This window comes from Gossypium raimondii, chromosome 7 (assembly GCF_025698545.1).
Source record: "Gossypium raimondii isolate GPD5lz chromosome 7, ASM2569854v1, whole genome shotgun sequence".
NCBI classification, from domain to species: Eukaryota; Viridiplantae; Streptophyta; class Magnoliopsida; order Malvales; family Malvaceae; genus Gossypium; species Gossypium raimondii.
Window position 1 is genome coordinate 17002236 of NC_068571.1, and position 72089 is coordinate 17074324.

General features: G+C 34.4%; 1 protein-coding gene and 2 non-coding genes across 3 annotated transcripts; 2 read left to right on the forward strand and 1 right to left on the reverse strand.

The window, feature by feature from the left end:
- Positions 1 to 14297: 14297 nt before the first annotated feature.
- LOC128042693 (small nucleolar RNA R71) lies at positions 14298 to 14404 on the reverse strand. Its single transcript, XR_008198206.1, has one exon. It is a non-coding gene; the product is annotated as a small nucleolar RNA R71 (small nucleolar RNA).
- Positions 14405 to 24527: 10123 nt separating this feature from the next.
- Positions 24528 to 24634, forward strand: LOC128042756 (small nucleolar RNA R71). The gene has a single exon (XR_008198268.1). It is a non-coding gene; the product is annotated as a small nucleolar RNA R71 (small nucleolar RNA).
- A 16877-nt stretch (positions 24635 to 41511) lies between these two features.
- LOC105763536 (tropomyosin-like) lies at positions 41512 to 41883 on the forward strand. The gene has a single exon (XM_012581778.1). The coding sequence runs from the start codon at positions 41512 to 41514 to the stop codon at positions 41881 to 41883; it is 372 nt and encodes a 123-aa protein (XP_012437232.1).
- Positions 41884 to 72089: the final 30206 nt, after the last annotated feature.

Below are 72089 nucleotides of genomic sequence, written 5' to 3' on the forward strand. Positions count from 1 at the left end.
TAGTCAGAACAGTGGTTTCGGGACCACAAATTTGACGAGGAAAATTTTATTTTTATTATATTTTTATGGTCTACAATTTTACAGAATTATTTTGTGAAAATTTCGTACGAAAATTTTGACATTTGGGCACTCAATTTAGTCAAAATGACTAAATCGTAATAAGTGCAAAACTTGAGTTCTAGAAGCTAGAGGTATTAAATAGCTATAGAATTTTTAGTGGAAGTCCTTATGTGATAATTAGCCCATTAAAAAGTTAGTGGAAGATATTTGTTTGGTATTTTTGAAATTTGTTTAAAAAGAAAAGGGCAAATTGGTAATTAAGTTAATAAAGGTATAATAAGATAAAATTTAAAAGCTATCATTTTTTTCTTTCTTCTTCAACCGTTTATGAAGAAAATGGGCAGCCATGGATGAGAAAAAATTTAGCTAAGCTTCTATGGCCCATCTAGGTACGGTTTTTGTCCCGTTTTTAATGATTTCTACGTTTTTGGAGTCATGGTAACTCTGATTTAACTATTCTGTACTTTCGTTTTCAAAACTGTTAAAGTTTGAAATTTTTTCCATTGATGAATATATGTGTATTTTGATAATTAATGATATGAAATTCATCCTTGTTGTTAGATAACCAACATTTGTAAAGTGATTTTTGATAAAAATGTCGATTTAGGACTAAATTGAGAAATGTGATAAATTGTGTAGTAAAAGAGTGAATAAGTGAAATATGTGGGATTCTATAAGAATGAAAAAGGTTTGATTAGGCATGGGTAGTAAATAAATTGAATGAATTTCATTTTACGAGCCTAGGGGCAAAAGTGTAATTATGACAAAGTTTAGGGGTAAAAATGTAATTTTACCAAAAATGTGAAATTGAGCTAATTTGAGTAGCATGATGAATAAATAAGTCAAATTTTTTGTTATAGATCAAGGAGGATGAGAGTCGGACTTAGAACAGGGGAAAAATAAAGAATATGACGAATAAGTCCTTTTCACGAATTATGCTACCGAGGTAAGTTCATATGGTTACACTTTCATGATTAATTGTTAATTTAAGAATGATATAATGTATTATATCAAGTTTTTGTTTTTGAAATATGATTATTGTAAATGTATGAAAATTGAGTTGAAAAGTTCAAATTAAGTGGAATGTAGGATTGAGTACGATCATTCTATGACATAAGATGAATTGACGGATAAGACCATGGTTGGACCATGGAAATGTTTGAATGTAAGACCATAGCTGGGCTATGACATTTTAATGAAAAGACCATAACTGGGTTATGGCATCTTAAATGTAAGACCATGGTTGAACCATGGTAGTAAGTGTATACGTGTAAGACCAGAGCTGGGCTATGGTATCCTAATGATAAGGCCATAACTGGGTTATGGCATTATGAGTGTAAGACCATGGCTGGGCCATGGCAATTGTGTAAGACCATAGTTGGACTATGGCATCAAGAAAATGATGTACTTAAATCCGTAAGACGTTCTTTAATTTGGCAAGGATTGGTAAGTATTACAGGGATTAATGTGAAAGAAATCAAATAGTTATTGATATTGAGCTCAATTATGTGAATTCATCAAATCGAAGTTGTGTTTGGAAGGAAATGTTGTGAAATGCTTAATTTAAATGAATTATTTTGTAACATCCCGATTTTGGGCCTAGTCGGAACAGTGGTTTTGGGACCACAAATCTGATGAGGAAAAATTTATTTTTCTTATATTTTTATGATCTACGATTTCACGGAATGATTTTGTGAAAATTTCGTTCAAAAATTTCGACATTTGCGCACTCAATTTAGTCAAAAAGACTAAATTGTAAAAAGTGCAAAAGTTGAGTTCTACATGTTAGAGGTGTCCAATTGTTATTAAACTTTAAATTGGAGGTCCTTATATGGTAATTAGACCATTTGTTAAGTTGGTAGACAAAAATGGACATGAGATGAGTGAAATAGGAAATTTTTAAGTTAGGAACAATTTGGTAATTTAGTAATAAAAAGAATTAAAAAAGGAAAAAGTTGACAAAATGTGCTCATCTTCTCCATGGTGAACGAAAATAGCAAGGGGGAAGCCATAGTTAGGGTTTTCAAGCTTCCAAGCCCCATAGTAAGTGATTCCAAGCCCCTTTTTTAATGTTCTTTATGTTTTTGGAGTCCCGGTAACTTGATTTAGCTTATTCTAGCAATAATTTAACCTAGGGTTTATATTTGGAAAAATAACCATAGGTGAAATGTGTTAATTTTGATGTTTTATGGTAGAATATGAAGCTTGAAATTATTTTAAACAACTTTTGCTAAGCGATTTTACGTGAAAACGAGTAAAACGACATAATCAGTAAAAATACCTAATGTTCATAAGTACATGCTAGAGTGGGAATTTGATGTTGTCATAGAAGGGAAAAATGTTCAGCATGTCATAAAACATAAGAATAAGAGATGAAGTTTAATTTCCGAGCTTTGGGGCAAAAGTGTAATTATGCAAAAGTTTAGGGGAAAATCGTAATTTTTCCAAAGTTTGAGTCAAGGATTGTTTTGATGAATTTGAGTATTAAATAAGCTAAATTTTCTATTATAGATCAAGAAGAACGAAATTTGGAGTTAGATCGGGGAAAGAAAAAGATAGAGGACTAAGTTGCTAGATTTGGTCAAATTTTGTACCGAAGTAAGTTTACGGTAAATAAATACAATATTTCAATAATTATTATTAATGCTTCTATTTTCCAGCAATTATGTATTTATTTCATGAATTTATTTAATGTTGACTCAAGTATGAGATGACAGAGAATCAGTGTTAAAAAGTCCCGTTGAAACATAAGGAATGTATCGGATACAAATGTCATGACATTTGGGTAAAGAGATCCAATGTAAGACCATGTCTGGGACATGGCCTTGGGCATCCTTGAGATCATGAGAGGTCCCATGTAAGACCATGTCTGGGACATGGCGTTGTCACCGAGATGAGAGGTCCCATGTAAGACCATGTATGGGACATGGCGTTGTACATAGAGATGAGAGGTCCCCCGTAAGACCATGTCTGGGACATGGCATGGGCATCGATATGAGAACTCCCATGTAAGACCATATCTGGGATATGACATTGGTAGTACAGAAAACATCCCATGTAAGACCATGTCTGGGGTATGGCTTTGGCATGTTATTATCAGATATGAGACCCAAGTATCCTTATTATTCCAATGTGGCTCAACGGGCTAGAAAACAGATTATGTTCTATGGAAGTTCAAGTAAAAGTATAATTAGCAACTTTAGGTAAGTTATAAGAGTTAAGAATATGTTATGATATCAGTGAGAACTAATATTTCAGCAAGAGAAGAGTAAGTTGTAATCTTAAGCTATCTAATTAGGTAAGTAAAAAAAAAGTAAATGAGAGTAAGTAAAGAGGAAACATAAGAACATGATACTTGCATATCATTATTTGTGTTAAATGTTGTTATTTATTTACTTGTAAACTTATTAAGCTTTATGCTTTCTTCTTTTATTTCTTTTTCTTTCATATAGTATTATCAAGCATAGTCGGGATCTTGAAGACGTCGGAGAGCGTTCACACTATCAACCATCATAACTCGGTATTTTAAGACGATAAATATTTCGAGCTATGGCATGTATAGGGACTTAGTCATTTCGATTGTATATTCTTAAATTATGACCAAAAGATGATATGTAAATATTTGATGACGAATAGTTATTAAAATGACTAAGTATTAAGGTGTTTGTTGTTATAAAAGTCTAGGTGATAACTTATGCATAGAAATCATGAAAAAGTAAAAATTGGTAGTGAATCAGTTTTGAGACAGCAGTAGTGACGTGAATTTGAAAAATCACCAAGGATAGTAGAAAATGAATTAGAGGTTGGATGAGATATAGAATTAAATCTTATTGAGTCTATTTTTAGATAATAATAACAATGTAGACAAACAAATTATGTATTCTGAGATATTTGCATTTTAGTTAGACAAGGTCAAAGTGGTTTCCAGAATCCCCTATTTTGAATTTGGAAAATCATTAAAAATTGTACAAAAAATATTTATGAGTTTTAATTTATATGTCTAGATTCCTTATTGAGTCTATTTTATTTAGAAACAAGTGAGAACACCATATGAAGTCTGTACAATGAGATAATTAAATTTTAGTGACGAGAGGGCAGGACAGTCGATTAGTGAAACAGAGGAGACTTTAACTAATAAACTGCACTAATTGGCTAAACCAAAAATTCTGAAAAATTTATGGTAAAAAGATATATGAGATTAGTTTTAGGGAAAATTTATGGATCTAAATTTTGAGTTTCGTTTCTCGAGTTATAATTAATTTAGTGACAACTACGTAGGTGGGCAGTATTGGAATGACTCGTTATGGATATGCTTTGGTGTTATGTGTGTCTAAATAAATGTTAATACAAAGAAATCATGAAAGAGTAAGTTTTGCAATAAAATAGTTTTAAACAGAAGCAGTTGTATAACTTTGAAAAATCACCAAAAATTGTGAGAAGCGCATTAGAGGTTGAATAAGACATGAAATTAAATCTTATTGAGTCTAGTTTTACATAGAAGAAATGGTGTAAGCAAAAGAATCTTATATTATGAGATATTTGAATTTTTGTGAGACAAGGTCAGAGTGATTTTGGAATCCCCTGTTTTGAATTTGGAAAATCATTAAAAATTGTATAAAAATAATTATTGGTTAGAATTTATATGATTACAATTATTAATGAGTCTATTTTCAAGAGAAATAAACGGGAAGATCATCTGAATCCTGTAATAAGAGATAATTAATTTTTAGTGAAGAAGTGTCGGGACTGTTAGATAGCAGAATTGGGACGAATTTGAAGAATTAACTGTATTTATTGGCTAAACCAAAAATTATGAAAATGTAATGGTAAGAAGAGATGTAAATCTAGTTTTGGAAAAAAAAAGTAGATCTTAATTTGGAGTTCTGCAGCGCAACATATAAATAATTTAGTGACTATGACTCGAGTAGACAACTTGATATGAACATGAGTAAATAGTGGAACTATGTGCAATTATGATTGTATTATCTTAAGAACATATTGTGAGGATTGGTAAAAGCATGTTAACAGATTGCTTATTATTTACATACCAGCTTACTAAGCTATATAGGTTACCCCCTTTCTTTCTTTTTCCTATAGTGTCATAGATACTAGCTCGGGTTGGAGATCTTTGGAGATTCTATCACACTATCAAGCTATTGATTAGTATCAATGTATTCAAGCATTTTAAGTTTATGGCATGTATAGGGACTTAGTCATTTTGTGTATGAGTTATTATGTTTTGGCTTGTAATGGTTAAAGGTTTGATTTATGTGTAGCCATGTAACTTGGCTTATATTGGCTAATTGGTTGTAAGCCTATATATATATATTAATTATATGTCAATGTCTTGTGATGTGAGTTGTATTTACATGATACATGATGAGTTGTGGGTATGACCTAAAATCCTAATGGTTGTATGTGATAGAAGTCTTGATGTCCAATGGCTAAGTTTTGCTCAATGGTATGGTATATTAATTAGATATAATTATGCTCGTATAAGAGTTGTTGATGATGCATATTGAATGTGACTAAGTGTGACCCTCATTTGTTGATGACATCATAAGCAGAGAGTTACACGGGCTGAGGACACGGGCATGTCTCGAGCCACATTGGCGTGTGACCCTCCAAAGCATGAAAATTTTCTTAGTGTTCCAAAGTTTCCGGTTTAGTCCCGAACTACTTCTAATGTATGTTTAGGGCCTCGTAGGCCCTTATAAGGGACGATATGCATGTGTATAAATAGTTTTAAATTGAATGAAATTTTATGGCCTGGTTTTGTATTGTTGCTTGTGTTTAAGACCAGTAATGCCTCGTATCCTGTCCCGGCGTCAGACACGGGTAAGGGGTGTTACAAAACATCCTTAATATGATTTAATTTAATATCTAAAACATTAATTTCACCTAAATCCATGGTCCTAAATTTTCCAAAAACTTGAAGCTTTCAAGAACACGAAAAAGGGGAAACCGTTTGATTCTTAGAAATTCGATTATGAACTATAAAATTGAAGTGAAATACCTTCTAATTAAGTTAGAATGAACCAAAAACCACTTTGAAAACTCAAGATTATGAGATTTTTCATTTTTGAATCCAAGCTTTCTTGAAAAACATCAAATCTAAATATAATCACTTAAAACTCAATTTGAACTAACAACACTCTTCATTTAATACTAAAAAGTTAGAATATTACCTTGATTTGATGAAAATGATGATCTAAAACTTTAATTTGGGATTTGAACTAAAGAAGAACAATGACGAATTTGGGGAAGAAAACACATTTTTTCTTTTAAAATTGGGGTTTGTTTTGGTATTTGGAAGGCTAATAAATATAAAAGAATGAATTGATTTTGAAAAACTCCCTAATTTTAGGTTTTGGAAAACTTTTGAATGCTTTGGTGTTTTTAAGAAGAAGGGATAGGCGGTGGTATACTCCATGTAGAAGACTAATTCCAAAAATTTGGAAATTTGCCCTTTAGGTCACTCTTAATTCTTCCCTTTTTCAAAAAGGTCCTAAATCAATTAAAATTCATTTTTTTTCAAATTAGACCTCAAAATTAAAATTTTTTATGCTAAATAATAAAATAAAAATCTAATTATGACACTCACATACTTAAATTACTCATTTACGACCCTATTTTCTAATATCTAACTCAACCACCGGTTAAAAACACCCGATTCTACTAACCCAAAACTACTAGGTTGGGTTTTGGGATGTGATAGACTGAGCTCTCCCCAATGACATACAATTACAAAAGCAACTTCTCAGTGCTCGTCCAATGACATTGTCATTAGTTTGTTACCATCATAGGATATCCTTGATCTCTTTGGGATAATATTCGTTCTCCCAATATGATCCTATTTAATCTCATGGTAACCATTACATCTTCCTTCATGAAAAGTCAATCACTATCAAATAGTGATCAAGTCATCCATCACAAAAACGGACGACCCGTGGCCACGTTTACTTTTCATCAACCATGTAATGCCAATGAGAGGATATCATTTACCCATGTTCTGAGCTATAAATTCCACTATTGTGAATGACGCTACATGGTACAGAAGTCTACACCCAACGCATAAACTTTTGGCTCCTTATCTATTTGAACTTACACTTTTACTTACATCAAAGTGTATGAGTCATGCATACATAGTCCAACATCCATTCAGGATTCAGGTATGTCACACTATGAATGTCATTAGTGAATAAACGCATAAATGGATTCAGGATCTATTCTGCCTAGGTCATGTCTGATGGACTTTTAGTCCAGTTAGTCACATCTATGTCTTTATATCATGGGAGTCATCCGCTCTGATGCCCAAGAGAAGACATCTCCCTAATTGAATTTGATAGAGGACATATTATTCTTTCAATCGATTTGCTCATTTCCGATTAGAATAAGGACATGTTTAGATTCGTCTACTAACAAACTGTATTCCCATACTATAATCTAACCATGTAATATCACTTAGTATCAGATTAAACAATAGACAACCAATGAGCAACATTTGCTTCCATTTTGCTTTTCGTGCAAAAACCATTTGAGGACAATAATACAAAGTATATTAATTTAATTCATGAATAATTTTATTAAGAAATTTGTTCAAAAAATTATAAGTGTACTTAGACAAAAATACAACACTTACGGCACCAAATTCAATAGTCTGGTTTGGTTCGATTAGAATCAGCTGGCCTCTTAGTGGAAGACAAAATTATTACAAATGAACAGTTGATATGCAGTTGGAGACTACACATGAGGGGTTATAAATATCTAAGAAATGAATCCTAAGATGAATTTGTTGGAAAAACGAGTTTGTAAAACGCAGCGGAAAATAAATTTAGGGAAAACCAGAGTTTTAAAATATTTTCTAAAACAAGATATTTGTTGTGATATCTAAAGTAATAAACACTTTATCAAAATTGTACCTTTTCGATTCATCTAGTATGATCGCTTTGACCTAATAGTCTTCTCCGTTATCCTCAAGCTCACGTCTTTCGAGTGTTGGCTTGCTTTGAATCAGAAAATTTTTCAGAAAAATTACAAGTGGGGTAATTTCGTAATTTCTCTAAATATTTGGGTCAAGTTGCAAATCAGAAAAATATCTCTAGAAGTTTTCTAGAATAATCTATTCAGAGAATTTTCTTTCTACAACTTTCTCTTGAATTCAAGTGTGTGTAAATAATGACCCAATGCTCTCTCTATATAGGGAGAGTTTAGAGAGTTTAACTATGATTAAACTTAATCACTTTAATATTAAATTAATGTAATATTTATTAAGATAAATATTAGATTAAATTTAATTTTAAATCTTATTAAAATAATAGAATGTTTATCTACAGTATAAACATTAAATTAAATTTAATATTAAGATAATCACTTTAATGTTAAATTAATAAAATACTATTAAGATAAGTATTAAATTAAATTTAATATTAAACTATTAAAATAACATTATTTTTGGAATAATTAATCTGAAATCAAATTCTCTACTAGAGTCGTAGTAGGAGTGTAACTCTTCCATTGCTCAACCACCAACAACCAACCACCGCTGGCCACTAGAACACTACCGTCGCAGCCATCGGTACCGCCGTGTCTGGTGATGCAGGTGTGACACCTTTACAACACCCTGATCCGGTTTGGCTGCTATTGGTTCGGTCTAAGTCAATGGCGACCCAACCAGTTCAGTCTAGCCACCGGTTAGACCATCGGCCTGGTTTCATATACCAGGCCTGATTCAACCAATTTTTGGGTCGTAGTCTCAGTTTAAGGATCTCGGGCCCAATTTACGATATTAGGTCCAATTTTCAAGTTTAGTTACCCATTGGGCCAAGTGTTTGAATTGAAAATTAAATTCCAAAAATATCGTATTAATTTTAATTGATTTGATTAATTTAATTTTGCTTGATCAAAATTAAAATTTTCAAAAATCACTAAGATTTTTCAAATTATTTTTTCAAGAAAATTCTTTAATCAAATTCTCTAGTTGAACAATTCTTATGACCACCTAATTTAATTCCACATCGAGTAAATCAACTCAATTAAATTATTCCCAAAGTCATAGAATTTTCATCTATTTCAAATGTAGTTCGCTCGAGCTTTGTTGAGCTAACGTAAGGACCAATCAGACATATACAATTAGGCTCTAGTGATTGCAATTATGTCTAGAAGCATTGTTCTGATAATTTGCAATTACTTAATCATGGAGTCAGTCCAGAAGAAGTACCATGATTGAAAACTCCTTATTGTATACTCTTTACAAAAGTAATTATCAAACTGCTTTGTCTAATGACCTCGTCATGTATGTGTTACCCTCATATGATATCCTTGATTCCTTTGAGTTAAATCCGTGCACTCAATACAATCTTATTTTATTTCATTGTCACCATTGTGTCTTCTTAATGGTTAATATTATCATTGTCAACAAATGACTGTGTTAAATTGCTCATCCGAGAACAAGCAACCCGTGACCACGCTCTATATTTATCAATCCACACAATGTCGATGAGAGGATATCATTAACTCTTTAATTAAGCTATAAATTCCACTGTTGCTAGTAAAGCCATGCCATACACAAGTCATGTGCCCAACATACTGGCTATCGGCTCGATCATCTTTAAAGCATAAGCCTCCACAGATATCAAAGCACATGAGTTGCATACCCATGGCCTGTGACTAAATCAGAATTTAGGTAAATCGCACCATGAACATCACAAGTGAATTAATTCACAAACGGATTTAGAATTAATTCATCTTGGGTCCAGTCCAATGTATTATTCTACCAATGAATCCATTTGTCTTTACTCGTGGAGTCAACTTCTCCAATAGCCAAGACTAACCGTCTCCCCAATTGGAATTATAGATGACATAATAATCCTGCTCAGTATTTGAATCAAATGCTCACTTTGACTATTTTACGGGATTACAGACTCATTTAGATTATCTATTGAAGTAAGTCGTCCTTCTCATAATGTAAATGTTCTCCCACTCAATATTTTACAGACCTTAATGGATACCTTGTCGGTCTAATTGCCAAGTTGAAGATCCACTCCCTTTCAAACCCATTGATTAGAACACTTTCTGAGTTCACTGTTTTGATCCGACCCAACTCATTCTCTATCTTGAGGCCAAGTTTACGAGCAGCCTCTTCGAACATCAACAAATCAACTGCACAAGTGTCAACAAGCGCATTCAATTTTTCGCTGGCCACAATGATGTCTACAAACATCAGCCCATGACTCGTTCTATCTTCGACACCCCCTAGTATCAAACCAAGATCGTTATCCTCCACATCTGACTCCACCTTTGCTTCCATAGCCGCGAGTGCGGCCTTCTTTGGACAATCCTTGATCATATGTGGACCATCACAGTGAAAGCAAATTATAGGCCCACTCTTCCTTTTATCCCAAGGCTTTTTACCGTTGCCGTTCCCAGTGGGTCTTTCTTTATCTCCCCCACTATTACCCTTTTGATTGAATTTGGGCTTAGAAGAATCGAGCTTGTCTTTTTTTTCCACCAAATTCAACAAATGATTCTGCTACAGACATAGCCTTGGTAAGCTCTTGGACTCCTCGGCGTTGCAACTCTTGCTTTGCCCACGGTTTCAACCCATCCATGAAGGAAAAGAATGCCTCTTTCTCACCCATATCTGAGATTTGAAGCATGAGTTTGCTAAACTCCTGCACATACTCCCTCACAGTGCCTTGTTGCTGTAAACAAAAAAATATATAGCATTTTTCCTATATAATTCATCACCTTTTTACTTAAAATTGTTGTTAAAACCAAGTAATTTTTTAATAAATTAATGAAATATGTGAAAATATGAAATTAGGACCTAGAAATTATTAAAATGTGATTTTATGTTTTATTATATAGTTTTCATGCATAAAATGGCTTATTTTATATTAATTTAAGCATATTATATTTTTAAGCTATGAAGTGGGTCATGCATGATTAAATTAAATAATAAAATATAATGTTATATTTTAATAATTTATTTTAAATATTTCATTAATAGAAATTGGATTTAATTAATTAAGTAAATTGATTAATTAAAGTTGTTAAATTAATTTATTGGTCCTCTAAACTATCTGCTATTTTTGGCAGGTCTAAGGATTTTCTTCTAATTGCAAAACCGTCCAAGTGGGGACCAAGTCAACCCAATTTTTGGCTACACATGGCTGATTATAAACCAACGTTTACATTGAGTAGGTCTTGTTCAAGGACCTTCTCCCACTCAATATTTTAAAAACATGCAATGTTTTTTTTATCCTAAATTTCAAGAATGATCATACAATAGTCCTAGTGACATTCTTACGTAATCTAAATCACATGCTTCCAATATATGCATGGCATGCTATGAAAATTTTATAATATCCATTCATAAGAATCAATAAATCTTAAAAGAAATAAATTTGATTCTCCACAGTTTTGTTTAAGGGAAAAACTGAAGAAATGGACGAGAACTGTGCACTAGGTAGGGTTCTAAGATAGGGAGGTGAGTCAAATTTGGCCATTTAAAAATCAAGCCTTTCCTAGCCAGAGCCAATCCTAGACATGCACCTTCTCATTACCAGACTTCTTACAGTTATCGAATAACGTAAAGAAGTGAATAGAACAATATGACACATGTATTTTCTCATTACCACACTTCTTATTTTTAATCGATCAACTGTGGATCATCTCATATATATATCACAATTATAACATTACATAATATAAATATTGCAAACAATTATAAAAAAAATATATAATGAGATAGGTGTAAACTCGAAATTATATAGGTTTTTTTTTATATTTTTACCACCTTTTTACTTAATAAATATGTTAATCTTGAGTAATTATTATTAAAATAAATGAATTTTACTTAATTAGTAATATTGGGCATGAATTTATAAAGTATGTGAAGTTGTGCTTAATTACATTATTTTTGTACATATTTTACATTATTTCATGTTAATTTATTAATATGTGATTTTTCACTATGTAGCAGGACCATTGAGGATGTGATTAATATGAATGAAACATGGACATGCACAAATCAGTTCATGTGGATGGCAAGACTATGCAAACTGGGTCATAAGGTTGATGATTTGACCCAGTAAAAGATGTGCTAAAAGATGGACATGTTTGCTAAATTATTGGCCTGAGAAACCGTCCAACAAGGTAGAATTAAAGCCCAGTTTAAAAACAAGTAGATGGTTGCCCAAAACCAAGCTTTTGGGTATTTAATTGAAGGTTTTTATAGTTGGAAAATAATTAGAAATTAGCCTAACAACTTTGTTGCTATAATCGTCCACCCTATGGATATTAATAGCCTTGGTTTGAATTCAAAATGAGGAGATTAAGTCATCCCCTTTACTATGAATTGTGGCCGATCATATGTGAGAGAAAAGGAAGGTATTTAAATTCTACTTTTAGAAAACTCTACCCTGTACCTTCACTTATAAATACCATGCATCCTTTCATTCATCCATCATCCCTCAACACTCATTTCTCATTCATTTTCTCATCTATCATTCTCTCTACCTTTTCCCTTTTCCTTTCCTTTCAATAGCCACCATTTCCCCTTCCATCCTTTAGCCACAAAAGCTTTGTCAAATGAATTCTTTGGCTAGCCACCTTGAAACCCTTAGTCAAGAAGCATCGATCAGAACAGAGGAACGCATTAGTCAGCATAGATCCGAAAGGCTGCTGAACAAAATAGAGTTTACTCTTTCCCCTGTGTATCTATTTTAATTTTGTTTGCTTTGAGTTTATTGTTTTTGACATCAACTATGGCATTTTAAATCTTATTTGCTAGGATGTTAATTCACTAATATTTATTTTACTCATGTTTAATATGTTTGGGACTCAGTCGATCATGTTTTCAATTAATATCATGATGCATTTCATTTATACGTGATTGAGTGCACTCAGATTAGCTGAGTGATCCTAACTAGACGATGACTAGTAAACACATAATTGAAAAGTGCAATTCTCAAGTTAGATACTTAAACTTGACTAAGTTGAGGTTTATAATATTTTTAGTTAGCTCTATTATCTTGCATAGTTTTTAGGTTTATGTACTTAAACTGTTGCAAACGTATATGTCCTTGTGATCTTAAATAAATGCTAAGAAACCTTTAGCTTAATATGATCAGTAAAATGCATATTTCAGTAAGTAAAAGATCTGAGAGGACTTAATTTGGTTTCCAAACTCATGAAAGATCGAGTTGCCATGGAAGTATTTCTGAACATTGTCAAGCATGATAAAGTTAATTGAATTTATTAATATAATTGTCCTATCCCATTTAATGTTGATTTTTTTTGTTGCTAAAGCCATTCATTCATACATTTAGATCATTTGCATTTAGATTAAAATTGCATTAGGGATCACTCTTTGCATCTAGTTAATTCAATCATCACAATCCAAAATTATTGAGTTTTTTCTATCAAACTTTGATTTATAATTTTACAAATAATCAATTAACACACATAGTCCCTGTGGAGATGATAACTCATTTTACTTATTATTTGAACGACTGTGTACACTTGCGCATATTCCTCGTTACAATTTTTTGGCGCCGTTGTCGGGACTATTGCCTTAATCTTTTTTTTTGTGAAATTATTTTTACAGTTTGGTTTTTTATTTTTATTTATTTAATTTTTAACTTTACCAATGTATTTTTTATTCCTTATTCTTTAGTTTTGATTTATTTTTATGTGTTTTATGAGCATAGATTGAATCATTGATCTATTACCCGTGGACCTTGAAAACGAGTGGACTTTCAGACAAAGAGGATGCGAAAGATCTACTCGAAGACAAATCGAGATGGAATAAAAATGATGAACAAGGTAGTCAATTAAGTGCACAACCATATTGTTGATGATAGGGATCGTGGCATTCGACAATACGCTGTGCCACTCTTCAATTAGTTAAATATGGGAAATAGAAGGCTGGATATCGAGGCACCCTAATTCAAGTTGAAACCTAAGATGTTTCAAATGCTTCAAATGGTGGCCCAGTTCAGTGGTATGCCCACAGAAGATCCACACTTACACCTTCATTTGTTAATGGTGGTGAGTGATTCGTTCAAGATAGCTGGTGTGACTAAAGACGCACTGAGGTTAAAACTATTTTCATACTTGTTGTGAAATCGAGCATGAGCATGGCTGAATTCGTTGCCACCAAGTTCAATATTTACTTGGCAAGAATTAGTAAAAAGGTTTCGGTAAAGTATTTTCCACCAAGCTAAAATGAAAATTTGTGTAATGAGATAACTACTTTCCAATAATTGGATGATGAGTCTTTATATAAGGTATGGCAAAGATTTAAGGAATTACTTCGTAAGTGTCCTCATCATGGGATTCCTCATTGTATCCAATTGGAGAGGTTTTATAATGGTCTCAATGCACATACAAGATTAATGATAGATGCTTCTGCAAATGGTGCAATTTTATCTAAGTCTTATAACGAGGCTTACGAGATTATCGAGAGGATCGCTAGCAATAATTACCATGGCTGACAAATCGAGTAGTTTTAGGAAGATGAGTAGCCGGAGTGCATGAAGTGGATGCATTGGCTTCACTCTCTGCTCAGGTATCTTCTATTTCCTTAATGTTAAAAGAATTTACCACTAATGGTTTGAACAATTTTGTAGCTCAATCACCAAGTCAATATGATGTTGTTTCCTGTGTGTATTCTGGGGATGGTCATTCTTTCAAGAATTTCCCTTCAAACCCTAAGTCAGTTTGTTATGTAAGAAATCAGTATCAAAATAGAAGTAGACAAGGACCAAAGTCCAACTTCTACAATCTATCATGGCAGAATCATCCGAACTTTTCCTTGAGTAACCAAGGAAATGAACCGAATAATCAGATGCAACATAGACCCAATCAAACCCAAGGGTTTGACCAACAAGCCCTAAAACCACCTCAAGCTAAGTCATCAAACAGTTTGGAGGACTTTTTGAAGGCGTACATGGCAAAAAATGACGCATTGATCCAAAGTCAAGCAACAAAGCTGAAAAATCTAGAGAACTAGATGGGTCAATTAGCTACTGAGCTTCGTAGTAGACCGCAAGGAGCCTTGTCGAGCGATACAGAAAATCTGAGAAATTTAGGTAAGGAACAGTGCAAAGTGGTTATGTTATAAAGTTGTAAGATTTTGGAACTCAATGAGATTGTGGTTAAAAATGAGCCTAACGAAAAGAAGGAAAGTTAACCAACAATTGAAGTTCCTACACTGAAAAAGTCAGATGCTGAAAAATCTGATAAGGTAAACCCTAAACTAGTGAATTCTAAAAAGCTAACACGCTCTTTTGTAGATTTGCCTCTCAAAAAAGTTGTTCATATCAAATTAAAGTTTTATATCTTCAAAGACTTTAGCAGAATAAGTAGATATAAAAGGTACAATTCAATAAGTTCTTGGATGTTCTAAAGTAACTGCATATCAACATTCTGTTGGTAGACGCTTTAGAACAGATGCCCAATTATGTGATGTTTTTGAAGGATATTCTATCCAAAAAGAAAAAAACTTAGTGAGTATGAGACTATTGCTTTGATGAAGGAGTGCAGTGTGTTCTTACAGAACAAGCTACCTCCAAAATTGAAAGACCTTGGAAGTTTTATGATACCTTGTAACATCGGTAATCATATTGCAGTAAAGCTTTCACTTGAGTCATAGTCACTTGAGTCATAGTCACTAAATTAATTATATCTTAAGATAAAAAACTCCAAATTAAGATCCACAAATTTTATCTGAAACTAGACTCAAATATATTCTTACCATAAAATTTTCAGAATTTTTGGTTTAGCCAATAAGTACATTTTCTTCTTTAAAGTTTCCCCTATTTCACTATTTGACAGATTCGACCCCTCTTCACTAAAAATTAATTATCTCTTTGTACAGAATTTGGATGATGTTCCCGTTTGTTTTTTATTGAAAATAGACTCATTAATGATTTTAAAAATATAAATTATAACCCATACTTATTTTTTTTACAATTTTTAATGATTTTTCCAAGTCAGAACAGGGGAACCCGAATTCATTCTGACATTTTCTCACAAAATTTATTATATCTCATGATTTACAATTCCATTACTTACACTTCTTCTATGAGAAACTAGAATCAATAAGATTTATTTCCATATTTTATTCATACTCTAATTTTATTTCTAGAATTTATGGTGATTTTTCAAATTTAACCTACTGCTGCTGTCCAAAACTGTTTTAGTGCAAAATGTTGATTACTAGGTGTATAACTCCCTTATTCCCTTTATCTATAATATTTCCCATCACTTTCACTTATTTCTCTTCACTAATATATCAAGAAAATAAGACCTTATATAAGAAAACTCTACTATAACATTATTTCCATGCTTTTTCAATAATATCAAACTTAAAAATATATTGAAATCTTGATGTTCTTACCTTGTGCTATTGATTTCAATCTTTAACTTGATTTTCTCTCTCCTCCAGCTTCTATTTCTTGAATCTAACTTGATATTCTAGCTCCCCATTGTCTCCTTTTATTCTTCTCTCTTGGAAGCTATGGAAATTCTTTCGATTTCTAGGTGAAAATGGTAAATTTTTGGTGGAAGGACCAAATTGTAAAGAAAGCAAAACTTTCTTTCTTCTCCTCTCTTCTCACGTTAGTTGCATGAAAATATGGTGGAATGGATGATTCTTCATCTTCCTTTTCTTATATATACTAAATAAAATACTAATAAAATAATAAAATATCATTTAAAAATCAAATTAAAATATTAATAAACTAATATTTATTTATTTAATTAATATAAAATATCTCCAACATCATCATTATCTTCTAGATTTCTCTCTCTTCTAATTGACCATTTTGACCTTTATAATATTTAAAAATTCCATCCTTGATCATCACTTAATTTGGTAAAATTGTGATTTAGTCCCTTAAAATTCTTCACCTTTTCAATTTGGTCCTAATTCATCCATTTTCCTTAGTTTCTGGATTATTCCACCCTTAAAATATTTACACTATTGGTCCTTCAACTTTTTCATATTTACACTTTAATCCCTCAAATTTTGAGTATTTACTATTGGGTAACAAAACTTTTCTCACTTTTGCGATTTAATCCTTTCTTGAATTAATATGTCATAATATAATTCCCAATGTTGCCATAACTCAAAATTTCTCTTTTTGTCACTTTATTTCCTTATTTTACTATTAATGATACCTACTTTCTTACTGTAGTAATTTTTGGGGTATTACAACAATCATATCTATGATCTTCATATGTTGAACTTAATACTTCCTCTCCACTAATGTAGGTGGCATAATCATCAAATCAATAGGTCTTTTACAAGGTTCTAATGGGGCTAGGTTAAAGGTAGGGATTTTAAGAGATGAGACATTTCGGTTTAAAAATTCTTAACCTTTAACTTTGTCTTGGATATCTCAAAATTCAACTTTTTTCTTCAAGTGAACCTTCGGAACACCCTCAAACTTATTTTGAACTCAAGCGCAAACATTTTTCCTTTTTTGAAGACAAAGCAAACTTTTCTTTTCTTTTTTTTTGTAATCATGAGCACATACATCTTTCTGAAAAATTTCCTCAAATGTTGATTCCCAAGACACTTAAGTTAAGATAGGTGTACAAAATTAGGATAATTTTAAAAAAAAATGGTAATTGGCTTATAATGTAGGTTCATTGCAAACACAGGTCTTAAAGCTCAAAATTATGGTTTCAAGGGTCTAATATAGTACGGTGGGCTTGAAAAGGCTCAAACAATCCAAAGAAAAATGATGCCTATATCATTTTAGATTTGTATGTCCCCTAGGATTTCGCCTCAAGAAAGTTACTAAGTCAATTCTAAAAATATAAACCTTCATGCATGCCTGATCTCAAGAGAAACTAAATTTTCATGGCAGACATTACCTAAAACTAAGATCATAAAAACATTCCATTTTTCATGATAACATACAATCACTTAGATAAAATCATCATTCATGCTTGCATACAAGCTATCTTATTAAAAAGAATTTCTCTAAACATTCATTTATGAAGACATACTTATGAAAGAATGATTTGAAACATACTTGAAAATTTTAAAATTTCAGCAATTTATTTGCCTTACCCCCCTTAAAAAGAAGCAATGTCCTCATTGCAAGAACAAAGTAATGAATGAAAACTGAACACCAGGTAGTGTTGTAAAGAAAGAGAGGTGAGTCATTAGGACTGCTTAAATATCAAGTCTTTCCTAATAACCCAATCCTAGACATGTTCATTCCCATTACCACATCACTTAGTCTTATTCTTTCTAAATAAGTATTTATTCATGCTTGCTATGTTTTATTTTGCAAAGATTAAATCCTAATTACAAAAGAAATAAATTCCTAAAGACCTAAAAAACAATTAAATATATACCAAGACAAGAATCCCCCATTTTATTTTTTTTAACTTATTCCCATTGTCTTCTTTAGTTCCATCTCTGCTTGCATCGTCAGTATCTTTCGTCCATGTCTCAAAGATAGCATTTGGGAGCTCAGGAACAAAAGTGTTAGAGATATTCTTAAAAGTATTGTGAATTGAATCATCCCTAATTTTTGCATATTTCCAGTAAGTTTGTTGTTGATTGTGCATGAACTTGCACATATCCATTAAAATTGGCAGCTTCGATTTCTTTGAAGTACTTGAAGGAGTCGACATTGGAGTCGTAAATTCTGGTTCAACACTTAGCTTGACTGGTTCTTCTTCTAGCTCAACCCTTGGTTCAGAGTTTTCAGCTCCTTCAGCTGGTTGAGGACTATTTGGTTCCTTATCAGATTCTCCTTCTTCAGTGTCTGTAATTGAATTAGCTTCAGTTTCAGTTTTATTTGTTGAATCTTCAGTTTCTGGCTCTGTTGGTTCCTCTTGCTCGCCTTGGTTCAGCTCATGCACACTCTCTACTAACCTTTAAAGATCATGACTTGTAATGCACCCTTGAACGTACTGCCCCTTCAGATTTGCTTGTGTTTTAACACGGGCCCTTAAGCAAAGTAAAGTAATTAATGATGGGAAATAAGCACTTCCTGTCTTCTTTTTAACACAATCATGAATCTTCTTGAGGATAATTTTCCCAACATTAACGGGCTTTTTTTGTCAAAATTGTATATAACAAGAGCTTTCGTTCCATCGGGATGGTGGAACTATGTGAGATAGGCATAAAACTATAGTGAACAAAATAGAACCATAACTTCGCTACTGGTTTTAAGTATTCTCTTCGACAAGAATGGCTTCCATACTTTCTTATAATCCATTGGGATCCCCGATTTGTCACAACATCAAGCACTTGTTGAAGAAAATCCCAATTGACATTGTTCATCATTGGGTAGTACTCATCTTCCTCAACATCAGGTAAATTAAACAAATCATTAATGGATTTAGAAGTAAGAGGTACCTTTTTCTTTCGAACGATGACTTCAGTAGCATCTTGTGTAGTCAAACTAGCATAGAATTCTTGAACTAGTTCATCATCGGGAAGTGAACGAGCATCACGAAATCATTACCACTTGAGAGCATTGATTATCTTTCTAATTAGCACAGGGACAGCCATCACATCATTCCTCTTCAGGTTAAAACCTTTTTCCGGCATCATAGGTTAATGCTTGAAGATTGAATCAAATCACTCTTTCACTTCTTCATCGATTAAAATTGGATTTTCAAAAGTAGTCTTTGACGATCTAGTTCTCTTGCGAGACATGGTATTTTCCCGAAAATTCGACAAAGTTTCTGCTTGCAGAGGCAGAAGAGAAATTGGAAAGAGAGGGTGGAACTTGCTTCGGCAAACCTTACAATAGCGAAAGAGTTACGACGGCAGCAGCAACCTGCAGCAGCTATGGTGGAGTGCAGTGGCAGCGTCAATGCTCCTGCGATTCTCTTGCGGCGACACTAATTAGTTTCAGTAAAAGAAAAGAAAGAGGCTAGGGAGTTCTTTCAGGATTTGAGGCTTGCGGCACAAAAAGAGAGATTTTAAGAAATTTTAGGGTGTAAGCATATTGCTTTGAGGGATATGAAAATTAGTAGAATGAAGAGGGGTTTATATAGGGAAAAATTAGGGCAACATGTAGCAAAAATTTAGCTACATTAAAGTTACTTGGACGGCAAGTAATGGGTGTGACGGCAAGGGTAAATTTTTTTATTTTTTTCCTTTTTGTTGACTTGGGCCTCAAACTCAAACTGTATCATCAAGGAAAACTGATTAGTACTTGGGTCAAACTTGACCCCCTTTATTAACATAAAAATTTGAAATTAAACAAAATAAATTAAACTAGAAAAAAACATTGTAAAACTTAATTAGAAAATATCTTCTTAACAAATTACATTAAATTGATTCCCACCCAGGAAAGGTTGGAGGGGTCACAACGGTCCCGCTTAAGTTCCAATCTCCTTAGACAAAATTAATTAAATGTACTTAATTAAGAAAATAAATTCTAATTATTTATTTATTTTCAAGACAAGTTTATGAAAAATCAAGGGTCTGTTAATTTGAATGAGGATTCAACTCGCTCAACTTCACCATTCCAATAGTGTTTGAGACATTGACCATTGACTTTAAACGTACCTCTATAATTGTCGTACAATTCAATAGCTCCATAAGGATAAACTTGGTGGATGGTATAAGGTCCTTTACATTGGGATTTCAGCTTCCCAGGAAATAACTTCAGCCTTGAATTAAACAACAACACCTTCTGACCTTCTTTAAACTCGCGAGGTTGTATATGACTATCATGCCATCTATTTGATCTTTCTTTACACATTTTGACATTCTCATAGGAAAACAACCTCATCTCTTCCAACTCATCAAGTTGTAACATCCTTCTCTCACCGGCTTGCTTAAGATCAAAGTTCAACTGCTTCGAAGCCCAGTGAGCTTTATTCTCCAATTCTAATGGCAAATGACATTCCTTTCCAATGACTAACTGATAAGGAGTCATTCTTAACAGATTCTTAAATGCTATTTGATAGGCCCATCATGCATCATCGAGCCTTCGAGACCAATCTTATCTGTTAGGGCATACTACTTTTTCAAGGATACTTTTGATTTCACGGTTAACTCTTTCAACTTTTCCATTAGACTGGGGGTGATAGGCAGTAGCAATCTTGTGCTTCGCATCATATTTGTCAAGCAACCACTTAAGCCATTTGTTTACAAAGTGAGAACCTTCATCACTAATAATAGCTCTTGGTGTCTCAAATCGTGTAAACACATGCTTATGTAGGAATCGCATGACTACCTTAGCATCATTTGTAGGGTATGCTTCAACTTCAACCCAGTTGGATACATAGTCCACAACAACTAAGATATATTTGTTCCCATATGAAGAAGGAAACGGGCCTAAGAAGTCAATGCCCCATACATCGAACAATTCAATCTCTAAAATGTTTGTCAAGGGTATCCCATTCCCCCTTGATATATTTCTAGTCCTTTTGCATTTATCACAGTTCTTCACATAAGCATAAGCATCTTTAAATAGTGTAAGCCAAAAGAAACCTGCTTGCAAAATATTTGCTATAGTATTGGAACCACCGAAGTGTCCTCCACTTGGAGATGAATGGCAATGATATAAGATCTTAGCAATCTCACTTTCAGCTACACACTTTCGGGTTATATTATCTGCACACTGTTTAAACAAAAACAGATCCTCCCAAAAATAATACTGACTATCATGAAGGAATTTCTTCCTTTTTTGGTATGTCATTTCTTGAGGAATCATTCCACATGCAAGATAATTGGCAAAATCAACAAACTAGGGTATTTCATGAATGCGACTTACCTCAAATAAGTGCTCATCTGGGAAATTCTCATTGAGAGGCACACCAGACTAGGTTACCTTATCTTGGTCCAACCTCGACAGATGATCAGCTACTTGATTTTCAACACCTTTTCTGTCTTAGATCTCAAGGTCAAATTCTTGAAGTAAAAGTATCCAACGAATTAGCCTTGGTTTTGCATCTTTTTTCGTGAGCAAGTATTTAATGGCCGCATGGTCAGTAAATACTGTAACTTTGATACCTATAAGATATGAACATAATTTGTCAAAAGCAAAAACTATAAAAAAATAGTTCCTTTTCAGTTGTCGTATAATTGAGTTGGGCTCTCGTCAAGGTTCTACTTGCATAGTAAATGGGGTGGAATACTTTATTTCTTATTTGACCCATCACAGCTCTAACAACATAATCACTTGCATTGCACATCAACTCAAAAGGTGAGTTCCAATCAGGTGTAACGATTACTGGGGATGTAATTAATCGATTCTTTAGATCTTCAAAAGCTTCCAAACATGCTTTGTTGAAATTGAACACTGTATCTTTCTCTAACAACAAACACAGTGACTTAGAAATTTTTGAGAAATCCTTGATAAACCTTTGGTAAAAACGAGCATGGCCTAAGAAATTTCTGAATCCTTTCACATTAATTGGGGTTGGTAATCTTTCAATTACATCCACCTTTGCTTTATCGACTTCAATTCCTTTCTTTGAGATTTTATTACCTAAGACAATCCCTTCCTTGACCATGAAATGACATTTTTCCCAATTAAGGACAAGATTCACTCTTCGCGTCTCTTTAGTACCTTAGCCAAATTACTCAAACAGATATCATAGGTGTTACCAAAAACAAAAAAATCATCCATGAAAACCTCAACAAAATTTTCGACCATATTAGTAAATATTGCCATCATGCATCGTTGAAAAGTTGCAGGTGCATTGCATAAACCAAAAGGCATTCGCCTAAAAGCAAACATATCATATAGACAAGTAAAGGTTGTTTTATGTTGGTCCTCCGGGGCTACAACTATTTGGTTATATCCCGAATAGCCATCTAAATAACAATAGAATTCATTGCCTACCAGTCGATCTAACATCTAATCCATAAAAGGCAACAAAAAATGGTCCTTCCGAGAGGCTTTATTCAGCTTTCTGTAATCAATAAAGATTCTCCAACCGGTAACAGTTCTTATTGGAATTAACTCATTACACTCATTTTCAACAATTGTGATTCCACCTTTTTTCGGCACACACTGCACCGACTTACCCACGAATTATTTGAAATAGGATAGATGATTCCTGCATCTAACTATTTAATCACTTCCTTTCTCACAACTTCTTTCATAATAGGATTGAGCCTCCTTTGCCCATCAATTCGAGCTCTTTCACCTTCTTTCATAGTAAGATTCACCAATGTTACAGGGTATAGTAAAGGTTCCTGGGTTTTCAATTTCGGTGGTAGTTTGTTCTGTAGGAACGCACTGCACTCTCTTGTCGAAGCAACAGTCTCATACTCATTCAGTCGTTTCTTCTTGGACAGTATATCCTTCATAAACTTCACATAATTCGACATTTGTTCCAAAGCCTTCACCAATGGAATATTGATGTGTAACTGCTTTAGAACATCCAAAACTTCTTGAATTGCACCTCCTATTTCTGCCTGTGTTGCTACAATCTTTGTGGATATGAAGGTGATGAAACTTTCAATTGAACCAGACAACTTTTCTGAGTAGGTAAATATGCATTCAAAGAGGATGTTAAAATATTTGAATTCACTAAGTCAGGGTTTACCTTTCAGACTTTGCAAATTTTGATTCCTTTGGTGTAGGAACTTCAACAACTGGTTGATTTTCCTCCTTTTCAACATGCTCATCTTCGACATCAATCAATCAGGGTTCCAGAGTCTTTCCACTTCGCAATGCTGCTGCCTTGATATGTTTTTTTACCCAAATTTCTTGGATTCTCAGTATCGCTCAAGCAAGGTTCCTTGTGGTCTACTATGAAGCTCCGTAGCTAACTGACCCATTTGGTTTTCCAAATTTTTTAGTGTTACTGCTTGGCTTTGGATCAAAGCATCATTCTTTGCCATGTATGCTTTCAACAAGTTCTCCAAACTATTTGATGCCTCAGCTTGAGGTGGTTTTGGAGCTTGCTGATTAAACCCTTGAGACTGTTTGGGTCTTTGCTGCAATGAGTTGTTGTTTGGTCCATTTCCTTGGTTGCTCCAAGAAAAGTTAGGATGTTTACGCCATGAAGGATTGTAAAAGTTGGACTAGAGTCCTTTTCCACTCCTATTTTGATATTGGTTCCCCACATAGTACACTGAATCAGGATTTGATGGACAATACTCAAAAGAATGACCTTCCTTACAGTACACATAGGAAACTACTTCAAACAGACTTGGTGGCTGAGCTGTAAAATGATTAGTACTATTAGCGGTTAACTATTTTAACATAGAGGAAATAGACGATACTTGAGCTGATAACGAAGTGAGAGAGTCAACTTCATGAATTCCAGCTACACATCTTCCTGAAGCTGTTTGATTTGTTGGCCATTGATAGTTATTACTCACGATCCTCTCGATGATCTCATAAGCTTCATTATAAGACTTAGACAAAATTGTACCATTCGTGGAAGCATCTACCATCAATCTTGTATGTGCATTGAGACCATTATAGAATGTCTCCAACTGGATAGAATGAGGAATCCCATGATGAGGACACTTACGAAGTAACTCCTTGAATCGCTCCCAAGCCTCATACAAAAGCTCGTCATCTAGTTGTTGGAAAGTTGTGATCTCGTTCCTCAACTTAGCATTTTTGCTAGGTGGGAAATACTTAACAAAAAATCTCTCTACTAATTCTTGCCATGTAGATATGGAACTTGGTGGTAATGAATTGAGCCATGCTCGTGCTCGATCTCACAACGAGTACGGAAACAACTTCAACCTCAGTGTGTCTTTAGTCACACAGACTATCTTAAGTGAATCACTCACCTCCATAAATAATCGAAGGTGGAGATGTGGGTTTTTCGTGGGCATACTACTAAATTGGCCCACCGTTTTTAGCATTTGAAACATCACTGGTTTCAATTCAAACTGGGTTGCCTCATTATCTGGCCTTCTAATTCCTGGGTTTAGCTCACTAAAAAGTGGCACAGCATATTGTCTGATGCATCGATCCTTATCATCGACAATGAGGATGGGATTTCGTACATAATCGGCTTCATTACCTTGGTCTTGATTCTGATTTCCAAGGTCCATCTCGATTTGTCTTTAAGTTGTTCGTTCATGTCTTCTTTGTTTGAAAGTTCGCTCAATTTCAGGGTCTACAGGGAGTAAATTGATAATTTTCTCTATGCTCATAAACACTTGAGAAGAAAACCACAAAAATTAAAAAGAATAAGTTAGTAATATTAAAAATAAATCAAATTGAAAATAAATAATTCCACGAAAAAAATGACTATGGCAATAGTTGACAATCCCCAGCAACAACGACAAAAACTTGTAACGCTCAGGTTTGTGCAAGTGTACACAGTCGTTATCAAGTAATAAGTAAGTATCAAGTTATCATCTCCACAGGGATTGTGCTTGTGCTAAGTCACTTAACTTGTACAACTATATTAACAATTTGAAAAAAGAAAAACACAATATAGTTGAGAAGTGGTGTCTAAATTAAATTAAATGCAATGATCCCTAATGCAATTTTTCCTAAGTATGCAGACTATATGAATGAAGTAGATTTTAGCAAAATTAAACAAAATTTGCAACAATTATAACATAAATAAACTAGGACAATTAATTTAATTAAACTTAATTTATTATCATCATACTTAATAATATTCAGAATAACATTCCATGGCAACTCGATCTTTCATGAGTTTGGAAACCAAATTAGGTCCTTTTGGAATCCTTTACTTAGTAAATACGCATTTTATTGAACTTTATTTACTAAGGGTTTCTTAGCATTCGTGTGAGGTAATAGGGACGTGTTAGGTTTGAAACAATTAAATCACACAAATCTAAAAACTATGCAGATAACAGAGCCTGGTTAGGGTTGTTATGCAACCTACAATTTAATCGGGTTAGGGTCTAAATTGAGCAAGCACATTTCAATTATGCGTCCATTAGCCGTCGTCTGGTTAGGATCGCTCAACTAATTTAGGTGCATTTCAATCACGTATGAACGAAATACAAACTTGATTTTAATTGAAAACATGATCGATTGAGGCACAAACATTATAAGCATGAATCAAATAAATATTATTTAATTAAAATAATCATCCTAGCTTAAATAAAATTAAGCTATCATTGTTGTAAAAAAGAACAAAGAACTCATAGCAAACATCTTTAAATTAATTTAAAGAAGAGAAAGATTAAACCCAATTCAGAGTGGCTATCACCCAAGACTTTGATTGACGAGGCTCCTTCACTCATTTGCTTTGCTTCTTTGCTGATGGCTCTCCAAGGTGGCTGACCAAAGCCTCCTGAAGAAGATAATTTGCTGAAATCCTTTATGCAAGGATGGTGAGAGGTGTGAGAGCGAAGAGAGTTGAGAGAATTGAGAGAGCAGAGAATGATGAGAAGTGAGGGATGATGGGATGAAGGATGAGGGATGATTGAAGAATGAATGAGAATGTCTTATTTATAGGTGAGGAGAGGGGAATAGTTTACTAAAAATAGGGGTGTTCATCCTTTGAAGAATCTCCCATGGTTGGCCAGCCATAAATCAAGAAAATCAAGCTGATTTTTCCTTTATATTTGGTCAGTTTGGATGCCACAACAATTCAGGACGGAGGCTCGGCCAAGTGCAAATCTTCAGGTAAATCTCTAATTTCTTCAGTTCTTTAAGAACCTTGTATAATTAAACCAAAAGTTGGTTTATAATCAACCATGTGTAGCCAAAAATTGGGTTGACTTGGTCCCCACTTGGACGGTTTTGCAATTAGAAGAAAATCCTTAGACCTGCCAAAAATAGCAGATAGTTTAAAGGACCAATAAATTAATTTAACAACTTTAATTAATCAATTTACTTAATTAATTAAATCCAATTTCTATTAATGAAATATTTAAAATAAATTATTAAAATATAACATTATATTTTATTATTTAATTTAATCATGCATGACTCACTTCATAGCTTAAAAATACAATATGCTTAAATTAATATAAAATAAGCCATTTTATGCATGAAAACTATATAATAAAACATAAAATCACATTTTAATAATTTCTAGGTCCTAATTTCATATTTTCACATATTTCATTAATCTATTAAACAATTACTTGGTTTTAACAACAATTTTAAGTAAAAAGGTGATGAATTATATAGGAAAAATGCTATATATTTTTTCGTTTACAGCAACAAGGCACTGTGAGGGAGTATGTCCAGGAGTTTAGCGAACTCATGCTTCATATCTCAGATATGGGTGAGAAAGAGGCATTCTTTTCCTTCATGGATGGGTTGAAACCGTGGGCGAAGCAAGAGTTGCAACGCCGAAGAGTCCAAGAGCTTACCAAGCTATGTCTGTAGCAGAATCATTTGTTAAATTTGGTGGAAAAAAAGACAAGCTCGATTCTTCTAAGCCCAAATTCAATCAAAAGGGTAATAGTAGGGGAGATAAAGAAAAACCCACTGGGAACGGCAACGGTAAAAAGCCTTGGGATAAAAGGAAGAGTGGGCCTATAAGTTGCTTTCACTGTGATGGTCCACATATGATCAAGGATTGTCCAAAAAAGGCCACACTCACGGCTATGGAAGCAAAGGTGGAGTCAGATGTGGAGGATAACAATCTTGGTTTGATACTAGGGGGTGTCGAAGATAGAACGAGTCATGGGCTGATGTTTGTAGACATCATTGTGGCCAGCGAAAAATTGAATGCGCTTGTTGACACTTGTGCATCTGATTTGTTGATGTTCGAAGAGCCTGCTCGTAAACTTGGCCTCAAGATAGAGAATGAGTTGGGTCGGATCAAAATAGTGAACTCAGAAAGTGTTCTAATCAATGGGTTTGAAAGGGAGTGGATCTTCAACTTGGCAATTAGATCGACAAGGTATCCGTTAAGGTAATACCACTCGATGACTATGATTTTGTGGTTGGATTAAGTTTCCTTGATCAGGTTAATGCGCTTATTGCTCCTTCGAGTACTTACATAGTGATTTCGGGTTCAAACCATCAATGCATGGTGAGAATGAAAAGGAAAATAATCTTAGAGAGACAAACACTGTCAACAATTCAATTTGCTAAAGGAGTACGCAGGGATGAAGTCTCCTATTTAGCCACCTTGAAGATCGAGGAGATCGTTAAGTCCATTAGTGAGATCCCAAAAGAAGTGGGACAATTATTGCAGTCTTTTCGGGACGTGATGCCCGTTCAGTTGCCCAAAAGTTTGCCACCCAAGAAGGAGGTGGACCATAAAATTGAGTTAGAATTAGAATGGTTTAGGGTTTAGGGTTTAGGGTTTAGGGACCATAAAAAGTTTGCAAGGGCCCCCTATTGTATGTCTCCGCTAGAATTAGAAGAGTTGCGTAAACAATTGAAGGAACTTTTAGATACGGGATTCATTAGGCCATCTAAATCTCCATATGGTGCACCAGTATTGTTTCAAAAGAAACATGATGGGTTATTGAGAATGTGCATCGATTATCAGGTTCTAAATAAGATCACTGTGAAGAACAGGTACCTTATTCCTCTTATTGCAGATTTGTTTGATTCACTTGGTAGTGCGAGATGGTTTACTAAGTTGGACTTAATATCAGGATACCATCAAGTTCGAATAGCCGAGGGGGATGAGCCAAAGACAGCTTGTGTGACACGGTATGGTTTGTATGAGTTCCTTGTGATGCCCTTCGGACTCACGAATGCCCCAACTACATTCTGCACCATAATGAATGAGGTACTTCAACCTTTTCTTGATCTTTTTGTGTTTGTTTATCTTGATGATATTGTGGTTTATAGTAAGTCTCTTGAGGAGCATGTGGGACACTTGAGGGAGGTGTTCCAAACTTTGAGGGAAAATGAGTTGTTCATCAAAGTGGAGAAGTGCTCATTTTCCCGATAAGAAGTGTCATTCCTAGGCCACACTGTGGGAGGTGGTAAGATCTGAATGGATGAGGGCAATATTCGGGCTATTTTTGATTGAGAGCCTCCAACCAAGGTGACAGATTTGAGATCTTTCCTTGGGTTGGTGAATTACTATCGACGCTTCATCAAAGGCTACTCTAAAATTACCATACCCTTGATGAACATGTTGAAAAAGGGGAAGGTATGGGATTGGAATCCGCAATGTGAGAGGGCCTTTAATAAAGTGAAGTAAGAGATGACGAGGGAGCTAGTACTTACTTTACAGGGTTATTCAAGGCCTTATGAGGTATGTACAAATGCATCAGATTATGGTATTAGAGGAATACTGATGTAAGATGGACATCTAATTGCTTTCGAGAGTGGGAAGCTTAATGAGACGGAGCGGAGGTACATGGTCTAAGAAAAGGAGATGATCGCGATAGTGCACTGCTTGCCCACTTGGAGACATTATTTATTAGGTTCCAGGTTCGTTGTCCTTATCGATAATGTTGCCAACAATTATTTGTTAACCCAGAAAAAGTTGTCTCCCAAACAAGCTCGTGGTCCTTACCGATAATGTTTCCAATAGTTATTAGCCAACCTGATGGTTCCTTATTGGAACGCATTCAAGAGGGATTGTCCCATGATCCCATAGCCAAAAATTTGATTGAGCTTGCCAAGGAGGGAAGAACGATGAAATTTTGGCTTGATGGGGAGCTATTATACACTCATGGACATCATCTCTATGTGCCCTATTATGGGAAACTACATAAGAAAGTCATGAAAGAGTGCCATGACTCGAGATGGGCGGGCCATCCAAGGATGCACTGTACTTTGGCCCTTTTGGAGGATCGTTATTACTCGCCTCACATGGGTGATGATCTGGAAGCTTATGTGAAAACTTGTCTAGTATGCCAACAAGACAAGGTCAAGTTAAAGATTCCAGCCGGGTTGCTACAACCTTTGCCCATTCCGAAAAGACCATGGGAGAGTTTATCCATGGATTTTATTGTTAGTTTGCCAAAGCCTGATGGGCTTACGAGTATTCTTGTTGCGGTGGACAGGTTTTCAAAGTACACGACAATTGTTCTGGCTACCAAGGAGTGCCCTAATGAGGAGGTAGCTCGTTTATTCCTTAGACACGTGGAGAATTATTAGAGAGTGCCACTGTATATTATCAGTGATCGAGATAGGCGATTTACGGGCCGGTTCTAGACGGAGTTGTTTAAAGAAATGGGCTCAGATTTGAACTTTTCCACGAGCATGCATCCGTAAATCGATGGGCAAACCGAAAGATTGATTGTATTGTTGGAGACATATCTTCGACACTATGTAAGTGCTACACTTTTTTTTTTGAACTAAAATGTGAGTGCCACACTTGTGCGAAGGTATGAGGGGACATTTAAAGTTGTAAAAAGAGTAGGCAAGGTAGCCTACAAGCTCGAGTTGCTAGCAAAGCTCAAAGTCCACTCAGTGTTCCACGTAAGCATGCTTAAGCCATTTCAAGGAGATCAAGAGGATCCGAAATTGAGGCAAGCCTGAACGAGCACCTATGGGGGTAAAGGTCTCTTACGCCCGTGAAGTTGAAACCATTGAGGCAGATCGTGTGATTAGATGAAAGTACCATCGACCGTGACATGAATACTTAGTTCGATGGAAGGGACTTCCTGATAGTGAAGCAAGTTGAGAACTTGCTGAGGCATTGTGGTAGTTTCAAGCAAAGATTGACTAGTTCCATGAGGAGGATGCGACGAGGGCGTCACTAGAACAAGTGGAGGAGAATGTCATGGGTTGCGTATGGGAGCCCGTAAGCATGACTAACTTGCACGATCCATCGCATTCAAGGAATGTCATTTGGCCCAAGCAGACTGGTCCATTGCTTCGAGAGATTAAAAGCCCATCTCTGGAGTTTGGTAAATATGGAAAGTGATCTTCAAAGATATGCTTGGAAAGTAAGAAAGGTGATCTTCAGAGATATGTGATCTTAGACATTAAATGTAATATTTAGAAGATACGATTATGTAATCTTAAAGATTTGATATCTAGATAGCTTTTAATTGTAGCCATTGATGTACTTTGATCTATACTGTTGATTTTGGGGAGGCTTAGCTATAAATAAAGGCCTATCTACTCATTGTAAAGTATTCAGTTATTAATAGAAATTTGAGAGTATTCACTCAAACTTTTCTTTCAAGTGTTCTTGCTTTTCTGTGGCTTTTGTTCATCTTTCAAAGTTCGTTCTTACTTTGTTCTTCTGCTGTTCTCTGTTGGTGCCTTATAGGAATTCTGTTGAATCTTAATTTGTTACGAGTTATGGCTGACCTAGGCATTTTTGAATAAAGAAACTGTCTAAGGCCGCACAGATCACGTGGGAAAAACCTAAGTCCGTGACACAAGTAACATAATCAGGAAGTGCGTAGCTGGAATTGAGATTGAAGAGATTTTGCACCACTGCCATTCATCTCTGAGTGGGCGACACTTTGGGGGTTCTCGTACAACAGCGAAGATTTTACAAGATGGATTCTTTTGGCCTATAGTGTAATAACCCATTTTTTAGTGGTGACAGAATAATGGTTTTGGGACCACAAGTTTCCGTTGTGTCGACCCATAAATATTATTTATAAAATATTTATGGAGTTATTAGAGTCGTATTAAAATTTAGTTAATAAATTTTAACATTTATATAACTAACTAAAGAAAAAGGACTAAATTGTAAAAAATGGTGTAAAACTTGTTAAGTATTGCATTTAGATGATCAAATAGCTTAATTATTAAATAAGGGAGGATCTATGAAGCAATTATACCTTATTAAGAGTAGTGGGTGGTAATAGAAACAAAAACAATTAATTTTAACTTATAATTGATAGCAATTTTATAAATTTTGCAAAATTAAAACAAATTAATTTGAAGAAATAAACACTTTCTTCTCCATTTCTTCCACCCATTGTCAAAACACCATTGAAAGAGGGCTCCAAGCTTGGGTTTTCATTTCCTTGGTGCATGTGAGCTCAATTCTCTCCTATTTCCTGTAATTTTTATGTTTTTATGATTGTTACAAGTAAGTCCAGCTAGTCCGTACCTTTTTTTTAATCTGTTAAAAATTTTAAAAGTTTCCATTGATGAATCTTGGATTTTTTTATCATAATTATGTGTTTGAAGCTTTGATTGTGGTATTTGGTTGTTTTGTGAAGTAATTTTTATTAGTTTTTTATTTTAAGATTAAATTGTTAAAATGTCAAAAGTTTAGGGTTTGATGGTGAATTATAGGTACACTTAGGACTTTGTGGAGGCCTTGAGTAATTGGCTGAAACTTGAATTCTAAAGAATGCTCAATTTGTTGATTTATGGTTAGGCGACTAAATTGTATAAATTGTAAAAGTTACTGGCAATTGTTTATTTTTTGAAAAAATAGTGTAAAAATTTCAGAATCAATTAGCATTTGAAAAACAAGCTAATAAAAGGAAATTTTACATTTTTAGATCAAGACCCTGTTGATTTACGTGGAAAAAGGAAAACTACAGAATAGCCCCTAAACTTTTACAGTTATTACAATTCAATCCAGGTAAGTTCGTTCGGCTTGTAATTTAACATCTATATGAATTATATAATGACATGATATAGAATTTTAGATGTTAAACGTTATTTTCATAATGTAAAACTGTTTGGGAAATTGTTACTGAATTAAGATGTTTGGGTCGGATAAACGCGTGATCGTGTACAACTTAATGATAGAGTGTTATATGGGGTTGGAGAGGACATTGATGCAGTGTGATTTATACATTTATCTTGAGTATACCGAGGTTCAAAATTTGTTACGAACCATCGCGTATTACTCCCTGATTCTAGTGTGTTACCGGGGGCGGATGTAAAGCACTCGAGTTGGCACTTAGTGCCGAGGTATGTTTTGGAGGGATGTTGGCTTAAAGGCTAAGCATTTAGTGCCGAGATGAGTTATCGGTTGGATTAACTCTTATTAGCGCTTGGTGTTTTTCGGTTGGACTACTTGTGTACTCGTATCTGTAAGTCATTCATCAGGTTGTAATTATTGGATTAATTACTTGTTTAAAGACATTGAATGGCATGTTTTGTACTTGATATCCTGAAGTGATTTCGCTGTGGACATGTATGCTTTTCGGAAATTAATATTTGAGAATTGAATTGAGCTATGTAATTCACTGGATTGAAATTGTGGATGACAGGAAACATTAGTTGTGGACTTGTATTTGATTAAATTGTTATGTTTATTTTGGTAAGATTCATTGTTTCTGTCCGTCGAACTTACTAAGATTCAATAAGCTTACTTGTGTGATTTGCATTTTCTTGTAGATATCTTTTCGTGGGATAGAAGACCAGATCAGCACTCAAGTCACACTATCCATCCGATTTCAGTAGATTTTGAACGTTTATTTGGGATTATATGGCATGTAATAGGTTGTTATGTTAATGACCTTGTTTGATATGTAAATAGGTGAAGTATGTACCGAGTTAATCTTTGATTGTAATCTGATGATAATTACATGGTTACTAGGTATGGTGATAAATGCAAGTGTAATTTGTGAAGTTGTGGTTATGTTTTTCGGTAATCTAGTTAAGAACAACTTATGGTACATGTTGTTCTCAAATTATCTAGTATAAGGTTAGGTAATTAGCTTAAAATGACAAGATTTTATGTTTAAATGGTTAATGATTTATTTCATTGTACATTTATGTATAATTATGGTACCAATGAGGGTACATTTGGTTAGACACTTAAAATGATTGATTTGACATGATTTGAGTAGGTTTAATGATAATTTGAATAGGTATAATAACTAGTTAATGCGTTACTTGGTGTCTAAGGAAGCTTGAAATGGTAAACTTGATGTTTAGGGTTCATTTTGGTGCAAACGGTCTCATTACATGGACGTCTGAAATTATAATCTTAAGTGTAGTATACACACGGGCTAACACATAGCCTTGTGATCTAAGTCAGTGAGTTACACGACCTATATACATGGGCGTGTGAGCTCAGGTACGGGCGTGGGGAATGACCACACGGCCATATCTAGAGCCTGGCTACCTGGGCTCTGTCACACAGCCGTGTGACCCCTGCTTTGAATTTTTTTAGTTTTTCCTTGAACTTTCTGATTTGTTTCAAATTACTCCTTAAGGGTTCTATTGTCCCTGTTCATTTCAGTTAACTTGTAGCATTCCCGTAACCCTATTCTAGCGACGGATATGGGTTAGAGGTGTTACATACAGTGTTTAAAATGTGTATGCATATGTGAAAAATTGTGATAGATGCCAAAGAACCGGAAACATATAAAGAAGGAACGGGATGCCCTTAAAAAATATTTTAGAGGTTGAACTATTCGACCTATAGGGCATTGATTTTCTAGGCTAGTTTCCTTCTTCATATTGTAATAAATATATTTTTGTAGTTGTGGACTATGTATCCAAGTGGGTTGAAGCTGAGGCTTACCCAACAAATGGTGCTAAGGTAGTCATGTGATTCCTACGTAAGGATGTGTTTACACGGTTTGGGGCTCCTAGAGATATAATTAGCGATGAAGGATCTCACTTTGTAAATAAGTGGCTTAAGTGGTTGCTTGGCAAGTATGATGTAAAGCATAAGATTGCTACTGCTTATAACCCACAATCAAATGGGCAAGTTGAAAGGGTAAATCGAGAAATCAAAGGCATTCTGGAGAGGGTGGTATTCCCTAACAGAAAAGATTGGTCTCAAAGGCTCGATGATGCTCTATGAACCTCTCGAACTGCTTTTAAGACGTCGTTAGGAATGACTTCCTATCGATTAGTTTTTGTAAAGGCATGTCATTTTCCACTTGAATTGGAGAATAAATCTTATTGGGATTTGAAATAATTAAATTTGGATCTTAAGCAAGCTGATGAGAGAAGGATGTTACAACTTGATGAGTTGGAAGAGTTGAGGTTATTTTCATACGAAAATGCCAAGATGTGTAAAGAAAAATATAACAGATAACATGATAATCATATACAACCTTGTGAATTCAAAGAAGGCCAGAAAGTGTTTTTGTTTAATTCAAGGCTAAGGTTATTTCCTAGAAAACTCAAGTCCTGATGGAAGGGACCTTATACTATCCATAAAGTTTATCCATATGGAGCTGTAGAATTGTACGACAACTATGGAGGTACGTTTAAAGTTAATGGTCAATGTCTCAAGCACTATTGGGATGGTGAAGTTGAGCGAATTAAATCCTCGTTCAAATTATTAGACCCTTAACTTTTCATAAACCTACCTTTTAGTAAAAAGTTAGAAATTATTTTATTAAATTAGTACATTTAATTAATTCTGTCTAAGAAGATTGAGACTTAAGTGGGAACGTTGTGACCTTTCCAACCTTTCCGGGGAATTAATTTAATGTAATTTTTTAAGAAGAAAATTTCTAATTAATTTTAAAATTTTTATTTTTAGTTTTACATTTATTTTACATTTTTATCTTTTCCTTTAATTTTAAATTAAATTAAATTGGTTTATGTTTAATAAAGGGGGTCAAATTGGCCCAAGTACTAATTCGTTTATTTATTTTTAAGCAGTCTAATTTGTAAATACAATTTGGGCTTAAGGCCTGAACAGAAAAGAGGAGAAATTTACCCATTGATTGTCATCCATAAGGGTTCCCTAAAACCCTAATTTTTCCACCAGTTTTTCCTTCCATATTTACTTGTCGCCCAAGTCACCTTAAGTAGCTAAAATTTTGCTATAAGTTTTCCTTAATTCATCACTATATAAATCCCTCTCCACCACCATAATTTTCACAACCCTTCAAGTACTTAGCTTAAACCCTAGCCACTCATTTTTTTTCCTCTTAGCCGTCGGCCTAAATCCCAAAATTTCTCCCCAAAATCATTTCCTTGTCGCAAAACCCTAGCGTTGTCGCTGCAAGCTTTTTGCCAGAACAACCCTATCACTGCCGCATCCTATCACCGTCACAAGCTTCGCACCACCGTAAGTCGATCACCTGTGCAAACACCTTGTTCCATCCATTGCCAATTCTTCTCCTTTCCTTTTGTCAAAATTCTACCTATATTTCGGGAAAAATCCCCATGTCTCGTAAAAGAACTAGATCTTCCAATACCTCTGCTGAAAATCTCATTGTGATTCAAGATGAGGAAGTAAAAGAAAGGTTTGATTCCATCTTCTAAAGTCAACCTATGATGACAAAAAAAAGGTTTCAACTTGGAAAGTAATGATAAAATGGTTGTACCTTTGCCGATTCAAAAGACAATTGATTCCCTCAATTGAAATTATTTTTTCAATACACGATCATTGCCTAAAGAAGAGTTAGTTCGAGAGTTCTATGCAAATTTGAGTAAGTCGAATGCTACTGAAGTTCTTGTTTGCAAGAAAAAGGTACCCCTAACTTTTAAATCCATTAATGATTTGTTTAATCTACCTGATGTTGAAGAAGATGAGTACTTTGCCATGATGACAAATATAAATTGGGATTTTCTTCAACAAGCGCTTAATGTCGTGACAAATCTGGGATCCCAATGGATTATAAGGATGTATGGTAGTCATTATTTCCAAAGGGAATATTCAAAGTCATTGGCTAAGTTATGGTTCTACTTTTCTCGATATAGTTTCATGTCTATCTCACACAGTTCTACCATCTCAATAAAATGAATACTTTTATTGTACACAATTATGACAGAAAGGTCTATCAATGTTAAGAAGATCATTCTCAAGGAAATCCATGATTGTGCTAGAAAGAAGACTGTAAGTGCTTACTTTCCATCATTGATAACTTCACTTTGCCTAAGGGCCCAAGTTAAAACAAAAGGAGACCTGAAGGCCCGTATGTTAAAGGTTGGATCATAGCCCATGATCTTGAAAGGTTAGTGGAGAATGTCCATGAACTAAATCCAAATGAACTAAGTGAACCAAAAAAACCAGAAATTGATAAGTTATTGAACAAATTCAAAACTGAGGCTAACTCAGTCACTGAGACAGAAGAAGCAAAATCTAAGGAAGAACCGATAAAGGAACTGGAGGTCTCTGAATCAAGAGAGGAGCTGAATGCTGATGAGCCAGTGGAACCAAGTGTTGATCTTGAGTTGAATATTCCTCGGCCCACTTCTTCAAATACTATAAAGAAATCAGAACTGCCAATTATGATGGATATGATGAAATATATGCATAACCAACAATAGGCTTATTGGAAATATGCAAACTTTAGATGTAATAACCCAAACTTGCTCGGCCCACAAACATTAAAAAAATATAAAGCCAAATAAAAATTAAAAGTCCAATAATATCAGTCTAGTTATAATAGCCTAACAATTAACCCATTACCCAAACCCAAAATACATTTTCCAAACCCGATAGCAAGCCAAATACCCAAACCCGAGTAACCCAACACCAAACCCAATCCCAACTCGAAGTGGCCCATTTGCTTGAAACATCCAGAAACCCTAGGGTTTTTGGAAAGATTTGCGCCGCAGGCAAGTCAGGCTCCTCTCGCGCGTGTACCACCATGCCTCCCAGCCACGCACGCATCCGTACGGCCACCTCCGTACAACCAGGCTGGCCGAATACCTGCAAAAACACACGCAGGCAGCAGCCAATAAAAAAAATAGAATAAGGGTGAACCTTGTATTTATTTTATTTTGTTTCTTATTTTCTAAAAATCGGGCTATAAGAAAGCCATTCAAACACTGTAAACGGATTACGCATTCAAAAAAAATACAAAAGATATCAAAAATGTGATTTCCGATTTTCTTTTCTTCTTTCCATTCATATTTAGTTTCTTTTTTCGTTTAGGCATCTACTGATTTTCATTAAAGATAGAAATAGCAGCAAGAAGGGGAGAAAGGTACCTTGTGACAAGATTCGGGCCTCCTTCGTTTCCATCAAGGAACAGGTCTGGATCGGAGATCACTTGAGCCCCCTCAGTGCGCAGAACGGCGCAGAGAACATTAGTTCTCTTTCGGTTCTCTGAAATGAAAACGTTTAGGGTTTTTAGTTTTTCAAACACAGGACTAAAACGTCGCCGTTTGCTGCTAACATAATAGCTTCAAAACGGCGTCGTTTGACGACCAGACCCAGGCGGTGACCCGACCCGGGTAGGATCCGCGCATGTTGGACTAATTGGTCTATTTGCTAAATAGGTCCCTGTGTGTTTACTATGATTACAATTTGATTTCTCTAATTGTTTGTAATTTGTACGGTGCATTTAACTTGTTTTCATTCAGGTCCAACTTGAAACGGTACCGTTTTATGTGGTTGATTGTAATTATTTTAATGCTTGCGTTTAATTACTAGTTTAGTCCTTCAATGTTGAAACCGATTTCGATTTAATACAAATTCAGTTTTCTTTTTTTTAAATTCCAAAATATTTTTAATTAATTAAATCCTACTTTCGTATATTGTAATATTTAATATTATTTGTGATATTTATTTTTAATAGTGTTTAAATTTATTATTATAGTTCAAAATGTAATAAATTATTACTTTTTTGTTAATTTTGTATTCATTATACACCAATATTTTGAGTCAATTGCATTTTAATTTTGTTCTAATTTTCATCATTCAAATTTTATTTAAGTCTCAATTTGAAATTTGTTGATTATTGTTCTCAATTTCAAAAAAATGCTTTGCATATTTAATTTTGATTTCAAAAGTTTTAAAAATCAAGTTTTATACCAATTCATTGTTTTTAAAAGTATTGTAATATTGGCTTAATATTTTTCAAAATTATTATTGATATGATTTCTAAAATATAATACTTTACCCTCTTAAATTATTTTTAATATGTTCTAAATTCATTGGCATCATTTTAGATTTTCATGATATGGAATTATTTTAATATATATGTGTATAAAATGAATTGTAACTTGTAATTTCTAAAATTTTATTCTACGCTTTAAAATTGTTACTCATGTCGATTATGTTGATTGGTTTACTTGTGATTAAATTTTTTTGTATTAATTGTTCTCATTTTGTTATTTGTAAGATTGTTTACTAGTTTATTTGATTATTAATGTCGATGTATTATATATGTGGTTGCTCCAAATTGTAGAATTAACTTATTATTCATCATTCGCTTCAGATATTGTTATTCAATTATATTTTTTGTAAGAATTGCATTCCATTAAAACATTATAATCGTTCTATTTCAAAACTCCAAAAAAGGGCTTGGTGTTTAATAATTCTCGAGAGAATTGTGCCCTAACTTACTGGGCTTCAATTCTCTTCGATGGATTTATATTATCAAGTTTCCATTTTATTAAAACCATACCGTTATTAAAATAAAGCTCTTAAGATTACAAAATGTTGGATCCTAACTTACTGGATGTGGCATTTTGTTATCTCGATTTTAAAAAATAAAAGGCAATATTTGAGGTTTAAGAATTTCAAGATATTGAACCCTAACTCACTGGATTCTGATTTCTCGATTGACTTAAATAATCAAATAACCTTCTTTAAACTCATTTTTAAAAAAAAAAGGGGAACGTACTTAATTTTGATGATTGAATTGTTGTACTCTAACTTACTGAATGTGGCAATTTGTTTATTCAAAATAAGTACGTCTTGTTATTCAATTTGGTTTATTCAAATTTAAATTTTAAAAGGATCGTATTTTTAAAAAAAAATATTTTCAAAAAATTTCACCCTAAGACATAAAACAATCAATTTGGTACCAATTTTGGGCGTTACGAGGGTGCTAACCCTTCCTCGTACGTAACCGACTCCCAAACTTGTTTTCTCAAAATTCGCAGACCTAAAGTTATTTTCAAGGTGATCAGATCACACCTCAACAAAAGATCGGTGGCGACTCCTATTTTATTTTCAAAATCAATCCCTGATTTTCAAAAAAAATGGTTTCGACAGCTTGGCGACTCCACTGGAGAGGATAGAGAGTCAAGCCGTAAAATTGATTGTTTTGTCTTATTGTCGAAAATTAAAATTGGGTTTTAAAAAAATTTTACGATCTTCTCTTTGCGTTTATTGGTATGATCATTGTAAATTGCGCTGTTATACCTTAGCATCATATTGCATAAAGACTGTTTAGTCTTACCCTTTTAAGTGGGAGTGAGAAACTACTCCTTCGTGAGGTTTTCGCCTCCGTGCAGGATAGTGGATCACTTTCGGAATACATCCGTACCTATGTCTTCGTGAGATTTTCATCTCCTTGCAGCCATAGGGAAATGTATTCCCCTGAACTGAACTCGGTCTGTATGAGCCTATAATGGGTGAAGATCGAGGAATCTGCTTGTTCAGGTACCTTAACTTTAAAACCAAACTCCATATAGTGGACTTAGGAGCTCAACCTAGTTAGAATTATTCCAATCTGTAGTTATTGCCCAGATAGGTGTTTGTGTTTCTTATACTTGCTTTGAATTTTGTTTTTGTTGTACTGACTTGTATTTTGTTGATGTTTTTGCATGTCACTGCATATTTCAAAGAGTGTCGATTCAAATTCAGTTACTAAATTAGAAAATTTTCATGGCAAACGAATTTCTTGATAAAGTGGAAGACAATGCCATTGTCCGTATATGGTCAGAGAAAAGGTAATTAGAGAAAGGAGACAATTTAGCTAAGGGATATGTGTCAGAGTTGTGGGACTACACTCGTATTAGTGTGACGTAGAATAACCTTCAAGAGTTAAGGGAGATATGGGATCGGTGGAATGATGAGACCAAGTAGTTTTTCTACTCTAATTATGGGGACTTGTAGTACCTATTTGACATCAAGGTAGATGAACATTTGTTTCGAGTCTTTACTCAATATTGGAATCTTGCATATAGCTGTTTTACTTTTGGGAACGTAGATTTGGTGCCTACAGTGGAGGAATATACAACTTTACTGCATTACCCAAGGCTTCAGGTCGATAAAGCGTATTCCAGAGCCGCATATGTCCTAGCACTTTGGAAGAAATTATTGAATATTACGGGAATGAGTGAGCAATGGATCACAGCCAGGATCAATGAGAAGGGTGAGTGTAAATGTATCCCATGGAGGAATTTGCGAGATTTGATTCTAGCACATCCAAATATGAAAAAGAAAGTAGATGTGTTTGTTTGAGTATTTACGGGTTGGTGATCTTCCCTAGAGCACTAGGGCATGTTGATGAGGCAGTTGCAGATCTTTTTGGCTAAAACATTTAGATCTTTGAATGCATGCAGGCGAGCTGGCGAGGGCAGATTTATAGGTTGTGCACAGTTGCTACTAGCTTGGTTTCATAGTCATTTCTGAAAGGTCGACAAGATTTCATACCGGGTTTTCTCTTAACATTACTCTCCGTTAAAAGAGATAGTGGCTATGCCAAGAAGGGACGACATATCAGAAGAGAATTGGACGGCAATTCTCCAAAATCTTCAAGAGGAAGATGTTGAGTGGAGAGCTCCTTGGCTGATTCCTGACAGAATTCTGTACAGATGCGGGAGCTTTGATTGGGTTCCGTTGCTTGGAATTTTGGGAGTCGTTGGATATGCACATTTGCTTGTACTGAGGCAATATGGTTCAAGATAGTTTGTGCCGGCAACGCATGGTTTAGCTTAGTGTGAGTTCTTGTATCGAGGAGATAATTACAAGAAGAAGGTAAAAGAAATTTCTCAAGCATGGAATCAGGCTCATAGGATGAAAAGGTTATCTGTGGGCTCAATGACGACGCTTGAGTATAGTGAGTGGCGAAGCAAGAGAGTTAATGATAATATTCCGGAGTCAAACTCAGAGGGTGTTCGACCAACAAAAGAGTACTTACAAGTGATCCCATCGGAGTTGGAAATTATAAAGCAAGATTTCGAAAAAAAGAATTTAGAGCTTGAAAAGAAGATAGAACAGTTGGAAGAGGAAAATATGCATTTAAGGTTAGATGCTGATGTTCAAAAATTAGAGGCTGAAAAATTAAGAAAGGGGAAGAATAAAGCAGAGGATGACCTAGATAGTCTAAAGACGGATTACAAGAAGTTACGACTATCGAGGAGAACTGCTGGGCTAGGAAAGACTGCGGAGCAGTGGCGACAGGAGATCTAGGAAGAAAGAAGCAAAGCCGACCGGTGGGAAAAAAGTTTCAAGAAACACAAGTACAGAAAGAGACTTTAGCACGACAGATGTTAGAAACTCAAAACCATCAAGCAGAACTGAAAAATAGAATAGCAGAACTCGAGAGGTCACTTGCGTTGTATAGAAGTCGTAATTCTGTGGTAGAATTAAAGGCAAGTCTGTGCAAGATTGAGGAAATGAAAAAGAGGATGGAAGAATTGGAGTACGCATTACAAGGCTGTGGACAACGGATTGTATTCTTGGAGGGAAAGGAAGAGCGTTGGAGGGAACAACTTTATCACTCGCAGAATCAAATCCAGAACAGAGATTACATTATAGGCAAGGCCGTGTCTCAGATTCGTGAAGTAGCAAATCATTTACAAACAATGGCAATTCAAGCTGACGTTTTAAGCACAAAGTATGAGCTGGAATCAGATCGGGGTCAGGAGTTAACTTCATTGTTAAAGGAAGTTAAAACTTTGAGCATTAAGGCAAAACCATATTTGTAATCCATTTTATGTAAAGAATTTTGTTTATCAATAAAGTTTTCTAAAAGAAATTGGATTAGAATCGAAACCTTTCTGCATTCATTCCATACATTTTCATTACATGACATCATATGCATTCAAGATTATTAAAAAGTGTTTTAATTGGTTAAAATTATGCCTCAGTTAACCTGGACACCAACAAAAACTCATCAACCAAGCACCACTACGGTACCCATGCAAAGTCAAAAATTATGGATCAAAGATTAGAAAAGTTTGAGAGACTTCAGAAAGAAATGCAGAATCAGTTACAGATGCAAATGAAGGAGCAATTTGAAAAAATTCAACATGACATGACAGAAAGGATGCTAGAGTCTCAAAAGGACATGATGGCTGAGCTGACGCAATTACTGACTAAAGGAGTAAATAAAGGGAAAGGTTCTATGATTAATGATGAAGAAGAGACAAGGATGGACCCACCTATCCTCTAGGCTTTACTCCTCCGCATGTGCAGGTTCAGACTGAGGTGCATCCGCGTAGATCCTCGGTTTCAATAAAGCCTCAGCGGTTTCAAACTGATATTCCAATACTGACGAACTTCCAAGCCAGATCAGGCTCTAACCCTGGTGAGAACCCGGTAAATCTTGCTGTCCCGAATTTCGACGAAATAGCTGAGAAGGATAAAGTAAAGGAAGAATTACCGAAACAGTTTGAGGAGAAATGGAAATGGGTTGAAGGGAAGTTTAAGGCAATAGAAAACATTGAAAGTTATCATGGAATAGATGCAAAAGATCTGATTCTGGTCCCGGATTTAATGCTCCCTTATAAGTTCAAGATGCTAGAATTTGAGAAATATAATGGGACCAGTTGCCCTGAAGCCCATATTATAATGTTCTGTAGGAGAATGACTGGGTACATTAACAATGATCAGCTATTAATACATTGTTTTCAGGATAGCCTCATTGGGGCAGCATCTAAATGGTATAACCAGTTGAGCCGAACCAAAATTGGCACTTGGAGGGATTTGGCGCAGGCTTTTATGAGACAGTACAGTCATGTATCCGAAATAACGCTTGATAGAATCACTTTGCAGAATTTGGAAAAGAAATCAAATGAAAGTTTCAGACAGTATGCATAGAGGTGGAGAGAGATTGCAGTTCAAGTTCAACCACCACTTTTGGAAAAAGAAATGACGGTGCTTTTCATCAGCACATTGATGGTGCCATTTATCACGCACATGTTAGGAAGTGCCTCAAAGAGTTTCTCGGATATAATCATGAATGGGGAAAGGATTGAACATGCTATTAAAAGCGAAAAAATAGACGGTGGGGAGAATAATCGAAGGTCAGCTCCAAAGAAAAGAGAAAGTGAAGTAAACAATGTGAACGTATACAGTAAATCAATTACAGTGAATCAACCAAGGAAGATGGTTGCTAATCAACAAGGCTCATCGAAACAAGAATCAGGAATGAGGCAAAATACTGAGAAGCCCCAGTTCACGCCCATTCCAATGAAATATAAAAAGCTGTATTAGAATTTATTTAATACACATGTTGTTGCTCCTCGTTACTTGAATCCTCTACAACCCCCATATCTAAAAAGCTGTATTAGAAATTATTGTGAATTCCACCATAAAACAGGACACGAAATCTAAGAATGTGAAGGATTTAGGGCTTTGGTTCAAAGCATGATGGATAACAAGGAGATGAGGTTCTATGAAGATGTGGAAGAAAGGAGGAGCATATGCACGACGGAGTCAGGAATAGGGACTCTAAAAATAAATCATTCTGTAGTCATTATCACACGCCCTAAGAGTAATGAGGCCAGGGTTCAGGTAACACCAAAAATTGTAATCATTAAACCGTCAGGTTTCACATATAAGGATGATAAAATGGTTCCGTGGAATTATGGATGCAATGTGACAATCCCAGGAAAAGAAGTTGAGGGCAATATGGTAAAAGAATATCAGGAAAGGGGTTCTTATACTCACAATGGGAAGCGATATGACGCTCAAGCAGAATCGCCAAAAGAAGAGAATTGGAGGAAAGAATAGAGGAAAGGGAAGGCAGTGGAAATTGAGCCATTGGTTAATGAACCAATAAAAGAAGAGGAGGCAAAGGAGTTTTTGAAACACAGCGAATACAGTGTTGTGGAGCAATTGCACAAACAGCTGGCCCGCATTTCTATATTAGCTTTGCTCCAAAGTTCAAAAGTACATCGAAGTGCACTGATGAAAGTTCTAAATGAAACATATGTGACTGATGATATCTCAGTAAGCAAGCTAGATCGGTTGGTCAACAATATAAGTGCTGGCAATTTTATCTTCTTCAATGATGACGAAATACCGTCTGGCGGTAGAGGTTCTACTAAGGCTTTGCACATTACTACCTGATGCAAGGGGTACACACTGCCAGGGGTCTTGGTCGATAATGGATTTGCACTAAACGTATTGCCTTTATCTACTCTCAATCGGTTACCGGTGGACAGTTCACACATGAAAGCATGCCAGAGCATAGTCAGGGCATTTGATGGAACCGAAAGGAGGGTTATGGAGAGAATTGAAGTACCGTTAATGATTGGCTCAACCACTTATGAGATGGACTTCCTGATAATGGATATTAAGCCTTCCTACAACTGTTTATTAGGGAGACCGTGGATACATTCAGTCGGGGTAGTACCTTCATCGCTACATTAGAAGGTGAAGTTAGTATCAGAGGGACGATTGATAACAATAAATGCGGAGGAAGATATCATCGCAATAGTAACTGGTAATGCACCTTATATGGAAATTAACGATGAGGCAGAGGAATGTTCTTTTCGGTCATTAGAATTTGTGAACACAATGTTTATTACTGAAAGAAGCAGAATTCCAGTACCAAAAATATCCAGGACCATAGAGATGGGGTTACGATTGATGATTGGAAGAGGAGCTTCACCTAGGAAAGGATTGGGAAAATATCTTCAAGGAAAGATTGAAGCACCGATGCTGAAGGAAAAGTTTGATAGTTTTGGCTTAGGATACAAGCCAGACATGAAGTAGAAGAAGAAAGAAGCAGAGAAAAGACAAGAGAGAAGAAGGGCACGTTTGAGTGGAGAGGAAGTCAAGTGGGAGCCTTTGACCTTCCCCCACATATCTAAATCCTTTGTGTCGGGTGGGTTTATTTACCCTGAGCAAGGGATGTCCAGAAAGGAAAGCATTGAAGAAATTTTGGAAAATGTTCACATCAATGCTACAGAGACAATTGAAAGAATGAACTTGTTGGAGATTTGTCCTTACGAACCGGGGAGTGAGCTAAACAATTGGACTGCGGAAGAAATACCTGTAGTCTTTAGAGCTTATTCAGAGTAATGTTCAAAACATTCTTGTTTTTTTTAGCCTAAGAATGATAGGAAATCCTTTGTGAAATAGGCTTAAGTCTGAATATCATTATTCTAATAAAATACATCTTTGCATTCATTTCGAGCAATTATTCTTTTATTCTTTCCAGGCAAGTAAATATTTTCCATTTGATTGATTGTCTTCCAAATGATTCTTTCATTATATTTATAACCTTATTGTACAAATAATTATTCATAAATTTATATATTTTGTATATTCTTTGATGTATCCTCATAGGTCCTCAGATATCAATGACATGAGTGATGCTGTTTCAAACACGGAGTCTCTTTTTGAGCAAGACATGTGTTTGGAGGGATCTCATGACTTTGAAAATGACAAAGACTGTGGTGTATCTCCGGACTTGTTGAGAATGGGGGAACAAGAGGATAAGAAAATCCTACCTCATAAGGAATCATTACAAATTGTGAGCCTAGAGGAAGGAAAAGAGGTGAAAATTGGAACTGATATCACCGCAAAGACAAAACATGACCTCGTTGAGTTACTCCGAGAGTTCAAAGATGTTTTCGCATGGTCATACCAGGATATGCCAGGGCTAAATACTAGCATTGTGGTACATCGTTTACCTATAAAAGAAGATTGTAAACCAGTTCAGCAGAAGCTCAGAAGATGAGACCCGATATTGTGCTAAAAATAGAAGAAGAAGTCAAAAGGCAGTTCGACGCTAGTTTCTTACAAGACGTCAAGTATTCAGAATGGGTACCAAACATCGTCCCTATTCCCAAAAAGGATGGAAAGGTACGAATGTGCGTGGATTATAGGGACTTGAACAAGGCTAGTCCAAAAGATAATTTTCTGTTGCCTCACATTGATACTTTGGTAGATAACACAGCTGGCTACTCATTATTTTCTTTCATGGACGGCTTTTCTGGATACAATCAAATAAAGATGCATCCTTAAGATATGGGGAAAACCACATTCATTACATTATGGGGAACATTTTGTTACAAAGTAATGCCCTTTGGATTGAAGAATGCGGGAGCGACGTATCAATGGGCAATGGTCACATTGTTTCGTGACATGATGCATAAAGAAATTGAGATTTATGTTGATGATTTGATTGCAAAATCTAGAACTGAATAAGAACATCTTCGAGCCTTGAGGAAATTATTTTTAAGATTGAGAAAATTTCAGCTCAAGCTCAACCCAACAAAATGCATATTTGGAGCCAGATCAGGAAAGTTGTTGGGCTTCATAGTCAGTAAGAAGGGGATTGAGATTGACCTGGATAAAGTTAAAGCAATACGAGATCTGCCTCCTCTAAGCACTCAGAAAGAGGTTCAAAAATTCCTAGGAAGGTTGAACTACATTGCTCGGTTCATTTCACAATTGACTGAGAAATGTGATCCAGTATTTCGTCTTTTGGAGAAACATAATCCGGGAAAATGGGATGAGGAATGTCAAAAAACTTTCGACAAGATAAAGCAATACTTGGCTAATGCTCCAGTACTATCACTGCCTAGTCCAGATAGGCCATTGATACTGTATCTAATGGTGTTTGACAATTCTATGGGATGCGTCTTGGGCCAACACGACGAGACAGGAAAGAAAGAAAGGGCAATATACTTTCTCAGCAAGAAATTCACTAATTGTGAAATGAGGTACTCGTTCATTGAAAGACTGCGTTGTGCTTTAATTTGGACAACTCGAAGACTAAGGCAATACATGTTGTATCATACGACTTGGCTGATTTCAAAGTTGGATCTCTTAACGTACATGATGGAATCAATTGTTTTAAATGGGAGAATGGCTAGATGGCAAATCCTGCTCTCTGAATTTGACATAGTATATGTAAGTCAGAAGGCTATAAAAGGAAGTGCAATAGCTGATTTTCTAGCTAGCAGAGCCTTGGAAGAATATGAGTCTTTGAACTTCGATTTTCCAAATGAGGATTTAATGTATGTGGAAAATACGAAAGAAAACCCTCAAATAGACCACATATGGAAGTTAAATTTTGATGGAACTTCAAATGCTATGGGTAATGGAATCGGGGCAGTTTTGGTATCCCCAAGTGGAGATCATTACCCTGTCGCTAGCAAGTTGGACTTCGATTGCACAAATAATATGGCAGAATATGAAGCATGTATTATGGGTATTCGTGCAACCATTGAACGAAAAATTAAAGTGCTAAAAGTGTATGGAGATTCTGCATTGGTGATATACCAACTCAAAGGAGAATGGGAAACTAGGGACCCTAAGTTGATCAATTATAAAGAGCTGGATCTTGAATTGATTGATGAGTTTGATGACATCACCTTCTGTTACCTCCCACGAGATGAAAACCAGATGGCTGACGCATTGGCTACTCTAGCCTTGATGATTAGGGTGAACAAGTTTGAAATCATGAAGCCTATTCAGATGAGCATATATGAGGTTCCGAATCATTGCTACAATATTGAAGATGAGGGAAAAGATGATCACCCTTGGTATCAAAGCATACTACAATATGTGAAGAATCGAAAATACCCTGATCAAGCGACAGAGAACGACAAGAGAACACTAAGAAGAATAGCCATTAAACATGTCTTAGATGGGGAAGTGTTGTACAAGAGAGGGAAAGATCAAGTGTTGTTAAGATGTGTAGATGCCGTGGAGGCTAGAAAGATCCTGGAAGAAGTCCATGAGGGCATTTGCGGAACTCATGCAAATGTTTTCATAATGGCCAGACAGATCATGAGATTTGGATACTATTGGTCTACTATGGAAGGGGATTGCATTAGTTATGCCAAGAAATGTCATAAATGTCAAATTTATGGAGATAAGATACGTCTACCTCCCTCACCTCTGCACGTCATGACTGCTCCGTAGCCGTTCTCCATGTGGGGCATGGATGTTATTGGGCCAATATCGCCGAAGGCTTCAAATGGGCATTGTTTCGTCTTTGTGGTCATTGATTACTTTACCAAATGGGTGGAAGCTGCTTCATATGCAAATGTCACGAAATCGGCGGTTAGCAAATTCTTAAAAAAGGAGATCCTTTGTCGATATGGAATGCCTGAAAGGATCATATCTGATAATGCGTTGAATTTGAATAATAGCACAATAGCAGAGGTCTGCAGTCAGTTCAAGATCAGTCACCATAACTCGTCGCCATATCGCCCTAAAATGAATGGTGCAGTGGAAGCGGCCAATAAAAATATTATGAGAATTGTAGGGAAAATGACTGAAACCTACAAGGATTGGCATGAGAAGCTATCATTTGCTCTCTTAGCTTACCGAACATCCGTTAGGACATTTACTGGGGCAACACCCTTTGCTCTAGTTTATGGGATGGAAGTCGTATTACCCATTGAGGTGGAGATTCCTTCTCTTCGGGTATTAGCTGAACTAAAATTAGATGAAGTAGAATGGGTTCAGTCTTGATACGACCAGTTGAACTTAATAGAAGGGAAAAGGTTAAAAGCCATCTAGCATGGTCATATATACCAAAAACCGATGATGCGAGCCTATAACAAAAATGTTCGTCCTAGAGAATTCCACGAAGGGGATCTGGTGTTAAAGAAAATTCTTCCTATATAGAAAGACTTTAGAGGAAAATGGATGCCAAATTTAGAGGGTCCTTATGTCGTAAAGAAGGCCTTTTCTAGTGGAGCTTTGATTCTAACTGAGATGGATGGAAAAATTTGCCAAATCCTGTAAACTCAGACTCAGTCAAAAAATACTTCACTTGAAGGAAAGGGACCAAAGTGAAGACCCACAAAGGGAGTTTTGATTCCTAAAAAAATAAAAAATAATAATAATAATAATAATGGATAGGCCAAGGTGAAAACCCGCAAAAGGGCGCCTTGAGACTAAAGGGGATTTGAGTTGAAAACCCCAAAACAAAAAAAGGGCAGCTCAAATATTAATCAGAATGGGGCAAGAGGTGATCAGAGTAGTTTAATTTTTGATCAGATTGAGGCATGTAACGATCTTGCTATACCTGAATCAATGGGAAAGGGTATGCGACATCTTGGAGCATTGACAGAGTACTGTAGATCTCATAAACACACGTCAAACTCAAAAAGGTCTTCAGAAAGTTTGTACAGAGAAGTTCAAGCTGCGATATCTGGGGCATCTAGTTTTTATACTAGTCATATTTGCTTTCTTGGAATACTTCATTCTTTTTCAAGATACAAGTCAATTCCTCTGTTATTCTCAATATTCTTGATAATTTATTCATTGCAAGTTATGCTCTCAAACCAAGTCTATTCTATCCATTGTTTTGTTCTTTGTACAAGCATGTTGCATTAGAATAAGGATTAATAGACTAAGAAAACTTTCACAGTGGAAGTTCTGCATATTACTCGGAAAAAGTTTCTAAATAATACAGTAACCTGAAACAGGACCTTTGTTTAGAACAAACCAAGTTTAAAGGTCAGGAATCTAATAAGGAAAAGTCTGAATCAAGACAATCCTTTTGGATTTTGTTGACAGAACATTGATTGAACAAAATGACAAGAAGGTCATGTTGATGATAAAGCTTAAATAAACAAGCAAGCAATGATCATTAGGCAATAGGAAGAGGTTTCCTCGAAGAAGAAAGCCTTCATTTGAGTATAAGATTTTGGCACAACACCCTTGGAATGATGTAAAGGACCAGAAAGATTTAAATCCGGTATCCTTGAATTGTGATAGGAAAGGATTAAGGGAAAGCTACATATTTCTACCCTTGGATTACAGTGGGAGAATGATGGCACAAATCTTACGCCCTAATGGATTGAACTTTGAGGTTTACAGTGGGGGAAATCTGACTAAGTGTTTCTTTAGAAAAGCTGGTCAAGCAAGAAGGCGTTGGAGCACGTCAGTGTTAAAGCCTTAATAAACTTCGAGTAATGACAACCTAAACGGGATCATTCTCAGAAAAATAAAATTCTGCATTTATGAAAACACCATTCACACATGTCCAGTTAGGAGCATTTGATTCATTTTGATCATGCCATCCTAATCATTAGGCATAATTAGGTTCATTATACAGGGCATGTTCCCCAAAGAACAGATCAATGAATATAGCAGATCTTGCCTTCCTGCATCGACAGCGAAGCGGATCGAAGACACCAACCTCGCCTCCCTTGGTTGCAGTGGAGCAGGGTAAAAATGATAGATCTTGCCTTCCTGCATCGACGGTGGATCAGATCAAAGATGGCGGATTTTACCTCCTTGAGATTACAGCAGAGCATATTGAAGCCAGTAATCCTATTTCCCTGAGATTACAGTGGAGCAGATTAAAATAAAGGATCTTATCTCTTTGAAATTACAGTAGAGTAGATCGCATCAGGTCTTATCTCCCTGAGATTACAGTGGAATAGACTGAAGAATTTCAAATCTTATCTCTCTGAGGTTACAGTGGAGCAGATTGAAGCCAGAAATCGTATCTCCCTGAGATTACAGCGGAGTAGATTGAAGCCAGTAATCCTATTTCCCTGAGATTATAGTGGAGCGAATTAAAATAAAGGATCTTATCTCTCTGAAATTATAGTAGAGTAGATCGCATCAAGTCTTATCTCCCTGAGATTACAGTGGATTAGACCGAAGAATTTCAAATCTTATCTCCCTGAGGTTACAGTGGAGCAAATTGAAGCCAAAAATCTTATCTCCCTGAGATTACAGCGGAGCAGATTGAAGCTAGTAATCCTATTTCCCTAAGAGTACAGTAAAGGATCTTATCAATCTAAAGTTACAGTAGAGTAGATCGTATCAGGTCTTATCTCCCTGAGATTACAGTGGAATAGACCGAAGAATTTTAGATCTTATCTCCCTAAGCAGTAATGGAGCAGATCGAAGACGACGAATCTTATCCTCCTCAGGAGTAGGGAAGCAGATTTAAGCCACAAGTCCTATTTCCCTGAGCAGCAATGGAGTAGGTTGAAAATTTTAGATCTTATCTCCCTAAGCAGTAGTGGAGCAGATCGAAGACAACGAATCCTATCTCCCCGATGTTTTGGCGGAGTGGATCGAAGCAATTCCTATACCTCTGAAGATGCAGTAGGATGGAATGAGGCTACTTGAAGAAGAACACCAAAATCTCGTATGACTAGGAAAATTTGGCTTTATCAAAGTCTTTGCTTCATTCCCATTACACGACAATGAGCAAAGAGGGGCAACTGTAATAACCCAAATTTGCCCGGCCCACAATCATTAAAATATATATATATAAAGCCAAATAAAAATTAAAAGTCCAATAATATCAGTCCAGTTACAATAGCCTAATAATTAACCCATTACCCAAACCCAAAATACATTTTCTAAACCCGATAGCAGGCCAAATACCCAAACCCGAGTAACCCAACACCAGACCCAAGCCCAACTCAAAATGGCCCATTTGCTTGAAACATCCAGAAACCCTAGGGTTTCTTGAACGATTTGCACCGCAGGAAAGTCAGGCTCCTCTCCCGCGTGCACCACCATGCCTCCCAGCCACGCAGGCATCTGTACGGCCACCTCCGTACCACCAGGCTGGCCGAATACCTGCAAAAACACACGGAGGTAGCAGCCAATAAAAAATAACAAAATAGGGGTGAACCTTGTATTTATTTTATTTTATTTTTTATTTTTCGAAAATCAGGCTATAAGAAAGCCATTCAAACACTGTAAATGGATTACGCATTCAAAAAAAAATACAAAAGATATCAAAAAGGTGATTTCCAATTTTCTTTTCTTCTTTCCATTCATATTTTGTTTCTTTTTTCGTTTAGGCATCTAATGATTTTCATTAAAGATAGAAATAGCAGTAAGAAGGGGAGAAAGGTACCTTGTGATGAGATTCAGGCCTCCTCCGTTGCCATCGGGGAACAAGTCTGGATCGGAGATCACTTGAGCCCCCTCAGTGCGTAGAACGGCGTAGGGAACATTAGTTCTCTTTCGGTTCTCTGAAATGAAAACGTTTAGGGTTTTTAGTTTTTTAAACACGAGACTAAAACGTCTCCCTTTGTTGCTAACATAATAGCTTCAAAACGGCGTCGTTTGACAACCAGATCCAGGCGGTGACCCGACCCGGGGTAGGATCCGTGCATGCTGGACTAATTGGTCTATTTGCTAAATAGGTCCCTGTGTGTTTACTATGATTACGATTTGATTTCTTTAATTGTTTGTAATTTGTACGGTGCATTTAACTTGTTTTCATTCAGGTCCAACTTGAAACGGTACCGTTTTATGTGGTTGATTCTAATTATTTTAATGCTTGCGTTTAATTGCTAGTTTAGTCCTTCAATGTTGAAACCGATTTTGATTTAATACAAATTCAGTTTTCTTTTTTTTAAATTCCACAATATTTTTAATTAATTAAATCCTACTTTCGTATATTGTAATATTTAATATTATTTGTGATATTTATTTTAATAGCGTTTAAATTTATTATTATAGTTCAAAATGTAATAAATTATTACTTTTTTTGTTAATTTTGTATTCATTATACACCAATATTTTGAGTCAATTGCATTTTAATTTTGTTCTAATTTATCATCATTCAAATTTTATTTAAGTTTCGATTTGAAATTTGTTGATTATTGTTCTCAATTTCAAAAAAAAATGTTTTGCATATTTAATTTTGATTTCAAAAGTTTTAAAAATCAAGTTTTATACCAATTCATTGTTTTTAAAAGTATTGTAATATTGGCTTAATATTTTCAAAATTATTATTGATATGATTTCTAAAATATAATATTTTACCCTCTTAAATTATTATTAATATGTTCTAAATTGATTAGCATCATTTTAGATTTTCATGATATGGAATTATTTTAATATATATGTGTATAAAATGAATTGTAACTTGTAATTTCTAAAATTTTATCCTACGCTCTAAAATTGTTATTCATTTCGATTATGTTAATTGGTTTACTTGTGATTAAATTATTTTTGTATTAATTATTTTCATTTTGTTATTTGTAAGATTGTTTACTAGTTTATTTGATTATTAATGTCGATGTATTATATATGTGGTTGCTCCAAATCGTAAAATTAACTTGCTATTCATCATTCGCTTCATATATTGTTATTCAATTATATTGTTTGTATCCATTAAAACATTATAATCGTTCTATTTCAAAACTCCAAAAAAGGACTTGGTGTTTAATAATTCTCGAGAGAATTGTGCCCTAACTTACTGGGCTTCAATTCTCTTAGATAGATTTATATTATCAAGTTTCCATTTTATTAAAACCATACCGTTATTAAAATAAAGCTCTTAAGATTACAAAATGTTGGATCCTAACTTACTGGATGTGGCATTTTGTTATCTCGATTTTAAAAAATAAAAGACAATATTTGAGGTTTAAGAATTTCGAGAAATTAAACCCTAACTCACTGGATTTTGATTTCTCGATTGACTTAAATAATCAAATAACCTTCTTTAAACTCATTTTTAAAAAAAAAAAAAGGGGAACATACTTAATTTTGATGATTGAATTGTTGCACTCTAACTTACTGAGTGTGGCAATTTGTTTATTCAAAATAAGTACGTCTTGTTATTCAATTTGGTTTATTCAAATTTAAAATTTAAAAGGATTGTATTTTTTTAAAAAAATATTTTCAAAAACTTCCACCCTAAGACATAAAACAATCAATTTGGTACCAATTTTGGGCATTACGAGGGTGCTAACCCTTCCTCGTGCGTAACCGACTCCTGAACTTGTTTTCTCAAAATTCGCAGACCTAAAATTATTTTCAAGGTGATCCAATCACACCTCAACAAAAGATCGGTAGTGACTCCCATTTTATTTTCAAAATCAATCCTCGATTTTTAAAAAAATGGTTTCGACATTAGAGATTATTCTGTAAGAAGTAATTTTAAAAATATCTCTAACAAATTTGTTCCTGATTTTCCAGATTATATCTTCGAGTCATGGAAGGAAGATGATAATGAAAGCGAGGATGAAACATCAAAAGAGGAAGACGATGATGATAAGTCAAATAAATAAAAGGGGGAATTTCTTGTCTTTAGTTTTTATTTCTTTTTAGGGATTTTTTATATCTTAGTTAGAATTTTGCTTCTACATAATAACATAGCAAGCATGAAGAAATAAGCTTAATGCCTTTTCATTTGGAAAAACAATAAAGTGATGTGGTAATGGGAATGAACATGTCTAGGATTGGATTGTTGAGAAAGAGTTGGTACTTAAGTAGTCTTTATGACTCATATCTCTTTTCTTGCAATCCTACCTGGTGTTCAGTTTTCATTCATTACATTTTTTTTTCAAAATGAGGACATTGCTTCTTTTCAAAGGGGGAAAGGCATTTCGTATGAATTTTAAAATATGTTTCAATCTTTTTACTTAAGTATGCTTAAATAAATGAATGTTCAGAATGAATTTTTGTTCATAAGTTCGTTCAAATGCAAGTGTGATTTCTGGTTTTATCTAAGTTATTTGTATGTTATCTTGAGTGATGGAATGCTTTTCTGATCTTTAGTTTTATGTAGTATTTTCCATGAAAATTTGATTTCTTTAGAAATAGACATGTATGAAGGTTAAGCCTTTAGAATTGACTTAGTAACTTTCTTGACGCGAAATCCTAGGAGGTATAAGAATCTAATATGATATAGGCACACTTTCTTTGGACCATTTGAGCCTTTCAAGCCGACCTTATTAATTTAACCCTTGAAACTTAATTTTTTGAGCTTAATGTCCTATTTATTGCAAATCACCTACATTATAAGCCTCATTATCATCTTTTTGATTTTATCATTTTCTTTTACACCTATCTAAACTAAATTTTTCTTGGTGGCCAAAGTTTGGGGAAAAATATGAAAAGATGTACATGCTTTTCACATGATTATAAAAAAAAGAGAAAGAAAATGAATAAAGAGCAAAGAATCATACACCTTAGCAAAAGTTGTGCTGTGCATGAACATTACTCGGGACGAGCAATTGTTTAAGTTTGGGGGTCTGTAAAATCGAAATTATATAGGGTTTTTTAAATATATTTTTACCACCTTTTTACTTAATAAATATGTTAATCTTGAGTAATTGTTATTAAAATAAGTGAATTTTACTTAATTAGTAATATTGGGCATGAACTTATAAGTATGTGAAATTGTGCTTAGTTACATGATTTTTTTTACATATTTCATATTATTTCATGTTAATTTATTATTATGTGATTTTTCACTATGTAGAAGGACCATTGAAGATGTGATTTGTAACGACCTGATAGTCAGAGGTATCGAAAAGTACATTCCTGAGACTCCGTTCCCATAAATTGGACTCGTAAATATTTTTAATAAATATTTACAAAGTTAGTTTTGTAGTTAATTAAATTTTGGTTAAGTGAATTTGCATCAATGAAGAATTATTATTGTATAAGGACTAAATCGCGTTTAGAGTAAAAGTTGAATTATATTTATAAAATCAATAGAGAGATTAAAATGATAAATATACCTTTATATTATGTAGTGGACGACATTAATGGGGCATATATGTATGTATAATAGTTTAATACATATAAGTTATATATTATAATTATTATTATAATAAAACAAAACAAAAAGAAAGTAATAGAACATGCAAATTAAATAGGAAAGAAAAGAAAGATGTAACACCCCAAACCCGGCCTAAACATTAGGGCCGAATCTGGTGATGTCACATTGTAACACCTTTTACCCATATTCAATGCTGGAATAGGGTACGAGGCATTACCAGAATAAATACACTTATAGACATATTAAACCGAGTTATAAAATTTCATTCAAATTAAAAACTTTCAAATTATTATCTTCGAGTCGCTAATTAGGGTATACAAGGCACAATACATACCCATTCATATGCTCAATATATTCGTTAAATCAATCCAATATTGAAGAATCCACTTTATGTCAGAATCAATATTAAAAACAATCATAAATCTTTTCTTGTTAATTTCATATATCACTTACCGAACTTCGAATGTTAATTTACAAATATGTAATTCACTAACACATTCTGGTATACACAATGTTTAATTGATGAAATCATTTAATTGAGCTAAATTTCATGTTCATTCCAAATTTTCTTCTAAATCCATAAATGCTTGCACTTACCATTTACCTAATCAATTTCTTGAACCAAGCTATCACACAACAATAATACATCACCTGTGCTTCATGAATTCAATATTCGATTCTTATCACCATCAAATCCATGTCATTCGAATACTTAAATTTTATTCAAGCATATATTATTACGTTTCATATACCAAGCATATGTCAAAATTACGAATACGCAATCAATTCATTTGTCATTTATTTGACTAGCAAATTAACCTCAAAATTTATAACATCCATTACTTAAGATATGCCATAAAACACTCCTTTAACATAAACTAGCACCATGATCGAATTTTCATTATGCTATTTATTACTCTTTTTTTGAATCACATAGCAAAATATTACAAATATGTATATATTTGAATACTATAATTATGCATCAACTTACCAACATGAGTTAATTCATGAGTCACTCATGACATCACTTCATGCCAAATATACCACACACATATGCTATGAAACTTTATTTTTTCTCAAAATATATAACTCTTTTGCTTGCTCTGTTTCTTTTATGTAAAATGGACTCATTAAGATTTCATTTCATATCTTTTTCACTTTCTAATTCAATTTTCACCATTTTTGGTGATTTTTCAAAGTCACACAACTGTTGCTGTCTAAACTATTTTGTTGTAAAATGTATTCTTTAATAATTTCACTTTTTCACTATCTCAATTCCATTGAATTTTTTTTCATCTCATTCCAATAGTTCATTTCAATTTATATACAATTCATTCAATTTATCACTATATTCAAAGCAATCCAATTTCTCATTTCCAATTTCAAGTCAATCTTCAATTCAATTCCGCATATATATTCATCACTCAATTACACTTAGTCAATTTCCCGATGAACACTTCGGAATAATAACAGATACACGGTGGAATCAACACATAGCAACCACCTTTAATAAATGATACCTGGTTCACATAGTAGCCTACACATAGTACTACACATGTGATCATTTTCATCCGATACACGTAGTAGCCTGCACATAGTACTACACATGCGACCTATCATTCCAGTACACATAGTAGCTTGCACATAGTACTACACACGTGACCTAGAAACTTCACTCGTATCTCTTTCATTCCGAAGGTTCAACCGGGAATTTTCACTTTTTCTCACTTTTTTTACCAATCAATGTCAATTTCTCGTCTTTCTCGATTTATAATAACATATTTAGCTTATATAACATTCACATTATTCAATCCAGTCCAAAAATCACATTTTTTTCAAAATTACATTTTTGACCCTAAAGTTTCATAAAATTACAATTTTGCCCCTAGGTTCAGAAATTAAACTTTATTCCTTTTTCTTATGTTTTATAACATGCTAAATATTTTTCTCTTCTATAGCAACATCAAATTCTTGCTCTAACATGCACTTATGAACAATAATTTTTACCGATTATTCTGTTTCACTTGTTTTCACTGAAAATCGCTTAGCAAAAATTGTTTAACACAATTTCAAGCTTCATTTATACCATAAAACATCAAAATAAACACATTTCACCTATGGGTATTTTTCCAAACATAAACCCTAGGTTAAATTATTACTAGAATAAGCTAAATTAAGCTACTAGGACTTCAAAAACGTAAAGAACATTAAAAATGGGGCTTGGAATCACTTACTATGGAGATTAGAAGCTTGAAAACCCTAACCATGGCTTCCCCCTTGCTATTTTCGATCATCATGGAGAAGATGGACAAATTTTTGGCTATTTTGGCCTTTTTAATTCTTTTAATTACTAAATGACCAAAATGCCCTAAAATTAAAAATATCCTATTTCACTTATCTCTTGTCCATTTTTGTCCAACAAGTTGACCAATGGTCTAATTACCATTTAAGGACCTCCAATTTAAAATTTCATAACAATTGGACACTTCTAACATGTAGAACTTAACTTTTGCACTTTTTACAATTTAGTCCTTTTAGCTAAATTAAGTGCCCAAATGTCAAAATTTTTGAACGAAATTTTTACGAAATCATTTTGTGAAATTGTAGACCATAAAAATATAATAAAAATAAATTTTTCCTCATCGAATTTGTGGTCCCGAAACCACTGTTCCGACTAGGCCTAAAATCGGGCTATTACAAAAGAAAAGAGAAAGAAAGAAAAGAGGAGAAAGACGTACAGCTATAGAGACCTTAGGGTTCAAATTCAAAATTGGATAGTCAATTTAATACCTTTTCTTGTAATTTTTATATTTTTGGAATCCCGGTGTTAAGTACTACTTGACCAATGTTGAAATTTTAGCATTGATTAAGATTTTAGACGTTGTATTTGTTGAATAGTTTTAGTATTAGGGATTAAATTGATAGATTTTTAAGCTAGAAATAAAAAAGGATTAAATTGTAGAACAAATTGTAAATTTTGAGTAATAGGGACTAAATTGTAAAAATTTTGAAATTTAGTGGTTTAATTGAAAATAGAGAGCTAAATTTAGCTTAGAGTGAAATTAGTATAAAAATATGGGATTAAATGTGAAGAATAAAAATTAGTCTCGGTTTAGGGACTAAATTGGAATTTAAGCAAATATTGAGTAAAAATTGAAATATTCAATATGGAATTGAATTGTGTAGTAGTAATGTATTTTAGTTGTTTTAATTTTGTAGCTAACGTCGTACCAAAATCCTCGACTAAAAAGGGGAAGGATAAAATTGACGTCGAATAGCTCGAAATCCATGGTTTGTATTTATATAATCCGAACCTAGTTGTTAATTGTTGTATTTTCATTTAATGTATATGGTAAGTGATTGAGGCGAGTATTTTGACACTTTAATAGTGAATTGAAATTATAGTTGATTGAAATTGATTGAATTGGTATATACATTATGAATGTATTGATTATTTGAATTGAAATGAATATATGTGTAAATGTGATAATGTGCAAATATGAGAATTGGATATTGGTTGTATTTGAAAAGTGAAATGAAACCCTATTAACTGTATCAAGCTGAGTCAGATATAGATGGCATGCCATAGGATAGGAAGAGTTCAGAGATTTGTTCGACTTCAAGTTGATGAAGCACTAGGTGCCAATTTGATTTGGTTTAATCAATGAGACACTGGGTGTCAATTTGTATAGCGCTGGTCGTAGTTATTGCTTTGGATTTATCCGATGAGGCACTGGGTGCCAAACTAGTGTGCTGGTTGGATTCATGTACCCATCCAAGTCCGAGTCATGTTAATAGGGGTAAATAAATAATAAAGTTCAATAATTGATATTGAAATGGCATGACATGTGAAATGGAAATGAGATAGTGGATTGAAAATAAAATGTGAAATATGTTGTGAACAAATGGAATGTATGAGTTATGTACTCATGAATTGAATATGGAATGGATAATTCCATTGATTAAATGAAATGTGGATTGATATGTGAAAATCTATTTATATAGCAAGTGATGTGAATTGAGATATTTGTTTAACAAATCAAATATGATAGTATGTGAATATTGAGTATAGTATGAAATTATATGGTAATATGCATGAACTTGAAATGATGGTATATGGTAATGGTAAGCTTAGACAATAGTATGTTTGTGTAATTCAAATTATGGATTCTTGTATCCTTATGTCTTTAATTGTTCGGATTATAGAAATATCATTGAGTTTTACTCAGTGTACGGTTTTGTTTTCCTTGTGCAGGTTAGATACCTCTCTTTTGATCGCCGACTCAGCATCCAACAATGATCCCGATCTCAAATGTGGTGATGTTTACCATTTATGATGGCATGTACCTAGGATGTCTTAGTTGATAGTTATTTTATGACTGGATTGTAAATGGAGTTATAAGCATAATGTTGGTTTGAGTATATAAATATATGTTTGTGTTTGAAGCCATAAATTATATTGTTATTTTAGAACCATTGCTTGTGATGTGTATGTGAACTTAAGCTTGATATTTTAGGTAGTTATAAGTTAGGTTAAAGTGAATGAATTGGTATGCTTAAAATATTGATTTGAATGATGCATTGATGATATGTTTGGATGATAAAAATGTGGTACAAATGAGGGTACATTGGTTTGACACCTAGGATGATTGTTTTAGCATATTTTGAGTATGTTTGATTCTGTTTTGAATAGGTTAAACGAATGGTTTTTGAGTTGCTTAATGCCCAAGCAAGTAGGAATTGGTAAACTTGAGTTTTAAGGTACTTTTGGGTGCACACGGCCTGGCCACATGGGCATGTGTCACACACAGGCAATAGACATAGGCATGTGACCCAAGTTAGAGAGTTACACGGCCTGGCCACATGGGCATGTGTCTCGACTGTGTGAGGCACACGGCTTAGTCACATGGGCGTGTGTCTTGGCCGTGTGAGGCACATGGCTTGGCCACACGGGTGTGTGACCACTGTTGTTGAATTGTTTTAAATTTTTCCTAAAATTTTCAAATGTTCCCGATTTAGTCCTGAATCATTTCTAAAGTGATTCTAAGGCCTTAAGGGATTGAATAAGGGACGATATGCATTTTTAATGATAGATTATGTTGTGATTATTGAAATGTTTTGAAATGAATAATTTAGGTGACGTTTATTTGGTAATGCTCCAAAACCCTATTCCAGCGACGGATACGAGTTAGGGGTTTTACATGATTAATATGAATGAAACATGGACATGCACAAATTAATTCATGTGGACAAAAAGACCATGCAAAATGGGTCACGAGGTTGATAATTTAACCCAGTAAAAATGTGTTAAAAGATGGACATGTCTGCTAAATCATTGGACTGAGAAACCGTCTAACAAGGGGGAATTAAAGCCCAGTTTTGGCACAAGTAGATGGCTGCCCAAAAGCAAGCTTTGGGGTATTTAATTGAAGGTCATTATAATTGAAAAATAATCAAAAATTAGCCCAAGACCTATGTCCTTATAATTCAACTGCCATCGCATCTTTTCCTCATCAAGGACTCCTTTTGGAAAAATTACATTTAAGACCTATGTCCGTTTCCGGTTCACAAGAATTCTATGAATTTTAAACAAATATAGTCGTACGTGGAGATGATAGTCCACACTCTATTTCTTAAGAACCACAACCTCAAGAAAAAAAACAATTATAAAAAAAATATGTAATATCGCATCCATTCCTATATATAACTCAAAACATGCATAAGATCTAAAGAATGTCACTTTCTATGTAATCAAATCATTCAAGAAGAAGATAATTTTATTTTGATTATTTGTTTATACTTATAGATAGAACATAACCTGACTTATGATACCAATTGTTGGAAAATCGAGTTTGGAAAATGCAACGAAAAATACTTTAGGAAAAAACTAGAGTTTTAAACAATTTTCTAAAACAAGATATTGGTTGTGATATCTAAAGTAGAAAACACTTAATCAAAATTGTACCTTTTCAATTCGTTTACGATGAGCACTTCAACCGAGTAGTCTTCTCCACTAACCTTAATTTCACGTCTATCGAGTGTGGGCTCGCTTTGAATCAGAAAAAATTCTCACAAAAATTACCAGTGGGGTAACTTCGTAATTTTTCTAAACTTTTGGGTTAAGTTCTAAATCGGAAAAATATCTTTAAAAATTTTCTTGAATAATCTCTTTAGAGAATTTTCTCTCTACAATTTTCTCTTGAATTCAAGTGTGTGTAAATAATAACTTAAGACTCTCTTTATATAGGGAGAGTTTAGAGAGTTCAACTACGATTAAACTTAATCACTTTGATATTAAATTAATATGTTATTTATGAAGATAAATATTTGATTAAATTTAATATTAAATCTTATTAAAATAATAGAATGTTTATGTACAAGATAAACATTAAATTTAATTTAATATTAAGATAATTACTTTAATATTAAATTAATAAAATACTATTAAAATAAGTATTAAATTAAATTAAATATTAAACTATTAAAATAATATTATTTTTGGAATACGTTAATCTGAAATCAAATTTTCTGGTAGAGTCCTAGTAAGAGTGTAACTCTTCCACTACTCAACCACCGAAGACCAACCACCGTTGACCACCAGGATGCTGCCATCGCAGCTGCCGACACCACCATGTTTGATGATGCAGGTACGACACATTTATGGCACCCTGAGCCGGTTCGGTTACTATTGGTTCGGGCTAGGTCAATGACAACCTGACCGATTCAATCTAGCCACCATTTGGACCGTCAGCCCTGTTTCACATACCAGGCTTGGTTCGACCAGTATTTAGGTCTTGGTCTCGGTTTTTTGGCTCCCAAGCTCAATACACGATCTCAAGTCTAATTTTCAAGTTCAATTAGCCATTGGGACAATTGTCCGGCTTGAAAATTAATTTCCAAAAATATCATATTAATTTTTATTTATTTGATTAATTTAATTTTACTTGATCAAAATTAATATTTCCAAAAATCACTTAGATCTTCCAATTTAATTTTTTAAGATAATTCTATAATCAAATTCTCTAGTTGAACAATTCTCATGACCACCTAATTTAATTCCATACAAATAAATCGACTTAATTAAATTATTTCCAAAGTCGTAGAATTTTCTTCTGATTCAGAGGCAGCCTGATCGAGCTTTTGTTGAGCTAGCTGAGGGACCAATCGAACATATACAATTAGGCTCTAGTGGTTGCAATCATGTCCAGAAGCATCATTCTAATGATACTTAATCATGGAGTCAGTCCACAAGAAGTACCATGATTGAAAATTCCTTATTGTGTACTCTTTACGAGAACAATTCATCCAACTGCTTTGTCCAATGACCTTGTCATGTGTGTGTTACCCTCATATGATATCATTGATTCCTTTGAGTTAAATCCATTCACTCAGTACAATCCTATTTTATCACATTGTCACCATTGTGTCTTCTTAATGATTAATATGATCACTGCCAACAGATAACTGTGATAAATTGCTCATTCGAGAACAAGCAACCCGTAGCTACGTTCCATATTTATCATTCTACACAATGCTAATAAAATGATACATTAATTATTTAATTGAGCTATAAATTCCACTGTTGCTAGTAAAGCCATGCCATACACAAGTCATGTACCCAACATATCGGTTATGGGCTCGATCATCTTTAAAGCATAAGGCTCCACTTATATCAAAGCACATGAGTTGCATACGCATGGTCAGTGACAAACTCAGCATTTAGGTAAATCACACCATGAACGTCACAAGTGAATTAATTCACAAACGAATTCAGAATTAATTCATCTTGGGTCCAGTAAAATGTATAATTCTACCAATGAATACATCTATGTCATTACCCGTGGAGTCAACTGATCCGATAGCCAAGACTAGTCATCTCCCCAATTGGAATTGTAGATGACATAATAACCCTTCTTAGTATTTGAATCAAATGCTCACTTCAATTCTTTTATAGGATTACAGACTTTTTTAAATTATCTATTGAAGTAAGTTGTCTTTCTTACAATGTAACCATTCTTACAATGCCACTTATCTTCAGTTTGAACTTAGACAATCAATGAGCTAATAGCTGCTTGTCACAATTTCATTATGCATACAAAATATAAAAGACAGAAATACAAAAGACATAATAGTGAAATCTGAAATTAAATTTATTTATTTATTTATTCATTGTTCAAATAAATAGAAAACAGATACATGTTTACTATAATATGGGTACATTTCCCAACATATACGCCTAAAGATGAGTAAGACCATGGTTGAAAGACGCCATGACATCACACTAACAATGAGTAAGACCATGTTTGAAAGATACCATGACATCACAAGCAGTCCATCAGGAAGATAAACATGAGTGGTATTGTGTAAGACCACAGGTGTAAGACCATAGTTGGACTATGGCTACCAGTGCAGTCTACTGGGACGGTATACACAGTGCTATATTAAGGAAGACCATAGCTGAAAGACGCTATGGCATCAAGTATTGAATTGATGGTATAATGAGTAAGACCGTAGTTGAAAGACACTATGGCATCGTAGATAGTCCGATGGGAAACTAATCATGGAATAGCTTGACGAGACACTAAACATGAGATAGTCCATTGGGACAATAAACACGAGATAGTCTGACGAGACAATAAACACAGGGTTATATCGTGTAAGACTATAAAGTCTAAAAAATATAGATCTTTTCAAAGCTCTTTTATGTATAATTTATGCAAATTTTTAGTAAATAAATAACACTTTTTATGATTTATTCGTAATTTTGTGATATTTTGTAATTTCTATGGAAATGTATTAATTTAGTGAAATTTATGCTAAATGCATTTTTTTTTAATTTTTTGGGAATAATTGGGCTAATGGAAAATACAATATAATTTTGGTTGTTTTAGGGCTCAGATAGGTATAGCTTGGAGGATCTAGATCCAGTTACATTGGGCTTCAAAGCAACTTCATTCAAGACCTAACTACATGGAGCCCCAAAATTGTCTAGATGGAGGCCCAGAATCGTCCACCTATAATACATAGGAACCTTTCCATTGACCCACCTTGATTTTAGCTAATATCCTCCCTGATTCAAGCACATATTTACCTACCTTTTGTGAATCAGGGACGACATTACCATGAGAGAATCAAGGAGATTTCCTTCCCTTAATTCAAGTAACCATCTCTCCAAAAATAACCACACCTACCCACTTCCTTACTAGCACTCAAAGACCGCCTACACCCCTGCTAAAAATAGAAACCAATTGCCTATTTCTCCACCAAACAAGGGACAAAAACAACCTCTGCTAAAAATAAAAGTCAAATGGCCACCCACCTTCCTCATATCAAGGGATAAAAATCAAGTGAGAGAGAATCAACGATTCTATAACACCTCTCGCCCATCTCTATCACTGAATTAGGGTTACGGAATGCTACGACAAATAAATAGTCAAGAACATGCAATTTCAATCCAAAAATTCAATTAAACCATTCATTAATAGATAAACATTCAATAATCATACTATTCATACAAGAACGAGACTTAAATCAAGGTTCTAAAACGCTAAAATCAATTTGGAAACAAGTAGGGACTAATTCAAAGCAAAACAAAAAAGTAAGGTAAAAATAAAAAATAGGGGTCACATGGTTGTGTGATAGGTTTAGGCCGTGTGTGCTATGGGACATGGTTGTGTTGTTCAAATGTGTGTAAGGACTAAAACTACGTGGAAGGAAACACACGAACGTGTCTTTCGACCATGCAATTAATTGTGGTTGTGTGTGCATAGTGAAAATAGAAATTACATAGACCACACGACCGTGTGTCAGACCATGTCTTAGCCCATGTGACTTGAAATGTACCTTCAATAGCAAGTCAACTTTTCATGCTTATTTAAGCTACAATTATTCCATTATCAATCATTCAACCTATTCAAATTACACCAAAAAGATACCAAAACATGCCATTTGCCTAGTTCTAACCAATATGCCATAAGGTACCATCACAAACAACAATCCCAACTAACATCAAGAGTTATTTCCTAATCAATTCAAGCTTGCCTATCAATGTTATACAAAGTGTCAAATGGCGTTAATTCATTCACATCCAACAAACCATATATCAAAGTATAAAAATAGGCATGTATTCAATAATAGCTATACCAATTCACCTAATCAACAAAATATCCCAAATCAACAATTAAAGTACCATCTCATATCTATTAATCATTAAACAAGTAATCAAAGACCGACTATACATATATGGCATTCAATAATCCAGCAACCATGCAATTTAACTTTCAAAACTATTTACACTATTTTATCATCACATACCACATTAACCATAATCAACCACACCACTATATTAACAAGTTCACAAGGCTAGAAAGTCTCAATCATACTCTAAAAACATCAAACACTTATGTACATAACTTCACTCCTATTACATGCCACATATCCCAAATAAACGTTTTCAAAATCTACCAAAAGATAGTTCCATAGTGTGATCTTCAAATTGATCCGATTGCCCTATTTCGCAAAAGAATATTTACTAAAGAATAGGAAAAACAACACAAGTAAGCTTTAAGAAGCTTATTAAGTTCACAAGTTGAAACGATATAACTTACCAAATTCACAGCTTAATAATTAACAAGCTCTTTAACTAATATTAAACCTGTTAACAACAAGCATTCAATAGGTGAAGATCATATACATAAGTCATTTGATCATCTTATTTGTACGATATCAATATTATGAAATCACGATATAATATCAAAAATCATGAAAATATATACAAGTCATTACGAAGGCATCATAACCAAATATCAATTACATATCATCACCATGTCATTTAACCATTGAAATTTTGCCCGATGAATGATATAAATAGATACAGATACACAGTTATCCACCCAAGACATGCTAGAATGCTCAACCGAGCCAATCAAATCAAGAACATGCTTGGGCACCAAGTGCCTAACCCGTAGGCTTTACATTTGCTCCAGAAACACACCAGAATCACTTTAAATATAAGTCGACAATCTGCAACAAATGTTGGACTTCGGTATATTCAATGTAAAATAACAAGTTAAGAATCATCATCTCATCACAATTCAATCCCATACAGTACGCAAAATAACCTATTTATGCAAATTGTATCATGTTCTATGTTCATCTGGGTTTGATACATGTATCAATATAACAATTTACGTTTCAATCCACTTTTCACAGCTTATACTAATTATAACATTTAACACTCAAAATATATATCGAATTCAATAAAACATAATTAACATACACAAAGCAATACCATATGAACTTACCAGGGCTAAACTGTAGTGATAATAATATCAAGGACTAGTCAGCCAATAAACCAGGTTGTAGACAACCCACTAGTAATGCAGATAAACTGCTAAAGTTGTGGTCAATCCACCAAAATTGCAGACGAGCTACCAATAATGTGGATAAGCCACTAGTAATGTAGATAAACTACTAGAGTTACAGAAAAGCTACCTGAATTATGGACAAGCCACCAGAATTGTAGACAAGCTTCTAGTACTTCCTCCTTACAAAATCGTCTCAAAATTTATTGGATAGGGGATTTATACAACCAAGTGTGTCACTATGGAGTATGCCAATTTTATTTGTGAAGAAGAATGAAACACTACGCCTATGTATAGACTATCGTTAGTTGAATAAGGTAACAAGAAAGAATAAGTATCCTCTACCCAAAATAGAGGATTTGTTTGATCAGCTGTGTGGGGCTATGGTATTTCAATCTATGTATGATCATTATGAATTCTTAGTGTTGCCCTTTGGCTAAACAAATATGCCTGCAGTATGCATGGACTTGATGAATAGAGTGTTTCAACCATATTTGGATAAGTTTGTGGTAGTTTTTATTGATGATATTCTAGTTTAATCTAAGAATGAATATGATCATGAGGAACAGTTGAGGATTATGCTGAGGGCATTGCGTGTGAATTAGTTATATACCAAGTTGAGTAAGTGTGAGTTATGCTGAGAGAAGTACATTTTTTGGGCCATGTGATTTCTATTGAAGGTATTAAAGTGGATCCTGATAAGGTGGGCATTACGTATGAATTAGTTATATACCAGGTTGAGTAAGTGTGAGTTCTGTTCAGAGAAGTAAATTTTTTGGGCCATGTGATTTCTATCGAAGGTATTAAAGTGGATCCTGATAAGGTGAAAGCAATACTTGAATGGAATCCACCCAAAAATTTCACTAAAGTTCGCAGCTGTTTTAGGCTAGCATGCTACTATAGAAGGTTTGTGAAAAGCTTTTCAATACTAGCAACTCCTCTCACTCAACTATTGAAAAAGAAAGAAAAGTTTGAATGAACTGATGAGTGTCAACAAAGTTTTGAAAGTTGAAAGCAATCTTGACTGAAGCTCCAGTTTTAGCACAACCAGAACCTGGCGGTGTAGGCTAATGCTTCATTGAATAGGCTTGGATGTGTGCTTATGCAAAGAGGTAAGGTTTTGGATTATGCATCACACCAACTCAAACCTCATGAGAGGAACTATCAAACCCATGATTTGAATCTAGCAGCAGTAGTATTGGCGTTGAAGATATGGAGACACTATCTGTATGGAGAAAAATGTCATGTGTATTCTGATCTTAAGAGCCTGAAGTATTTGATGACATAGAAAGATTTGAATCTATGCCAAAGACATTGGATGGAACTACTAAAAGATTATAATCTGGATATGAAGTATCACCCTGGAGATGCTAATGTTGTGGTTGATTCTTTGAGCAAAAAAACAGTGGTAGCATTAACATCTCTTCGAGCAAGAGTAAGTACGGTTGATGATGGATCATTATTGGCAGAGCTAACTGTTAGGCCAAATTTTCTCTCTCAAATTCTGGAAGACCATATGAAAGATGTGTAGTGTCATATGTATAAGTAGCATATGATGTTTGATAATGCAACAAATTTCAGTCTGGGCAAAGATGGTGAACTTCAATTAATGAGAAGAATGTATGTGCCAATTAGAAATGGCTTACGAAAAGAACTTCTAAAAGAGGCTCATCAGGGACCCTTCTCACTCCATCCAAGAGGTGTTAAGATGTATAGAGATTTGAAAAGTTTATACTAGTGGCCTAGAATGAAGAGAGAAATCACAGAATATGTTTCAACTTGTCTGACTTACCAAAGAGTTAAAGTAGAGCATCAATTTCCTTCGGGTAAGTTTTATCCGTTGGAGATACGAGAGTAGAAATGTTATAGAATTATAATGGATTTGACTATCTCTCAGTCCTTGAAAGAATAATGCAGTTTGAGTGATAGTGGATTGACTCACTAAGTCAACTAATTTTCTACCAGTACACACTAGTTATTCACTAGAAAAGTTAGTTCAGCTCTATGTCTCTAAGATAGTGCGCCTTCATGGAATTCCATCTTTCAAAGTCTTAAACAGTGATCCAAGGTTTATATCAAGATTTTGGAAACAACTACAAGGATTATTGGGAACCAAGTTGTAATTTAGTACTGCATTTCACCCTCAGATAGATAGTCAGTTTGAAAGAGTTATTCAACTCTTGGAAGACATGCTAAGAATTTTTGTGATTGATTTTGGGCTGAACTGGGAAAGGCATCTTCCTTTGGTTGAATTTTTGTATAGTAGCAGTCATCATACCAATCTGGGTATATCTCCATTTGAAGTTCTATATGGAAGACAGAGTAGAATGTCCACATTTTTTATGGAGCTTAGTGAAATAAAATTGGTAGGTCCTGAGTTAGTACGAGAAACAGAAAAAAATCTCAGCCATCCGTAGTAATATGAAAGTTGCCCATGATTGTCAGAAGCTTATACTGATCTAAAAAAGAAAGATATTTCTTTTGAAGTTGGTGATAAAGTATTTTTAAAATTCTCTCATTGGAAGAAAATAATAAGATTTGGTCAGAAAGGAAAGTTGAGTCCACAATTTGTAGGGCCATATGAAGTTTTAGAGCAAGTTGGACCAGTGGCATATAAATTGGCTTCACCTCCAGAGTTATCAAAGATTCACAATGTGTTTCATATTCCTATGTTGATGAGATATCGATCAAATCTATATCATGTTGTACAGATTGAAGATTTAGAGGTGGAACCAAATTTATCATATGAAGAAGAGCCTATTCTCATTTTGGCAAGAGAGGTGAAAGAGCTAAGTAATAAGAGGATTCCATTAGTGAAAGTGTTATCTAGAAATCATAATGCAGAAGAAACTACTTAGGAAAGAGAAAGTTTAATGAAAGAGCAGTATCCTCAGTTATTCAAAGGTATGAATTTCGAGGACAAAATTTTCTAAGTGGGGGAGAATTGTAACAACCCACCCAACGAAGACTCCGTATTTGGTTATTTCTTGGTGTATAGATGGTAAATTAAGAATAGATTTTAGTAAGTAAAGTATTTGTTCTAGCTAAGTGTAGAATTCCATGTAATACACCATTTGGCGAAATCCTAGTTTAGCGAGCTCTAAGGTTTGCGGACTCTTTTGTTAAGTATTCGCCCAATCCAAATGCTTTGGGTGAACTCGTAAAGTTCACAGTTGTTTAGATTTGTATATTATTTTAGTATGGTGTTCGGTTAGTCAAGTTGAGGTCTAGTTAGAACAGAACTAGACTACTATAGATGATAAGATCTAAATTTTGTTAAGTGCACTTAATCACTTAAATCAAGAGAGTTAGTGGAACTATCTGATTTTTCCACTAATCCTTGTCTTTATGCTTTAGTATATAAGGATAGAAGTGGTCATTCTAGACACCTTTATGTCTTCTTCTTTCTTGATTTCCTCTTAAAGTCTCTGAAAAGTGTAAGTTTAGAGAACTTCTTCAAAGTAAAGGTTTCGAAGTATCTAGCTAAATTATAGATTTTTACTTGCTCACTAGTAATTACTTATGAACCCTTAAGTTATCAATGAAGTCATTTACGTGTTTTTCGTACTGCATGCATAGATGTTAGAATGGTGTGTGAGGAAGGAAACTTCTTGATTCTGGATTAGGTGTTGTTGATTCTTACATCCATGTTTAGATTTGATAGATTAAGGATATGATATGTATAAATATCTTTATTTTAGCTCAAGAAGCTAACGAGGGTCCAAGTGATAAAGGCAAAAGACTTGCTTTGCATATTGTACTAGAATTTCTGGTGAGTTCCTTCTTACTTCCATGTGTTGTAAATTTCTTATTTATATAATTCGTGCAAGGTAAGTAATCCTTCTCTATAATGGATGAAAGGTGTATATGTGGGTAATGGACATCCGAAGTCATCAATCTGAGTTCAATTTATTTGTGATATAAAGTAAGTGCCATTCTTCATGCTTAAGCCACTGCCACATGCTTCTGACATGTATGATATGATTTGATCGATGGTGATAGAGAAGAGGATATATGTTTTTGTAGCCTTTGGTAGGAAAGCTATATTGCAAACTGGATTGCGCATAATATGTTCATGTGTAAGTGTCCCTGAAAGGGTCAGTTGTGTTATAAGTAATGTTATGTATGATTTCTTCTTGGAATTCACTAAGTTCATATGAATTTACTCCGTTACCTTTTCCTTCTCAGGCTTGCTGACTGAAGGAAGACTTTATTAGAATGACTACGCCATAATGGTACTGCTATTATGAGCGGACTGTTTTGTTTTGTATCATGTATGACTCTTGGGGGTGGCATAGAAATGTATTTTGGAAATGATATGTATAAAGGATTACCATTTTGAAAAGAATATGTTTTTACAATATTTCTATTAGGTATCAATGTCTATATTTGAATTATTGCAATTTGTTTAATGAAGTTATTATATTCGACTTATACGCCAAATGCCTTGAACTTATTTCGAACTGTTAATGATTTCATTCAAACTTTACTACAATCACAACTATCATATGCTTATATGTACAACTTTATAAAAATTTTATAAAGCTTCCACCATA

Excerpts from the sequence above, each read along its gene's own strand:
- LOC105763536 (XM_012581778.1), top strand. The coding sequence starts at position 41,512 with ATGACGACGCTTGAGTATAGTGAGTGGCGAAGCAAGAGAGTTAATGAT.